At 54.0% G+C, this 68,134-nt stretch overlaps 9 protein-coding genes across 9 annotated transcripts; 5 read left to right on the forward strand and 4 right to left on the reverse strand.

Annotated features, from left to right (window-relative positions):
* Positions 1-1,756: 1,756 nt before the first annotated feature.
* On the forward strand, positions 1,757-3,883 carry NCLIV_064920 (conserved hypothetical protein; the record flags this gene model as incomplete). Its single annotated transcript, XM_003886043.1, has 1 exon — positions 1,757-3,883. One exon carries the CDS (start codon positions 1,757-1,759, stop codon positions 3,881-3,883), a length of 2,127 nt encoding a protein of 708 aa, XP_003886092.1.
* Positions 3,884-5,873: 1,990 nt separating this feature from the next.
* NCLIV_064930 (conserved hypothetical protein) lies at positions 5,874-7,917 on the reverse strand (the record flags this gene model as incomplete). The annotated part of the gene is made up of 3 exons (XM_003886044.1): positions 5,874-6,200; positions 6,830-7,013; positions 7,697-7,917. The coding sequence occupies 3 exons, from the start codon at positions 7,915-7,917 to the stop codon at positions 5,874-5,876; spliced, it is 732 nt and encodes a 243-aa protein (XP_003886093.1).
* Positions 7,918-9,974: 2,057 nt separating this feature from the next.
* Positions 9,975-13,431, forward strand: NCLIV_064940 (conserved hypothetical protein; the record flags this gene model as incomplete). Its single annotated transcript, XM_003886045.1, has 3 exons — positions 9,975-10,581; positions 10,974-11,096; positions 11,552-13,431. The coding sequence occupies 3 exons, from the start codon at positions 9,975-9,977 to the stop codon at positions 13,429-13,431; spliced, it is 2,610 nt and encodes an 869-aa protein (XP_003886094.1).
* A 4,727-nt stretch (positions 13,432-18,158) lies between these two features.
* Positions 18,159-21,638, forward strand: NCLIV_064950 (hypothetical protein; the record flags this gene model as incomplete). The annotated part of the gene is made up of 7 exons (XM_003886046.1): positions 18,159-18,256; positions 18,633-18,799; positions 19,113-19,704; positions 20,001-20,256; positions 20,705-20,787; positions 21,031-21,153; positions 21,440-21,638. 7 exons carry the CDS (start codon positions 18,159-18,161, stop codon positions 21,636-21,638), a joined length of 1,518 nt encoding a protein of 505 aa, XP_003886095.1.
* Positions 21,639-24,493: 2,855 nt separating this feature from the next.
* Positions 24,494-25,513, reverse strand: NCLIV_064960 (conserved hypothetical protein; the record flags this gene model as incomplete). The annotated part of the gene is made up of 1 exon (XM_003886047.1): positions 24,494-25,513. The coding sequence occupies one exon, from the start codon at positions 25,511-25,513 to the stop codon at positions 24,494-24,496; it is 1,020 nt and encodes a 339-aa protein (XP_003886096.1).
* A 4,560-nt stretch (positions 25,514-30,073) lies between these two features.
* Positions 30,074-44,425, reverse strand: NCLIV_064970 (Phospholipid phospholipase C beta isoform,related; the record flags this gene model as incomplete). The annotated part of the gene is made up of 22 exons (XM_003886048.1): positions 30,074-30,129; positions 30,294-30,409; positions 30,871-31,014; positions 31,401-31,455; positions 31,879-32,014; positions 32,623-32,758; positions 33,139-33,253; positions 33,552-33,662; positions 34,055-34,115; positions 34,385-35,104; positions 35,773-35,888; positions 36,406-36,517; positions 36,841-37,029; positions 37,437-37,601; positions 38,088-38,191; positions 38,465-38,552; positions 40,753-40,889; positions 41,497-41,620; positions 42,283-42,360; positions 42,902-42,957; positions 43,043-43,385; positions 44,015-44,425. 22 exons carry the CDS (start codon positions 44,423-44,425, stop codon positions 30,074-30,076), a joined length of 3,573 nt encoding a protein of 1,190 aa, XP_003886097.1.
* A 4,372-nt stretch (positions 44,426-48,797) lies between these two features.
* NCLIV_064980 (putative membrane transporter PFB0275w) lies at positions 48,798-52,557 on the reverse strand (the record flags this gene model as incomplete). Its single annotated transcript, XM_003886049.1, has 4 exons — positions 48,798-49,424; positions 49,949-50,344; positions 50,913-51,134; positions 51,601-52,557. The coding sequence occupies 4 exons, from the start codon at positions 52,555-52,557 to the stop codon at positions 48,798-48,800; spliced, it is 2,202 nt and encodes a 733-aa protein (XP_003886098.1).
* A 2,130-nt stretch (positions 52,558-54,687) lies between these two features.
* On the forward strand, positions 54,688-58,748 carry NCLIV_064990 (putative methionine aminopeptidase; the record flags this gene model as incomplete). Its single annotated transcript, XM_003886050.1, has 7 exons — positions 54,688-55,013; positions 55,596-55,773; positions 56,222-56,436; positions 57,016-57,178; positions 57,409-57,473; positions 58,076-58,166; positions 58,515-58,748. The coding sequence occupies 7 exons, from the start codon at positions 54,688-54,690 to the stop codon at positions 58,746-58,748; spliced, it is 1,272 nt and encodes a 423-aa protein (XP_003886099.1).
* A 5,177-nt stretch (positions 58,749-63,925) lies between these two features.
* NCLIV_065000 (conserved hypothetical protein) lies at positions 63,926-67,378 on the forward strand (the record flags this gene model as incomplete). The annotated part of the gene is made up of 5 exons (XM_003886051.1): positions 63,926-64,429; positions 64,884-64,980; positions 65,864-65,960; positions 66,524-66,612; positions 67,122-67,378. 5 exons carry the CDS (start codon positions 63,926-63,928, stop codon positions 67,376-67,378), a joined length of 1,044 nt encoding a protein of 347 aa, XP_003886100.1.
* Between the last annotated feature and the right edge of the window lie 756 nt (positions 67,379-68,134).

The raw sequence follows: 68,134 nt of genomic DNA on the forward strand, positions 1-68,134 counted from the left end.
GGAGACACAGGGGGACTGCCTCTTCGCGATACGCCGAAAGCTGTCATCACGTGAAGAACCACTAGCGTGAGCAGAACGGGTAGAGATGCAAAGACGCGTCCTCGGGTGTATGTACACCCCGCTGTGGAGTGGACATACGCCCCACCGTTCCCCACGGAAGGGAGAAGCGAGGACGCTCGAGTGAATTTTGGGGAGCGCCGAACGAGGAAGACAGAGAGCTCGCTACGGCTTGCGGTGTCGTTTCGAATCTCATTTTGCAAAACGTCACGAGAGGAAGCAGCTGCCTCTGCGGCTGTCATTTCGCTGTCTTTGTGTCTTCTCAACTGTTTCTTCGCGCACATCATGGTCACGTCGCGAAAGCGTTTCACCTCCTCCCTCCGCTTCGCCTCCGATCTCCATAGAGCTGGCGGCCCTCTCTGGAGGTCGCCTCTGCGCGTCCGCCTCTCTCTGTCCCTTTGATTCTTTTCTCTTTTCTCTCTCGACCTCTTGGAGTTGCTGTCGCCCCCGCGCTTGAGTCTCCTGGGTGTGCGTCTTCGCGGCTGCTACTCCCGCTCCTCCTCCGGCAGCAGTTGTGCGGCGGAGCCTTGACCGTCAAGCGCCACGTTCTTTTGGAGAGAAGGAGAAGGCGTGAGAGAAAGGAAGGAACGGAGGCGGAGGCGACGAAGACGGAGAACGCCTGGAAGGCGAAAAACCAGAGGCGCACAGGGTTTGAAGAACGACAAAGGAAGAGGCAAGAGCGCGAGAGAGACGTCGCGCGCACATAAGTGGAGAGGAGGAAAAGGGACAAAAACGAATGAGGAAAAGACGGGAAGCTAGAGAAAGGAGGCAGACCTGAAAACGAACGAGAGACAAAGTGCGGAGAACGCCAGGAGACATGAGACAGGCGCTGCACGCGTGAGGACGCGTGTCCAGCCAGAAAGGGGGGGCAGAGAGAGAAGAAGAGACGCTGTGTGACAGCGGAGCGAAACAGCAAAACAAAGAAAAAGCTCGGAAAAACAGCAAAGGAAAAAGTGTGTCCTGTGGCGGAGTGTGGTCCGCTTCGCCGGCGCTCCGCGATTTACGGTTGGCGATCGAACGTCGCTTGTCTCTGCATGCAGCCCGTTGTGCATGCATGACAAAAACCGGCACACTTTCTCGCCGAAAAAAACCATCTGCGCATTTCCTTCGCTTCTTCCCTCCTCAATTCTCTGAACACTCCCTGGAGTATGTTCCTTGTCACTTCTTCCGGAGCGTTCTCTTCCATATTGACCGTTTCGCTGTTGACAGCTCCGCACACCAGCCGTGGCCTTCAGCTCGGCTTCTTCCGCTCGTCTTCTTCTCTCTCTTCTTCTTCTCCCTCTTCTTCTTCTTCTCCCCCTTCTTCGTCTCTCTCTTCTTCTTCTCTCTCTTCTTTTGATGTCTGTTCTCTTTCTCTCTCTCCCTCCTCTCTCTCGTCTTCCGCTCTCTCTTCTTCTTCTGTCTCTTCTTCCTCTCGCTTCTTCTCTCTTCTTTTGTCTCTTCATCTTCTCCTCTCTCTTCTTCTGTCTCTTCTTCTCCTGTCTCCTGTTCCCTCTCTTCTTCTTATGTCTCTTCTTCTTCTATCTCTTCTTCTTCTCTCTCTTCTTCTTCTCTCTCTTCTTACGCTCTCTCTTCTTCTTCTCTCTCTTCTTCCTCCCTGTCTTCTTCCTCCCTCTCTGTCTGATGTTCTGTTCGCTGGTCTTTCCCGACGCAAAGGAGTCGTTCGACCCCCGGTCTCCCTTTCTTCCCTTCTTCCTCGATGGAGGATCCTGAGCGGTGGACCTACGTTCGAGGCAGACGAGGCCGTGCGTCAAGACACCCGGACGATGAAAGCGTTTCCCTCCCCGGGGGGACCATCGCGGCCCGAAGCGCATGTGAAGACGGCGCCGCAGGTCTGCCCGCCGCGTTTTCTCCCGCAAAAGGTGGACAATGTGGAGAAGCTGTCCCAGGAACAGCCGGCGGAGAAAGGCGCGCACGAGACAGGAGACGCCGGCCGGGACGAAGAAGCGAAATGCACCCTGAAGAAGTGGAGGCTGCAGTCCAAGAAAAAATCCTCGAGTGCGCACGCGAGGTCGAGGCCTCCGAGTTCTGGAGCCGGTGTAGAGACGCTCTGGGACGCGCGACCAGATACCTTCGAGGCGGCACTTCCGAAAACGAGACGTGTGCACCTCCTCGACCTTGTGGCGGCCGTTTCTCCCTCGCATCTTCTCTTTCTGTTTCGGCCTCTTCTCTGTCTTCTTCGGCTGCGTCCGAACTGTCTGTGACATCGGCCTCTCTTCCGGCCGTGTCGTGTCCTGGAGTGTTCCCCCCTCTTTCCTCCCCTTCTTCGCCTCCTTCCCAGGGCGTGTCTGAGACGCACGGCGCGTCTGGCTCTGCTTGCATTGGCACACGCGAGCACAAAACGAGTGTCGTCGGGGAGGAATCCTTCGAGGAAAAAGACAAAATCGACAGCGTCGCCTCTAGGCTGCGCGGTGCGTGCACGTTGATTTGCCTGGGACTCGGCAGCCCGACGGAGTGTAGCGACACCGCGAGCTGCCGGTACCAACTGGCCTTGGCGTTGCTGATTCAGAAGGCGCTGGGTGTTTCGCCGTCCCGGTCTTTTGTTGCAGATCCTGCGATGAATGCAACAGATTTCGCCCTCCTCAAAAACATCGGATTCTCTCCTCAACCCGTCACCCCTGGTTTGGTCCTCCCGCGAGGCCTGACTACCCTCGCGTTTCCTTGTCCTTGCCGGGCCGCCACCGCTGCCGCACGTTCCGCTTCTCCCGCGTTCGCCTCTGCGACTTCTCCTTCGTCCGTGGCGCCTCTCCGCTCGCCTCCGACTTGTCGTTCTGCCTGTGTCCCCTCCGATTCGTCTCCGGTTTCACCCGCTCCCTCCTTGTCATCGGCGGCTCGACCTTCTGTCGGGGATCCGAGTTCTCCTCTCGCCCTGTCTTCGCCTGGTGCACTCAACGACGACTTCTTCGTCTTTCTTCTGCCGCACTGCGACGCGGATCTGTACGGCAGCGTCCTGAGCGAATTTTTCTGCCTCTCACCCTTCTGCGCTTCCTGCCGAGGCCCCGGATGCCTCGCCTGTCGCCGGTGCATGCAGCGATGCCTGGGCGCCTCGCGAGAAGAAAGCGTCATTGCCCAGAACGACACGGCGGCGACAGGCGAGACACTCCCGAGGGACGCGCAGAGAGAGAACACGGAGGCGAGAGACAAGCAGCACGCGACTGGTCACAAGCCTGTACGCGATCTCCGGGAAGACGGTCAGTGGGGACAGCGCGATGGAGAGGAATCGGAACTTGCCGGAAATCCTCGAGAGGACGGCGCAGCAGCCGAGGATGAAGGGCGAAGGAAGGTCCAGCGTCTAGGACAAGCGAATCTTCGCTCCCGTGCACAATCTTTCCTCCTTCTCGGGAACGCGTTCTCCTCGTACGCGATGAGGCGTCTACGCTTCGAGCCGTTCGCCTTCTCGCCAGTCGCCCCCCTAGAAAAGGATGGTCCTTGCGAGGAGGCTGGGACTCAAGCAAAGGAAGGTGTCTCACCTGCGTCGTCTTCCTCGTCATCCACTTCATCTTCTGCTCTTTCCTGGCCTTCTGCTGGTTCGGCGCTGCTGTCTCCGCTTCGCCCCGCCCACGTTGTGTTTTATTTGCGGGATCGCCTCCGCGAATCGCCGCTGGACGGCGCGGCCTTCCCAACGTACCCTCGCGCGTTCAACGACTTGGCCGTGATGCATGCAGACCTGGAAAAATTCCCGTCTTCCTGCTCTGCATTCTGGGAAACGGTCGAACGCGACCGTTCCAGGGCGGCTCTCGAGAGCGAAAAACCTAAGCAGAGAAAAGCAAAGAGACGGCCAAAGTGCGAGACGCCCCAAGACGGCCTTCCCCACCTTCGCTGCTGAGGAGCCTTGTTGTTCGCCTCTCGGTCTTCACCTTTTTCGTTTCCTCCTTTGTCTCGTGTCTCCGCCCTTCAGCCAGCGAGGTGACACAGGCATCGGCCCGCGCCGCTCCCTCAGCTCGCGCAGTCGCTCGCAGAGAGCGGGGTTTCCAAGGGGGGAAAAAGCGCGTCTGTTCCGTTCCTTCCTTCTCTCGTCTGGTTTTGCCTAGTGCGCGTTCGACGGGTTGCGGTACAGCGGGTGTGCAGGCGTTCGCTCTGACTCGAACGCTTCGCTTTGAGTCGGTTGGCGGCCTCGTCATTGCTTTGGCTGCAGAAAACGCTGTTTCCCCGCTGTTGGGTCTAACTAAACGTAAATTTCACAAATCCGTCGAAGGCCGCTTCGCCCCTCGCCTCGCCGTCTCCAGCGTTGCGCCGCTCTTCGCCTTTCCTTCAGGTTCTGTCCACTCGCGCGTTCCCTCCCTCGGCTGCCTCGTCGTCTCTTCTTCCCTCTCTCTGAGCGAAACCCTTTAACCCCCACCCAGTCGACGCCACAGACTCGCCAGCTGCGAGGCCGATCGTGCGACAACTTCTTCGGAGACACCTTTGCAAAGGGGAAACGAAGCAAACTCGCTCCTGCACGAGAACGTGACGCTGCGGATAGTCTAACTTCTTGCGTCAACACAGTACGGTTCTGGCCTTCTGGAAAAACACTTTTCCCTTTCCTCTTTCCGGGGTTTGCACAAATCGCTGCTACCTACGCTTGCGCCTCGCTCACCATGCCAAGACGACCTCTACGACTGAGACACCTCAGCCCCCTAGAGATTCTTGGTTTTCTCGTGTTTTTTGCTTCGTAGAAGCGTGCTTCGTTCAGCCGGAAACGCCACCCGGACAATGCGCGTGTCCACAAACCGAAATACCCTTCTATCACAATTGTCGCTGGTGATCTGCCTGCACATCGCGACACTTCAATGCAGCGTCGTCTACCTCTGTTCATAGTGTTACGCCTCACGAGATTTCGCTGGCTTGCCCCCAGCCACGTCGAAATGATACTGCAAGTTTTTACCTACAAGATTTTTCGTCCGATTTTCTTTATTTTTTTCCTCCAGTTGCCACGCATCATCTCCACAGCACGTCTGTACAAAGCCAGCAGTGCAAGTCTGACGGTTCGCACGCGAGCGCTGTCTTTAGAGATGTGCAGAGAGAGGCTACACCTTGCGGCGGAGCGTGCGCGCCGTTGATAGTGGAAGTCCCGCTATCGAGCGTGGTGGGTTTGGCGGCAACGCGCGGCAGGAAAAAAACGCGGAAGTCGCGCACACAACAGAGTCCTCGCGTGTCTCCGTGGAGCCAGGGCGTTCTTGGCGACACCGCGTGGACGGCGGCAGCACTGTGACGCAGGCTTTGCTTCGCCGCTGTTGCGGATAAAGAGAGGCGAAGAACCCGCGATGGATTTTGAAAGATTTGTGCACCCAACAGGGCGAGAAAGAGACGACCCAGAGCCCGAACGACAAAACCGAAAAGAAACTGCAGCACGAGAGAAGAAGAAAGATCAACGGAAAACACGAAAGCGGGACGCGAACGAGGGCAGGCACCTCGGCACGCACACACGTACACCTGCAGTTGCCCTTGTTTCCACATTCCACAGGAGATACGAAGGAACCCAGGTTTCGGATGTTCCCTAACCGATGCCCCGCGTGAGAGGCGACGCTTCCGACTCTCTCCTCTGCGGAAAAACGGTCGGCACGACAAACTGGCCGCGCCGCTCACCGATTCTTCCTACGCTTCCACGTTCCCCCTGTGAAGCCTTCCGTCGCACACACACTTCTGTCGACTTGTCTCGCTCTCGCCTACGAATGAACGCTCATCTCGCGCCCCCACGCCAGGTGTACATACACCGCGCGGCTCAATGCGCCTTTGCTTGGCTTCTTCCCACATTTTCGAGAACGCCTCTCTCCTTATTCCTTCCCAGCCGCCCCCCTCCATTCTGGAGAAACGTTTCCCCTCTCTGCGCGCGCCTCTCAGCTTGGAAGGTCGACGCGCTTTGTGTCGAAGAGTTTCCCCAATTCCTCCTCCGAGAGGCTCTTTCCCCACCGGGCGTGTCTGCCGTCCTGGAGCGCGAGGAGCTCTCGCGTGGCGTGTATGTCCAGCACGAGTTTCACGAAGCGCGCGAGGCGCAGGTGAAGAATCCGCAACTCGCTCAAGGACCACGACTGACTGCTGGCGTTGCCCGGCCGGTAAAAGCGCCGCAGGAAGGCAGAGAGCGAGAGCAGTCGCCCTTGCGACGCTTCCAACTCCGCGAGAATATCTGCCGCCGAGACGTGGAGAGGATGTGAGGCCAGCGACTTCTGCAGGTGGTTACAGGCAGGCACGCGCGGCAGGGGTGAGAAAAGGGGGAAAGACGACACAAAACGAGTTGAGAACGCCCTTCTCAACGATAGAACAGGAGTCGCCGGAGCACTGTCTCTCTCGCCAACTCCCGGAACCTCAAGGAACAGAATGACGCAAGCGACGGCCTTTCGCTCTCTCGCGAGAACGGCTTCTTGCCATCCACCATCTACGTCTTCTCTCTACGCACACTCATATCGATGTATATAGTATATATATATATATATATATATATATATATGTGATTGTAGATGGCGAGGCATCTTTGCCCCTTTTGGAGGTTCCCTGCAACTTCCCCTTTTCCACGACTTGGGTGAGTTTGCGACTGCTTATGTACATATAGATAGATAGATAGATAGATAGATAGATAGATAGATGTAGAGCTACAGATGCAGATATAAAGAGAGACTAGCAGATACAAATAGGTGGTTGCACAGTTTCACATAGATAGAACCTTCTAGAGAGAGGGATCTACATACAGAAATCAGCATAGAGACGATTGGCCTTCTATGTGGATATTGATACGTACGTGGATTCCGAGAGACGCACGGAGATGCAGGCTGCCGCGTTCTCTCGTTTCCTGTCTTACCCTGGCTCCGGTGATGACGCTAACGACGTCCATTTCCACGATCTGTTTCTGCACACTCGCCAGTTCCCCTTCCATTTTTGCGAGCTCCTGGCGGCGCTCCTCCGTCGACGGCACCCGCAGCGGCTTCAGCCCATCCAGGCGCTGGTCGTCGTTCGGATCGAAACCCTGTCCCAAACGCAGATGGCTGATGACGACAAACCACACAAACGATGCCACAGAGCCGATGGCAAGAGAAATATTTACATATATATATATATATATACATATACTAGAGGAGGTTTGCCGCATGCGCGATGCGCATATACACATGCAGATACTGCTACGGCGAGATGTGCTTGTATGGAACCAGACCGTATGATGCTTTTCAGGTATGCATATATAGATGCAAATGTACTGAGTGTATGTCAGCGTGCGCTTCCGTTTACGCCGAAGCCCACTCGCAGATACGGTGAAACATTAAAGTGCGAAACAGGGTGCACCAAGGTGAGCAAGTCTGTACACGACTGCGTTGCTTGGCACTTCCCGGTGTTTTCCAGGCGCCTTTGCGTTGAACGTGAGACAACCAGGTCGCACCGACGCGTCTCCGGGCTTGGCGCAGCTCCAGCGCCTCGCTGCTCTCGACGGGGATGCATGCAAACCAAAGATGAAACACCCCACACAATCATACACCAGCCAAAACCCCTGAGGCATATAAATATCTACAAGCAGACAGTAGGCAAGTGGGGAGACCGGGACGAGCCGATAGAGAGAAACGGAGCGATGGAGATGGCGATCCAGACGGTGGCGCACGGATGCAAACAGATACAAATCCCTATGCATATAAATAAATATATATATATATATTGTGAAAAGATGTGTGTATCTTACTGTTTGAGAGAGTATCTGATGACTTCGGTTGCATAGCGCAGATAGAACCACCTCGGGTAGTAGGCTTTTTCTTCTGCAATTCGCGTTCTTTTCACACACGGCTTCTCGTAGGTCTGGACCAGGAGCGTGAGTTTGTGGACGTTGTTTCTTCTGCCCCAGCGCTGGACTTCGGCGAGCGCGACTGCCGGCGCGCTTCGGAAAACGTGGCGGTAACAAGACATTTTTCAGACGAAAGAGCGCGGACGCCGGGACACACGGAAAGAAACAAGGCAGAGACGAAAACGGAAAAACCCGGAAACCGGGAGATGATTCAAGAGCAGAAGGGGAAGAAGACTACGCAGAAGGGGAAGGAGATGGCGCAGAAGAGGAAGGAGATGGAGAATATGAAGGATAGGTGAAGAGATAGCACAGGAAGAGGAGCGGATGTGAAGTGGACGGAGGCACCGGCCTCTTGCAGGATCTACATCGTGTTGAAGAAAGGATGCGGAACTGTGGAGTCATCACACGCGCACGTTAACGTTTGCCTGGAGGCGCCGCGTCGGCTTTGCGAGCAAAACGGGGAGGAGACGAGCGAAGCGCCGACACAGGAAAAAAAGCGGAGCCGGTGGAAAGAGGCCACGAGGAGAGGGGAAGACAAATTAGGGATTGTCCACTGCAGAAGACTTACGAATGAAGTGTATAGAGAGAGAAAAGCTGTAGCGAAAGGCCTTCGGCGATATGCATCGGCATGCGTACAGCTACGTCTGTATATATAAATAGATATACATTCTTGCGGATCTGGAAGGCACATGAAAAAAGGAATGGCGGGAGAGAAGCCCCTATGCCACGACTGTGGAGAGAGACGAACGCCCGCAGAAGAGGGTTTCTTAAGCCGTATGTTCGTGCATGCAAAACTGCGGTGATGGGTGAGAACAGAAGCGAGGAAATCCCGCTAAGGACGACAAAAGCGAAACGAAGAAGCAAAAGTGAGAAGGCAGTGCGGTCTTGGACAAGATAGCGGGAACCGGAGAAAAGCAGGAGCGAAAATGACAAAAACGGGAAATAAACGACAAAGACACGAAAGAGGAGGAATGGAAGGAAAGAGGAATGCAAAAAGAGGGAGGAACTCGTATGGGGGGGTGTGTCACAGGCGAAACTTGTAACGGCCTTTTCTGTTGCCTTTCACGGCACAAAAAAAGTAGGCGCGAGTTCGAGGTAGAGGCAAGAAAGTGAAAAGAAGAGATTAGAGAACAGAGCCGATGCTTCTCATTCGCACGTTTCCTTGTCCAGTCTTGACGAAAGATCTCTCTCGACTCGTTGCTGCATGCTCATTTCCGCGGTGTGTCTGGTTGCATGCGCTGCGGTGAGCTGTTTCGAGGCGAAGCGGACCTTGCCTTGCGTAAATCGAAGAAAGAAACTCACGTGCTTCCTCTTTCTTCTCTAAAAACCGGTTTCGCACTCTCTGGTCGCAGTGAGAAGAAGCAGAACGAGGACTCCTCTTCGTTCTTCTCTGTTGCTGTCGCGGTCTCGCACACGCTCGCGCATCTCGAGGGTGTTTCGCTGGCCCGTTTTCGCGGGTGTATGTACACCCCAGCTGGCAGGCAAGAGGGACGAGTTTTTTCTCGTCGCGTTTGTGACGCAAAGTGGCCAAACTGGAGCCGATTGTGAGTTTCCTCCTTGGCACTTAGCGCATTCGCATTTCGGGTCCGTTTGGACCGAAAAGAAGAGACGTTTCCGCGTGAAAAACTGCGATTTCCGCGCTCTCAATCGCGCACACACTGCGCTCGGTGCGACTCGGCCGCTGCGAGCCGCCAGCTCCTCTTTCGTGTTCTGTCATCAGTTGGACACGTCGTCTCTTGGTATTCCGTGCCTCTTTCACGCGCCTCTTGACTTTTCTCTGCTCTTTTTTGCTGTCTTCTTCTCCCTCGTTCGTGTGGTCCTCCTTTCTTCCCTCCTGCTCGCACCGTCCGCCCCCCCTCGTCAGCGTGGCTGTCCACCCTGGCAGCGGCGCAGGCTCCTGTTTCCCGGCTCTCTGTGTTCCAGCTCCCTCACCCTCTCTTCTCTTTGCGCAGCTTCTTTTCCGGCCTTTTGTGGCGTCGTCGCGTTCTTCCGGAGGCTGCGCAAACGCTCGGCCCTGCCACACGCTCCCGACAGTGCTGAAAAACGGGATTTGCGAGCAGAGATGAGAATGGCTCCTGCGAGAGGGAGGCGACGCAGGCGCCTGCCCGCCACCACCGACGGCGTAACCGCGGCCAACACGCGCGCCGTCTCTCCACGAGTCTCGCCGGGTTCCCCGGCAATGCAGCCAGGTCGGGAGACGGAAAAAAGCGGGACAGGAGACGCCGGGGCGCACGAAAGGGAGCGAGGCATGCAAAGAGAAACCGGCGGAGAATCGCCCCGGGCTGCGAATGACGGAGAAGAGAAGACACCCCGCCAGAGCAACCCGCAAGCCGACGCACCTCCCAAAAGGGAAGAAGTCCGCGGAGAGGCAGAGGGAACGGACTCACGACCGCAAAGAGAAGAAGCACTGACGAGCACGCTGCCTGTCGGCCTTGCTGGCGCAAGCGAAAACTGGGAGGAGCGGAGCGGGGGTGAGTCTCATCGAGAAGAGCGGCAATCTTCCCCAGGAAGGGAAGAGATTCAGACGGGCGAGGCGGACGGAGCGCAGGAGCTAGAGAAACTGAATGAACTTTTTCTTCTGATGGTGTCTCGCGTTCGACCGCCTCACGGCTCAGCGTGCGGCGCGTTAAAGGAGATTCTGCGGACGTGCAAATTCCTGTTTGCCAAGAACCCACCTCACCCCGATGGACCCGATTTCATCAACCGCGTCTTTGGTTTCTTCATGGTGCCAAAGAACTGGGGTACGGCCGACGAGGAGAAACGCGCCATCTGCAACGCACTCGAAGGTACTTTTCTTCCGCGCTTATCGACTTCTTGCTCGCTGTCTTCTCCCCTCGATCGCCGCGCTGCCTTCGCAGAATCCTGCACGGAGACTCTCCTCACTTCTGCCTGAAGCAGTCCGGTTCTGCTCCTGGCACACTCAGTCCTTCGCGTCACCACTTTCTTCACCCATCCCGTCTCCTCTGCTGTCGCTTTTCCATGCAAATGCTAATCACACAGAGACAGAGACACACAGAGGCAGAGATATACATACTTACATCTATCTATGTATACAGGTATACGTACATATGCGTACATAGATAGGTACTTATACATACAAGCATATCATTATGTATATTTGTATTTGTATTCATGTGAAATGTGGCGTTTTGCGGTGTGTTATGTGGGTTGCATTCAGAGCATTTGTTTTTGTTTTCAAAGCGACAGCGAGAGAAGCTGCAGCGGACGATCGCGCTGTATCGCGCTTTCTCTTCTCGCCCGACCTTTGAGGGCAGTGCTCGCGGGGACACGCAGGCTGCACGTAAGGGAGAGTCGCCCACCAGGGGTGGACGGTTCACAGCAGCTGTGCTCTGAGTGCAGGAAGTGGACTAGAGTTACCTCTCGTATGAATAGGAGACACCCGCAGTCCCGAATCGCAAGGGAACGGCGAAAACACGCGAACAAAAGGAGAGGGCTCGTAGGCAATTGAGCGAAGGGTAGACGCTTGGAAGAGAAGAACGGGAAGGAGAGGAGAGGGGACGAAGAGAGGGAAAGACATGCAAGCGAGGGAGAGACGACGAAGAGACAACGAGACTCCTAACGGAACCGGAGAGGCAGAGAGCACCACCAAAGAGCAAGAATGGAGGTGATCCCTAGCGCGGCGAACAGGAAACAGCCAAGAAATGCGCGAAGCGAGCAAAGCGAGAAACGGCCTTCTGATGCGCGGTCGTTGATTTACTGTTTTTTGCGGTCCCCGTGTGCTCTGGTGTGTACCAGGGTGTGCAGACAGCTGCTCCGTCCCCGTCGCTTCTTCCTCCCCTGCTTCGGGTTCTCCGTCTTCGCCCTCCTGTCTTGTCTCGGCTTCGTGTTCTCCCTGTCCTCCGTCCACTTGTGTCCGCTCTCCTGCGCAAGCTGACTCTGGCCTTGCGCCCCCCGTTCAAGCGCCTCCGCAGGGCGTCTCCGCCGCGCCCACTGAGCCTTCCCGCCGTCTTAATGCGAACGCAGCTTCCGGTATCGGCTCTGCTTCTTGCTTTGCTTCTTTTTCTTCTGCGTCTTCGTGCTTTGTCAAGGGTGACGTGGTTCAGCCCCTCCAGCAGACAGTGAATGTCAACCTGTACTACTCCCTGGCCGAGGTCCCAGAGCAGAGTGTGTTGCATTTGGTGCTCCACGAGCGAGATCCGGAGAAAGCCACGCGGTTGCTTGAGAGGCTACCCAAGCCGGCGATTCAGTTCAACTACTTTTTCGTCAAGTCCGAGCCGGTACGGGCGCCGGAGACCAGACGAAACTGCGATGCGGCCTCGCTGGCGGGAAGCACTTGTGTCGGATACGACCAGGACTTCCGTGAGCCTCCGAAGCGTCCGGATGCCCCTTCGTCCACTTCGTCTCTCTATCCGTGTTTCGCTCCGTCCTCTCCCGCGTCTTCGCGTGTGACGGGGAGAGACGCTAGTGGGGCCTTAGCTGGGGACGAAACCCGTCACGGAGACACGGCTGTGACCGCCTCACGTGAGGTGTATGTCGCTTCTTTCCCGTGCCAGAAGGAAGCGTCTGAGTCGCTAGAGAGCACGAGAAACGGGGGGACGCAGGCGTACGGACAGTGCCGCCTGGCAGGATCTCGCCGTAAGCGACGTTTGTCTTCGTCGGTTTCTTGCTCTCGCCGTCTGCCCAATCCTCGGTCCGCTCAGCTGCGCAAAAGAGGAAAGAAGGCTTGTCGGCGAGGCGACAGATCTTCCTTCCCTTGTTTTCGGTCGCGTCCTCGAGCTCTTCAAGGTGAACTGCGTCGTCGGTCTTCTCTGTCCGGGCATGCATGCGGAGACACGGAAACGAGATCTCGCTCGCACGGATCTGCGCACGAGCAGGACGTGCGCACTCCTCTCCACCTCCGGACGGCGCTGCCCTCGCCCAGCTCGTCGTCTGTCCCTGCGTACGCGTCGTCTTTACATTCGCCCTTTGAGGCACCCGCGTCTCAGCATCTCTTGGGAGACGGTCGATTTGTGCACGGAGACGGCTCGGGCCCCGGAAGCGTTGGAGCGTTTGGGGCAGGGGCCGGAGGCGGACGCATGCAGTTGCCAGGCCAAGGTGGATCCTCAGTGTACTCGTCTGCTCCTCACTCTCTGGTCAGTTCGTCCTACTGCTGGTTTCCTTCCTACTCCTCCCCACATGCGCAGCCTGCAGATTCTGCACATCCAGGCATCGCAGCTGCCAGAGGGAGCCGGGAAGCTGAGGACGCACGGCACGGTGCGAGAAGCGATTCTGATCTGATCGATCCGTACAAGGGCGGTGATGATGTCCACAGAGGGGGTAACCTGAGAGCCGAGGACACGCTGAAAGGCAGACGACACCGGCCACAAGGATCTATCGATTCGAATTCTTCTTCACTCGCGTTCGCTAGCTCCGCTGCTGCCGAATACTCGCACTATCGCGCGGGCAGCGAGAGACGCGACTTTCCGGCGGGTGGTCATCACGCAAGGAGCGAAGAACTGACAGACGGGAGGGCAGACGGTAGTCCCAGATGGAGAAGAGCGGATCCCGAAAGCATTGGAGAAAGAACGGAATTTGATATCAGAGACAGGCGAGGAAGCCGTCGCGGCGAAGGCGACTCACGAGGGCCCCTGTCACAGACTCGAGACCCCTACGGCAAGATCTCTGCTGTGTTCTAGAGCGGGAGAGGAATGGCACGGCAAGGGAAACACGTACATGCATGCAACTAATGTGAACGCATCTGCATAGCGGTGCCCGTATATATATGTATATGTATATATATATATATTATGTGCTAGAGTGCGTTTTGTATGGATATTTGCACATATGGGTACGTTTACGTGGACGGTTCGTGGTGACCTTTTGACGTCAACTTTGCGTCCTCGTTTGGTTGTGGAAAGGAGAGGCTGTTGGGGGGGACATCGGCGGAGGTCGTCTCGATGGCGTAGATGCAAACTGCGGTGTTTTCGCTTTTTCTCATGGACCTTAAGCATATCTGACTTGGACAGTGCAGGTAATGTAAGAGTGGTGTGCGAGTTTCATTATAGACGAAAAAAAAAGAATGCCTCTGCTTGTATCCTCTTCGAGTTCGCCCACGTTGTCTTCCAGAACAGCAAGCGGACCGCCGAAGTCACAGTCTTTTTCGGTTCACTTCTCTGATGATTTCAAACGCCGTCGCCTGCCAATGTTGTTTTCATGGTGAAAAACTGCCTAAGCATTGGAAAGGGAACGAAGTAAAGTCTTAGGCGAAAAAGCGGCATGACTTGAAGCGGATTTTTTCATCGTTCTCCAGGGTTAAATTAACTCTTCCTTTTGCTTTAGATTCACAGCTGTGCCACTCGCATTGTTTGTAGCTAGGAGAAGTCAAACCTGGTGGACACCGTTGGATAGGTGGAGGCACCGTGACACACCCTTCGGCATCGCCTAGTGGGGCGAAACAATGTATAACCACCAGCATGTCAGAAATCATTGTCAGAGCGACGGAGAACGCGCAGCAGCGTTACCCGTCCACGCATACAACTCTCTCATCCACTAGTCGTACACATGCATACAAAGGAAACCGACCCTTTTTGTCGAGGAAATCCCTATCTCTCAACGTTTCTTCTCCGTTTAGGCACTGCTCCACCAGTTGGTGTGCAAGAATCACCTGCCCGTCAGGGAATATCAAGCCTTCCGTAACCTTCTCTGCGGGGTACATACACCTACCGGGTTACCTGAGTGTTCGCCGGCTCCGATTTGGGTCCTTTCTGGATCTATGCGTTTCCTTTTGCGGTGGTTTCTCAGCGCTCCTTCCTCTCACTGCCTCGCCTGGGGAACTGAAGGTCCCCTCGCGCCATTTGTCTGTGCTTTGCACTATCTCACACTGTCTTTCGTTTCTGCACCTGACCTGCCTGTTGAAACTTAGCGTGTCCTCAACGTGCCATGGCGCCTGGGCTGTGGTGCGGCTAACATCTCTTCAGAGTGCGGGCAGCGTTAGTGTAACTCCGTCGCGTTTATTTCCTTCCCGTCTTTCCCACAGTTAATCGCAGTGCGCCCGCTTTTTACGTCTGTCTTCCCCTTGTTCACAGTTGTTGCACCGTGTGAGTTTGTGTGTCACTGTGTCGTGGTGCGTGTGAAACGTCTCCTTCGACTGGGAACCCTTCAAATCTGCATTTGCTATGAGGTGTAGATACACCTCAGCACCAGTGGCTGGTAAACAACGAACTTGGGAAAAGGTCCTGGTTTGACCCCAGGTGCCTTCGTTCTTTCGTACGGCATGTGACCGCTCCCGCCTTCTCAGCCTGACACGAGCAACGCGCCTTCTTCCCCCCAAACACGCCGCCTTCTGTCGGCGCTGTTAGCACAGAGTTCCGTATTCTCAATTCGATTGCCCGACATTATATTCCCTTTGTGAAGGTCCAATTCCGCTCCGGAGTTCCTCCCTATCAGCTGTGCTGTCGAATTCTGTTTCTGCCGGTTGACTGGTCATGTCGTCACGGCAGCATCCTCTCGTGTTTCTGGCAGGGCAAGTACAGGACAACAATGAGTTGACAGTCGCGGAAGGAGGCTCCTTGATTCTGCTGACGAGGGGGCGTTTCCGGAGTTCGATTCATTTCTGCCGTGTGCGTACCTTTTATTGCTGTGTCCCCATCGTCGTCTCGCACTATATAAACGCGAGTTTGGTTGCACTTTTCGTCACCTGGACAAGAGAAAAACGGAGACGACGGCCAACAACTCTTTGGCGAGCATACCCCCAGTGTGCTCTGCCTGAGGAGTCTGTGAGCGGCAAAAACCTCGCAGAACATATGGGTGTTCTATCACTTGCGATCGTCGGTCAGAGTCATCTCTCTATCGGTCAAAGATCTTGCCCGTCGGGTTTCCTACAATCGCGCAAACGGGCAAACGCGGAACAGGGCGATTTTTGACGCGTGCGCGCGCGCGCCGCGAACCGTCGCGGCGCGGTGCCTAAGTCGCTCTCTTTTTCGGCTCTCTCCTCCGGAGCTTTTGGCCCAAATTTCAGGCAGGTTTCCACGGTCGAGGCGCATTTTCCTCGGAGCTCCAGTTCGGTTTGGTGTGTGTGAGTCCTTTGACAGTTTGCAAACGTGCGCAAATCCACGCGGCAAAAGAGCCACGCTCCAGTCTTGCCGCACACTTCCAGTCGTGTGCACGTGGACTGGTGTCCACACATACACAGCGTAGCTGCAGTGCGCCAGGAAATCAGGCAGTGACTGTTAGGCTGAGCCTTTCTGCCCTCCTCCCCCGGGATACTGCGCTGTCGAATTTCGCGCGTCCGCACGCAGTGCAACCAGAGAGTGGTCCAGGGTACCTCCTTCCGCTTCACTCTACCTTTTTTCGTCTTTCTCCCTTCTCTTTCTCCGCCCCTTTTCTCCACGAACTCGCGTCGCCTGTCTGTCTTTGCCAAAGTAAGTCGCGCCTGAATGCTCCTTTCCACCCTGTGTCCGCATTCTGTTTCGGCACACCGGTGTGCCGACTCATGGAGTGAAAACGTCCACTCTTCAGTGTCCCGTTTGTCGGTCCTTTCCACCAAAAGAGCATCGTGTCTCATTCGACAGCGAGAGAGCCGTCCACGGCGGTCTTTATAAAAAAAAAGATGTTCGCGTCCATCAGATCTGAGCACAAACGCACGGCTTTTGGCGCCACCTCACATCCACAGTGCACATCTGCTTGCCGAGATAAGGCTCCCTGTGCCTCTCATGTGGCTTCACCTCGCGCTGCACAACCGTTTTTCTCTGTGCCGTTTCGTCCTTCACCGCTGTGAAAAAGCCGTCTCCAGAACCAAAAGTGTCACCTTTCATTCCGCAGTTGAATCGCACACACGCAGGTGTGCCTGCCTGCCGCGCGGGAGAGCGAGACAGGAAAGAAGGGACGCGACGGCATATCTCAGATTTTCGTCAGTCTGTTCTTTCGTTCTTACAAGCGATTCCTTTTCTGTCGAGAGCAACTCGGTGAAGTGTCCCAAAGCCACGGCCTTGTTTCTTCGTTTTTTGCCGTGCTCCTCTCGTGTCTAGATTTGCAGACTGGTGCAAAAAAGCAAACCATCGTGACGGGAGAGGGAATAGAGGAAAATGCACAGAGAGACAGCCGAAATCGCTGATGAACTGAGCAGTGCCGTCTGCTGGCGTTTTACTCATTCCCCCTTCCTGCTTCCCCCGAATACCGACTGCATATACCGAGGGCGACGTGTGCCGCCCCGTCCTGGCTCTCTCTGCGAGTCTCCGTCGTTGTCCGCAGAAGTGTTCCTCCCACTTCTTCCCTTCTTCTGTTGGCGGTGTGTTTCCCTGTCGCAGCCTTTCGTCTCTCTGTTTCCTCTTTCCTCCCTTCTCCCGATTTCTCTCGTGGTGGCATTTCTGAGCAGCCCTCACTGGCCGCGCACTCCCGGCGGACGACATCCACACACCTGACTCCGTGCTGTCCACTTTTCTGCTTTGTTTGCCAATGGTGTCTCTTCGTGTCTCCCCCCCCCCCCCTCACCTCCACATGAAACCTTCCTTCCTCGCTTCTCTGTGTGCCTCGCTCTCCCCTTGCCTTCATTCCTTTCGTGCTTCCGTCGATGCTCCTCTTCACCTTTTTCCCGTGTGCCTTCAGCGTTTTCGCTTTTGGCTGCTGCGGCTTTTCCGTTAAATACCGCATCGTGCCTCTCCACCTTTCTCTGCAATCCGTGGACGACTGTCTCTTCTTGCTTTTTCCGTCCTTGGCGTTGCTCGACCGTCTGTGTCTCTCTTCTCTCCTCGGTTCGCATTCGTCTTTCCGCTCTCTGGTTTCCGACGGCGCACCTCCCCTTGTGCAGCTTTGCGACCTCGCGAGAGCTTTGGGAGTCCGTTCCAGTTTCCTTCTCGCTCGTTCATTCCTCTCTTCAACGTGTTTTTGTCTCCTGAGTCCCTCGCCCCTCCTCGCGTGTTTCTTCCACGTGTGTGTGTCGTCGCTCTCCCCAACAGCCACCCCCCCGAGTGATTTCTTGTCTGTCGTCAAGATCCCTTTTCCTCCTGGCACCTACTACTCTCCATGTTTTATTTCCCCGTACGCTGGTCTCGCCGACTCTTTGCGTGGCATCCCCCTCTAACTCGAGACTCCGCAAGATCTGTAGGTTCCCCCTGTCTTGTCTCATCTTTTCAGGCGAAGGCGATTTGCTTGTAGAGACAGCCAACAACGTCGTGCCCCGTCGCTCTCACTCGTAGCTTTCCAAAGTGTCTCACAGCCAGCTAGTCAAGGTAGGTTGTTTCTTGCTCGGAGGCGAATCGCGCCGCCCTTCCTTCAAAGCAAACCTACACATCCCGGTGCGTGTTGTTGCTTTGAGGCGAAATGGGTGGGAACGGAGAACACGGCCTTTCCTTCCTACACACGAAGGCACAGCTGACAAAGCATCCACGTCTGTGAACGCTGCGATTGATGTTCTCGTTTTTGTCAGATGGCAATCGCCACGTTGTTCCCCAAAGAAGAGGGCGCTGGATTCTCCCTCACGACGCAGAGCCATGGCGAATGTAAAGTTCGCGTCGACCTTCCCAGGTAAGAGCGAGAAGGTCCATGTTCTCTCTTCTCTTTCCGTAGACAGCAGTTTCCCCTTGTTCACTCCTCTGAACCCGACCTCGCTTTCCGTCTCTTCCTTTCTCCTACGACGCACGAGAAAAGAACGGCAGTCCCCTCCATGTCTGTGAAAAAATTCTGTTCGGTAGTCTTCTGGTGCATGTCTCGCCGCCTTTAGCCCATCTCTGTACCTCCTCTACAGATGTGTATATGTATATATACACCTTTATGTCCGTATTCATATTATGTATATGTACATACAAAAATGCATTTATAGGTGTATGTATACGCATGCATGCGACGCGTAAGCCGTTGTTACGTGTGAATGTGTGTGGGCATTTCCGGGATGTGTTTCCAGTTCGATTTCTCACCCCGACTGGGAGAAGATTTTCAACAGCCGAATGTTTCAGGATTGGTTGTCCGTCTACGCCACTGCGGATCGTCTCCGTCTGGTGCGCGTCTCTCTGGAAAGCACCCAACATGGCAAATCGGCTCGAGAAGACACGCTCACTTCTCTGACCATGCGTAAGAGTCCAGGTGCATTTCTGTTCAAATGTGTGCATCGAAGCAGATCGACGCAGTTATCTGCATCGATAGAGATACAGAGAAATAGATAGATAGCGACTGGCAACTGTGCCTGCGTGGTTCACAGCTCAAGGGCCTGTATGGATGTGGGATCTGTCGCAGACATGTGAGGCCGTGACTCTCGTTTTTTTTCCTTGTGTCTTCTGCGTTTCTTCGTTTTTCTCGCACACTGTCTTTAGTGTGTGCATCCGGCAGCGCGTGCTACCTTTTTTCCACGCCTCCTTCCCCTGTCTCCGCTGCGGATCCCCTGCAGATGTCGACGCGGCAGACAAGGACGGTGACGTGTATTCGGGTCCGGTGTATCTACGGCCGCAGCGCCGGGCAGTGCTGGTGCTGCTGCGGAACACGGAGACGCGAACAGATATGTGTTTGTTTGTGAGGAAGCCGAATTTGTCGGTTGGCCTCGCCGATACACTCGAACTTCCCGAGGGAGACTTCGAGGCGGAGACAGGGAAGTTTGTGGGGCCTGCCGCGGAGGAGTTGGAGAGGCAGCTCGATGCGCCGATCTACGAGAAGCACTTGGTGAATCTGACTCAAGTCACCTTTGGCGGCGGCGGACTCGCTCTCGGCGGAGACCTCTCCGCGTCTCTCGCATCCGAAGGCAAGGCGCCGAAGAATGCGAATGCGAACGAGAAAGACGAGAAAGGCGTGCGCATCCCGGTCGCCATGACAGGCGGCGACCGCGTGGAACTCTACCTCTACCGCGCGAACGTCTCTCCCGAAACGATGGCAGGAATTGAAAGCCGAATCGGCCGCGTCCGCAGGAGAGGAAAGAATGCGGCCAATGCAGGATCCGAAGTCGTCCCTGCCACAAAAACTGCACACAGCGAAGGAGTGAAACTCAGGTGAGACAAAGGGAAACCCCCCACAAATCGTGTACGCATATGCAAACAGAAACGTTTTGTGGATCCCCGTGTGAGCGTTGCACTTGCCGTGTGCACAAATCTCTCGGGAACGGAACGCGCCTGTCTCCGTCGATATACGCAGTTAGGTTCCTGACAAGCAAGGTGGGTCGTCCGTCACGCATAGATTTATTCGCGCATAGAAAGATATAGAGCTGTGTCTGTGCGTGTGTGTGTGTGTGCCGATCTGTGTGTATGTGTGTAATGGCAACGGTTGCGAGTGTGCCTTTCCATTTCAGTCTGGTGCAGCTGGGAGACGCCTGGGGCTTGGCTGCAGACGCGCCGGCCGTCAGTGCGTTGTTTTTGGTCCACGAGCTGCGCTACCACCGCCTGATGCCCAAGTACCGGAATCCGCTGGAGGGAGCCGAAGCGGAAGCGAAGAGTCCCCGGCCGGTTCAGAAGGCCGTCGCGACCTTCAAAAGCATCCAGGATCTCGAGCCGACCTCGAAGGGCTTGAACCTCCGCGTCAAGGTCGTCTCACCCAAAGTCGTCGACGTGCGTCTGCACTCAATAAGCCGCTGGGGGATCTGACCTGGAAGCTGTGTCCTTTTTGTCCTGTGTGTACGAAAAGGCACTCGACGCAACAGCGTGGTCGGGCGTTGTTGGGTGTAGATACAGAGACCAGTGTGTCGAGAGACCAGGGGCTAACCGTCAGAGTTCCAAGCTTCGCGTGCCTCTCGTCTTTACCCCCAGGAGGTCTGCATGTGATGCTTTTCACTGGAGCACACAGACCAAACCCATCCGTGTGATAGCAAACTACTGGGTAGCCAAGCCATGCGTACATGTATCAGTCTGTGTACATACATCTAAATATATATATAAATATGTGCACGTTTGTGTGACTGTGTAGTACATGTGGGAGCCTGCGCGCGCGTTTGCCTTTCCTGTCGGTTCGCGTTTAAATCGCGAGTTCGTTTTCTGTGCGCTTGTTGCCGTCCACCAGCGCGACCGCACGTTCCCTAGCGGCCGGACGAGCCGGGAAGGCCACATGGTTGTAGGTGACGACGGCGCGGTCATCACTCTCAAGTAAGTTTTTGTGAAGGGGGTGTCTGTTTTTCGCCACAGGGATCCAGCGAGGACCCCAGTTCAACAGGCAGATCCAACTCGTGTACGTGGGCGGTTCTCTCTGTGTGGGGCTCTCTCTTGAGGCGTTTCTCTTGTGCGGTCCTTCAGGCGTTTTCCTCTGCGTGTGCTCTTGGCCGTTCTTTTTATCTAAGCTAGGTGAAAGTTGCTTGTCCACTTGCGTATGCGCCTTGATTGTTTCCACAGGCTGGTTGACCAGCAGATGGAGCTGCCCGACGCAGAGGGAACGCCGCTGCTCATCCGCAATGGGTTGATCAGCATGGAGGAGGGACACATGAAGCTCGTCGTCGATCGCTGGGGGAAAATCATGTAAGACACGGAGGCGTCTCTGTTTGACGCCGGCTCGCGACAGACTCCTACGGCCTCTGGGGAACCGCCGCCTTTTACGGCTCAGCGTCTGGATTTCTGTGCGTCGACATGTCCACGCGTATCTACAAAGCGGCATTTTCATCGAAGCGCGCGAAGATCTATCTCACTGATGCAGATAGAGGCATTTAGATGCAAAAGGGAGCGCGTGTCTTCGGTGGGTGCTTGAGTGAGTGCCTGCCTTTGAAAGACGCGGCGCGGGAGTCTGCATGCGTGTTTTGCATTTCAGCTCGGAAATCCCCGAGGCGGAGAAGGACAGCTTCAAATTCACAGTGAACGGCGCCCGGGACATGTCTGCTACGGAGTACGAGCTCGTCGTTCTTAAAGATGGCGATGAAGGCGACAATGGAGCTGTCTCTGGTGGCCGGGGTCGCGGCGGCCGGGGGCGAGGCCGAGGCCGGAGAGGCATGGGACGCGGTCGACGATAAAGAGCTTGGAACCCGAATTCGACGCCGAGAGAGGACAGGGAAGGAGAACGCAGGGGTGAGAAGCGAGGAACCGAGCGATCGAGAGAAGACGGAGGCCGGTTCGCGTGGAAGGTCTGGGGTGTATACAAGGGAAGATGTGGAAACAGAAACCAAGCAATGCCGGTCCTCTTTCGTTTTGTCCCCTCCTTTTTCTTGAAAGCTATGTGGCATGGAGGTGACACAGCCGCGGACTTGAGACGACAGGACGGGGTGGAGTGGAAGAACTGAAACGAGAAGCAGCGCATGCTGCATATTCACGAGTTCGATGGAGCGTTTGATGTGCGTGAGGAAGGCGAAGGCGGAAACGGTGGACGGTGTGCAGTGGAGTCAGACGAGCGGAGTGGCGGAGGCAATGTGCCTCCGCGATTTGCGCGAGGTGATACGAAGAGGTACCATGTGGCGAAACGCGGAAGAGGGAAGAGGCCGACACCCAAAGAGAACTGAAAGAGAGACGAAGGCCAAGGCGGCCTTTCCTCCCCGTGGCGTGTGTATATGGAGAGGTCGCTGTCTCTTTGGGCTTGTGACCGCACAAATTTTTTGATTGAGCTCGCATTTATCAAATGTAGTTTTACCCTGAGTGACACCAGTGAAAGCGAGGGGCGAGGGAGAGTGAGAGCGCGGGGAAAGGAGGGACACGCCGCTATGTGTGCGCACCCTGCTGCTTCTCTCCACGGCAACGGTCCCCTTGCCCGAAACATACGTCTACGTGTATACATGTGGCCAAAATGTGGTGTATGTACAGCAGCACACGTGTATGATGTATGCGAAGATTTGTGTGGCGTGATATGCGCGTTCTCTCGCCGGGGCCACACATCGCAAGCTCTTTCGGCCAGCGCACAGCCTACACTGCTTCGCTCTCGACGTGCCGCAGAGGAGAGCGTCTCTGTGCCGATGTGCATAGACTTACAGATGCATGTACCCCTGTTTATATACTGTGTGTGTAGGCCGTGCAGCTTCGCTTTTACCCGTGTAAAACATGTATTTAAGATATGGATTCGCGTATGCATTTGTTTCGCCCGCGGTATTCCTGAAGTCTGTCGTTCACGTGAACGGTGGGTATCGCCCCATCCTTCGATGCGGTGTAGCTGCGTATCCTCCATTGGCGTCTGCCTGAACAGCGAGCGGGGGGACAGGAAGGCGAGCAGCGACAGGCGGCAGAAGAAAAACCAAATCAAAGGCCGAAACAAACTTGCGGGAGGACCCCTGAGGAAGCGAAGAAAACTCCGGCCGGAAGAGACATGAGGGGGAAACCAATGCCGTTCGGACAGTGCAGTTCAGTCGGGGCGGGCTCTGCCGTTCTGGTTGATTCGTGGAAAGACACGGATAGATACGGAGCGTCTCTCTCGCATGCCTTGCCTTAGCCTTGGCCGACAAGAGCCAAGAAGGAGGTAATGGCAACGAAAAAGGAGGAGAGGGGGAAAGGAGACCGTGTTGTTTTTGAACAGAATTCATGAACGGACGGCCGGAGGAGGGGGTTCTCCACACGCGTTACCATTTCTTAGATGGGTCCAAAAAAGACGGAATGCCTTGCGTGAAAACAATGCCGAAGGACATCATATGTGGAGGGCTCCGCTGTAGAAAAGGGTGCGTCGTACAGGGGCTGCCGAGACGGATGAGAAGCGGGGTCACTAGTGTGAGTCGTGGTTAAAGCCTCAATGTGCTGATTGTGTCTCTCTTGGTGGACTGTAATACGGCAGACTCCTGTGTTTTTTCACCCTGTACCTGTGATCGTCTAGACGTTTGTATTTCTTTCTCCCGTCGGGGAGGGAGCGAGTGTGATTCGTGGTGTGAACTATGTCCCGGCTCAAAGTCATGACAGTGATCCCGTCGCGGACCGCCCCGACTTTTCTACCTCACCGAAACGGGCATTCCCACGATTCTCTTTTCCTCCTCCACCGCAGCGAAATCTCCAGTGTCTTTCAACGCGTAGTCTCCCTCCACAATCCGGGGTTGCAGCCAGATTTACGGTGGTGTCTGTTTCTTGCATCACACGTTAGGCCTCGTCGGTCGCCAGCACTCTTCCAAGAGGGGGGCTCTATCCAGGGAAGACGGAAGAAGACGAAGGGAGAGGCACGTCGTAGTCGAGTGAACAGGGATGAAACTTGCTTACGTATCCGGTGCTCTTGGCTCACAGAGAAAACACAATGGTGACCCGGTTCACTGCTCCCATCTGTGTCCGGGCGACACCGCAAGACGATACCCTTTTTCCTCTTTGCACGACTTTGCAAATAACGGAACGGGTCGTCTTCGCAACTGAATGCGCCTAACAGTCGTGCATCAACGGCGGGACAGCAGTGAAAGACGCTCTCGATGGTTAAAGACTGTTCTGAACTACCGACACCGGGGCCGTGACTAGTTCGAAGCAGCGGATCAGCGGGGGTAGCGGTAGGGAAACCGGCTTTTGAGCCGCCGGGAGCTAGCAGAAGAAACAGCATTTACGGAATCGAGTCGTGGTCCTGAGAATGCACTTCTCGACCAGGAAAGGTCGACTAAGAAGCAACCTTCATAGAGAACACGAAGAGAAAAGATAACACACAAGAGTGCAAAAGAATGAACTGGGCACAAGATGTGAAACACTCCTGGAAATCGAAACAACCGAGAAACAAAAGCCATTGCACGCTTTCGTGGAAATCCGTCTGGCCAGTGCTGGCGCCCGCGTTACGTGCAAGGGGTAGCAAGATCCCAGGTAACACGACGACGCTTCTTCTGTGGCACCGCAAAAGCGTTTCTCCGCGCATTTTACAATCGGCCGACTTGACAAACAGCCCGTACATATCCCTCGCTCAAACAGCAACAGCGTGTCCGTGACGTGACGTTCAAGTGTTACCGCTAGAGGCAGCCATTCCGTCGTCTGTGTGGCTACTCCCCCGGCCTCCACGACCTCTAAATATCTGTTTTCTTCGAGCCGGCCCGTCCTTCGGCGGTGCAACTCCCGTCTTGTTTCTTCTTTCTACAGCTTCATGCAAACTCGTCGGCGCAGCTGCTTCGCCGTTTACAACGGCGACATGCTCATCAGCGTACTGGGCCGGAACTATCGTCATGGGGTCGCCTCGTAGCGTAGGAGTCACCTCTGCATGAGCAACGGTAGTATTCGCAGATGCCCCATGACCGGAACTGTTGCCGGTTTTGGCCGATTCGTGGCTAGACGACAAGAGCGAAGACGAGGAGCCCGACCTTGATATATGCGGAACGTAGGTGCCTGGTCCATCCGTCGGTTTGCGACGTAATGGCATTTTTGGTTTCTTGCTCGATAAGGTCTGGTCCTCGTGAGTGCTCTGCACTTGGATGAGTGGGATGGGAAAAAGCGCAGGAGACCCCCCCTCCTCAGGTTCCTCTCCTCTACGGAAAAAACTTGGCTGTACGCCTCTCTTCTGCCAATGCATCCACTGCCGCATGGCTGAGGGGGGTAGACTGGCTAAAAAATCGGCTTTCGCTCGAGAAATCAATAGGGCGAAGTCATCTGTTCCTGGCGGGTCCATTGTGGAGTCGGGCGATTTTGAGAGAGGGGCGCCTCCTATGGCTACGGGAGGCGTAGACTCAAGGAAAGGGTCTCGTGTCCATGTTTTTGAAGGGTGATGGAGGGGAGATGTAGTAGCGATGGGCAAAGTGAACTCTGCAGCCTGTGCAGAGGAGCTTCCCGCAGCTTCTGTCTGGGGATTAAACAATTCTAGGGATTTTAGTCCGGGCACAATGATCTCGTCTGCTGAGGCGATGGTTGCATCGGACTCCTGCCCTCGGGGGATCCCGTTCACGAACAATGCCGCCTCGTGGAACAAGGGACCCATCGTGAATATGTTTATATAGAGCAGGGAGGGAATTACGTTTCTGAAGTCCATGGTAGGAAAAGGTGAACCAACACAGTTCTAGACTAGGTGGCAACCGGGTGCGTTGTGGTAGTCTTCTGAGAAGTAAGCACGATCCGGGTCGGCTGCCACGCTTTGAATTTTTACCCTCGATACAGTCCGTCGCCCCTTTTGTGACGAGAAATATGGTTAGAAGACCACTCTCTCGCATGTGCAATCAACAGATTCATTCATGTAGTGTTCTACGGAAATGCGAACAAGGTGGCCAAAGGGCAAGTGAATCGTGGAGGCCCTGCCTCGACACAGACCTCCAAAATCGGGATCTATAGCTTTCGTTGTCGCGACGTAGCTGCAACACATACAGCCTCCTTAGTAGCTTGTTTCTATTCGTCAAGGACGGATGCCAGGCAACTTCAACACCATTGTTCTGTCTGACCGCCCGCTGCGGCGAACGACTGGCAGCTAGCTGTGCTTGCATTTTGGGCGTGCTCGCTGTGCCTCCGCCCACCTCCCCCCATTAGTCTTCGCTTTTCAGTATACGCTTATTAGACGACGCACAACGCGAGTCCGGGTGGACTGCCACTTTGACCCAACATCGTCTTTACTCTCTGTAGAAGCCCGCAGTTCTCCGGTGGTCGACCGCTCAAACGAGGAAATACCACCTGACCAAATGCGGGGCGGGTCATCCTGGAAAGTCTGCTCCCCGATTGGGCAATCTGATCTGACGCACCGGAACGATCCTTGCCTTCAGTAGGGAGTGTCTTAGACCAACACGAATCCGATATTCTGTTTACGAGTAGCGATTCGCGCTCAAACGCAACGCGCAGCCGGTACTTTTCTCTTTTGCTGAAAGCTGGACCGGCACCCAGCTTCGTGAAGGCCGTTCCACTGCGCGACATCGTCGAAGAACCGTGTTAATTACTTAAGCTTAGTTTCGGATCACTGTATCGGTCTTTTCTGGCAAGCATGTTGAGACACGAAAAGCTCCACCCTGACATTCTCGCGCGGCTAGTGCTGCGAAAAGCATGAATTTGTTTGCAGAACAGGGCGTATAACGGCGGGTACTTGGGGCGCTCCCCGTCCTACAGGCACCAGCTGGTCCCGCGGATGTCTGTGGCGATAACCAGTGGTTTTCCATGAGTTGGCCACGGCCCCGGGGGAACTGTCTGAGCCAGAATACGTGCGTGCTCGCTCAATGGCTATACTCGCTACATGAAAAATCTTCGTGCTCGTAAGCTAGCATTCCTCCTGGAACGTCACGACTAGTTGACGAGCATGACAGGTCTAACTGATTCAAGACCGAGGCTCAAGATGAGCAGTCAGTGCTATCACTTAATTCACTCTTCGCCAGCACCTGTGTTGTGCGAGAAAGAAAACCGTTTGGTCTTTTTCTGAATCTGCTGCCTCTTTTCCGATTTGCTTACAACCATGAACCCGTTCTGGTTGTTCGACTTGCTGGGATGCTGCAAGGTAAGCTCCCGAGACACGATGTAGAGTCGGTGCCATTGATCCAGCATGAGCGACAACATGGCTGCGGTCAGAAGGATTGAAAAATTAGATCCGAAAGAGGCCACGTGGCTTGCGACCTTTGTTTTGCTCTCCTGTTTTTCAGGATCCTCCAATTTCGGAAGCACAGCCGAATTGGTGGGAGGACTTGCATCCACCGGCGAAGGTGAGCTGAGGAACAGCCCGCGTAATCTCAATGCCACGTGTGTACATTTCGAATACGCTCCGACACCACGATCGAGACTTCGTGATTCTCTCCTTTTGTCGGATTTCCGGCCACCCGTCACCTCTTTCAGATGTGGCGGTGCCGCGTCCGATAGCGAGTAGTGCGACGATAAGACGGGCGAAATTGCATCAGTGTCTTTGTGTCTGGTTGACTGCTCGCGACTCGACAACGGAACGAATTGCCTATAAAACCTGTTGTGCTGTTCATTTCTCACAGGCGGATGGTGGCCGTGCTCCTCCACAGGCACGGCAGCCTAAGCGCTGCGCTGGCTGCTGCTGAGAGCCCCCCGCAAAAGAAAGGACACAAAAGAATCTGTGTTCGTTTCTGGGGGATCTGCAGCGAGTCCGGCTTATCCATTTCCAGGAGAAACAAGAGGGTCTTCTTGCCTTCGAGCGTGTCCCAAGTCGTGTGGACAAGCCGAGCGAATTCAGAGCCTGTGTCAGTTCTTTCATTTTTTTCCCCTTAGTGTCTGTTGTTGGAGTGGTGTTGTGTCGAATGCATTCGTGGATGTCGTGTGAAACGATGGTAATCTCTGGACTGTTTGCTGGAGAAAAGGACAAGCGTTCTTCAACAGAACGAACAACTGGAGTTCACCAATTTGTCTCAATCTAATAAAATTTCTTCTTGTCTCCCCTGGAACACCAAGCAAGACGAACTCAGAAAGACTCTCCCGTAAATGCGGACGATTCTTCCGTTTGTTGCTACAATTGGCCGAAGTCGGAAAAGAAACGCCAAGTGCATAGCGAGAAGCTGGAGCCGAAGATACGACTAGCTATGACATCGTACACTCAATGCTAAAGGAAAGAATCCCCATTTCTCTAGTGCATGTTAAGAAATTTTGCGGGCGCACAATAGCCGCTGGTTTTCCCGATAGAAGCACCTACGTCTACATGCTACGAAGCGAAATGAAGTGCGGGCAGCAGCGGCAGAGTTCCCACCGCCATCTCTGGAGGCATCTGTAAATTCCAGTGGCTACAAGAAAGATGCTTCCGACGACAGTGATGATCTTAAGAACGGGCAACAGTGATGGGAGTGCCGCTCAAGTACGCATGCACACATATTTATATGTTACACTGTATGTGTGAATGAACCCCTGTATGTAGATAACATGCCGTACATATTTATGTGAGTTGAGGGGGAAAGAGGAGAATCCGACAGAGGGTTTGGGGTTTGCTTGCGTGCGTCAAACCTTTATGTCAAACGTTATGTCCCTTTCCGAGACAAACCACACCTGTAAACTAACAAGGGGATCTGTCCAAAAACAGATGCTGACGCGAAACCTGTTCCACAACTGAGGCCCTCTCCCTGCCCTTGCACCCCTTGTAGCTGTTGAACAGAGACACAACTTTGAACGGGGACGACAGCGACAGGAAGGCAAAACAGCAAGACATGGATACACCAGGGAAAAACCATTACGGACACGAGAGCGAAGAATCGGAAGGTGGAATAGCCATTCACGGGAACAGCGGGGTGAGCGTGACGCGAATTTCGCTTCATGTACCGACAACCACGTTGAGATGTGTACCCACTTGGGAACTTCCCTTTAGGTGTTCTTGCACCTTGGAGTTCATTTTGCGCGACACACGCGTCGGCTTTTCAGTCTCGCCGTCCGGGTATCCGTCTCGCCTCGCTCTTGTGTACAGCATTTCTCTATCACGATAGAACGATGTGAGTCGTGTGCGCCGTTTCGCTCAATAGGCACGAGCAGAGAACCGACAGAAGAAATTCGGGTTCCACGAAAGGCGAGTAGAACGAACTCTTTCCTCCAGCCAATGCACGCGACAGACGGCGTCTCGCCTGTTAACATCTAGAAAACACTCGCGTCACAGAAAAGGGGTAACTAGTCGCAGGACTGCGTTCCGTACTGCGGATGATTCACTTCACCCTGCCTCCTTCATGTCCCCCCAGCCACTCGCTACCTTTCCCTCATTTCTCTCTGTTGTCTCCATGGTTTGGCGTTCCCATCTGGCTCTCGTTTTGCCGACTGCTTGCCGTCTTCCCACGTCCTGTTCCCTGCTTCTGTCTTTCGTTTCTTTGCTTGTTTCACATTCGCCGGCTTCATTCTCGTCACGCGAGCGCTTTAATGTCCCTCCTTCCACGCCTGCTGATTCTACCCGGTCAGCCGCCCCCTTCCTTCTCGTTCTTTCTCCAGCGCGCAACCTCAGCTTCCACCGTCTTGTGCCTGTGAGATCTCTCGACCGATTGACGCCCAACCCTCGCACAATTCGTCACCAACCGCCGATGACCCTCTACGACATTGGAGACGTCGAACATGTGATCTGCTACGAAGTACCTATACAGATGTTTATATCCATATGAAAGCTGTCGCATGTCCTTGGCGTTCCCGGAACAGCTGACGGATATCTGCATGCATGCATCTACCTACAAACGCATGCAATACCAGATTCTCTTGTTTTTGCACGAGACGCGTCCAATCACTGGAAACGACGCGTCTCTCGTCTAAGCGAGTTGGCGCGGCCTTCTGTAGCGCGTGCCTCAACGCCTCTCGACGGAGCGTTGCGAAGAATCTGTGCATCTATCCGCACGCGCTTGCGTGACGTCGCACGCCTACTCATGACCACAGAACTTCGCCTGTCTCTCGACATATCTCTTAACGCGCATCCTTTGTACACAGACAATATCTACCTACAATGCGATAATAACAATGCATGGCGTAGCCCTGACCAAGCAAAGAGTGGTTCCACGAGATCTCCGCGCGTCCGCCCATGCAAATAGATACATAAATAGATATTTATATATGGACAGATATATATACATATTTGTATCCATATATATGCATAGATGTGGGAGTTAACGTGCGTACAGTGTCTTTAATACGCACACCAGGAGGAATGGTGACCTCACACCATGGGGCCTGGCGGAGGCGGTGTGCCCTCATCCTGGAAGGGTATAACAGCTGAAAACAACAAACAGAAACAAACGTAAATATCTGCATATTTGTATTTGTATTCGGCGGCTATTACATGTATGTGTGTATGCACCTCTCTGTCTATCTCTCGATGTACGCGTGACCTTTTTGATTGGTATTTCTGTATACATGTACGGAGAGATTTTTCCTACGGTTCCAGGTATTGGTTGCATCATCCCGTTCGAGCGGAACGACCCGGCAATAGACCAGAAGACCAGTCCAGCGAAGTCGACAAAATTTGCGGTCAAATAAAGGCACCCAGCGGACTCTGCAAAAACAGCACAGGGACATGAAAGCCACAACGGTTACACTCGTCTTAAAACTCTGCCCCGTCCACTGGAAAAACGCTATTCTTTCTCTGTAGTCGGCATCCCTTTCTGCAGAGCGCTCCCTTCACAGCACAACCCGCGGCCGCGACAGTTTCAGACATGAATACCCCTACACACGATAATACATACATACATACGTACATACATACATACATACATACATACATTAATTATATATACATATATATATATATATATAGAGAGAGAGAGAGAGAGACGTAAGGTACAAAGTCATTATATAGTGCATCTTGTGCACGTATTTATAGAGATACGTCTGGAATATATATACACACGTGTACGATTAGATATGTTTAAACGTAGATGAGTGCGAGATGGACTGGGCTGGTTGTTTGCTCGCTTTACCATGCTCCGAGGGAGTTGTTTCTGTGTCTCAACCTACCCTTGGCGAATGGCGTCGAGGGGAAAGCATGCAGCAGCGAGGAATTCGCTCCTGACAGAGTCCGCAGTTTGCACTTTGAACATGAGGAGAGCGACGGACGGGGCGCGAACGAGAAACTCGAAAGTCGCTTCCGGAGATGACCACCTGCAAACAGCCGACGCACTAAGAGACGCCATCGACACCGCAAGCGCCAGTGTCCCTTCTGACGCCGCGCTACGGGCAGAACCCATTACAGCACAGAACACAATCCCCATCTACGAAGATGTCCGAAAGGCCGAAACTGCATGCGCGGCGCGGCGAAGTCTCCGCGGCCTCTTGGCTCAATCTCTCACGGTCCGGGAGAGCAAAAGAGATGTTCCAGAGGGAAACAGTGGAGATCTGTCCAGAGGAAAGAGGTCCTCAATGATGCAGAGAGAGACGAGATACTTGGCGGGAAAGGAGAAAGAAAAGGTGTGAAACACAGACGAGAGTGACAAAGAGAAAGACACAAAAGACAGGAGAGAGGGGGAAACCATGCGGCAGGGACGTACCGAGGATTGAATCCGTTATTCATCACCGTAGGCGTGCGGAAAGCCTTTGTGTCCTCTGAAAGGAACAAAGGGAACAAGGGCCATCCCAGTGAAGTCCAACGAGAGCGGAGAGGACTATGTCGCGAGGGAAAGCTGCCTTTCCCGGTTCTCGGCCGCGCGCTACACAGGACGAAAACTCTGTCTCACCGACCGACAAAATGCAGCGTGCAGACTGCACCGCTTTCTCGTGACGTGCATGCGAATGCTCATGTGAACGGAACGGACACCGTGCGCCCAAGTCATCTCCACATCTAAATGGATTTTTTACAGACATTTCTACATTTCCTCCTACATGCATCTACATACACAGATAATTAATCATATATATATATACATCTACGAGATGCACAGAGATATCTATCTCTATGCATTGGTTTTGCCACGTTCCGATACGCGTGGCTGCACGAGTGATCCTGTGTAATGTTTAAGAGCGCGTTACCTTTCACACCGTGGACGGAGACGGAGACGAAGGGGCAAGAGAGATCTGTGTTCTTGCGCGTTTTGATTTTGTTGATCGTCGACGGGCCTTTCCAGGCTTCCGCCACAGGTCGCGGGAGTTGATGAGCTGACAGAATCTGCACGCACAAAAAAACAGCAACGCTAACTGCTTGCATGCAGGACCAACACTGCCACGAAGACGCACACACACCGATATAGAGACAAAGATCGCCTGCGGCCCCACGACTGTTTCGCCAGAGAGCAGACTTGAGGAGGAATTCGACACCGCGGGGGAGCATTCGTCCTCACGCCGAGGGCAGCGTAGAAAACGAACTCTGTTTCACCCCTACACACATATATATATATATATATATGCCTGTATTCCTCAGACGGATGCCGAGAGGAACAGACCGATTCGGATGAAAAGACGAATCCACATCCCGTATCTGATTTCTGCCTCGCGATCGTTTTGATGGAGAATGCGACGGAGACGCGTGTCCCTCTTCTCACTCGACCACTACACATGTAGCAGCTACACACGCACATGCCTTTATATGTACACACGCGCATTTCCACATGTATATCTACATTTATATATATATATATATATGTTTATTTATGGTTGTTGACGTGTATATTTGGATTTGCGCACGCATAGATGGGGAGAACTGTTGCGTGGCAGCGCAGAGTGACGGTAGCAGCGAGGGTGAAAGAGCCGGCAGGCTCGTGTCGGCCGTTTCGTTACCTTGAGGGTGAAGTGCACGGGCGTCTCTGGACCTGAAGAATGTTCCGCGAAGGCAGGGACGAAGGGGTGTCGCGGGTTCCGCATCATCGCCGGCTTCAGCACATAACCCCCCGCAGACCCGCCGTTGTCGAGGAATCTGAGAAGAGCGAACGCGGGAAGAACCAAAAGAGAGGGGATCATTCTCACGCCCCAGCGAGACGACGCGACAGAGAGGAAGAGAGATGGAGAGAGGAAGAGAGATGGAGAGAGGAAGAGAGATGGAGAGGAGAGCAGAGATGAAGAGAGGAAGAGAGATAGAGAGAGGAAGAGAGATAGTGAGAGGAAGATAGATAGAGGAGGTGATAAAAGATGAAGACGATGTTTTTTGGCGGGTTCCGAAGGTGTCGAGAGTCGGGAGACGTGCGGTGGAAACCTCGGAAAAAACGAATGTGTTTCTGCTCTGCGACTTCTGCTTTCTGAGGCTTCTCTTCCTGCGCGTGCGTCTCTGCCTTGTGTCCCCTGTTCCTTTTTTCTGACCTCCCCTCGTTGAGGATCGTCGCACTGCCGAGAGACTGAAGATTCAGAGCCACGACTTGCGCTCCAAACAGCCACGGAATCACCGGGTTGAAATTGCTGCTTGATAGCCGCGTGCCTGAGAAGGAAACTCAGCGTCGAAATCCAGTTTTCCCGAGTGGACGAGGAGAAAAGAAAAGTGCGCGCGGCCAGAGATGCGGCAAAGCAACATGGATGCGTCCCACGAGAGGCGGCAGAAGACAAAAGGCGAGAAGCAAAGAGATAGGAAAAAAGAAAGGAAATGAAAACAGCAGAGACGAGGAGAAAAGCACAGAGGGAAGAGAAGAACACAGAGAAGAGAACTGAGCAGAACAGAGAGAAGAAAAGAAAGAAGAGAAGAAAGGAAAGAAGAAAAGAAAAAAGAACGGAGAGCTCACCAGCGGGGTAGACGCGCGTGAGGTATTTTTGGTTGAACCTGGCAAACTCGAGTGGCGACTGCTTCACGAGCTTCAAGAGGCGAGACTCAGGCATGCTGCAAATGTCCATCGCTGAGGAAAGGAAACCAGATCCCCTCGGCAAACGAAATGAAAGAAACGACAACACCCAGACGAAAGCCCGAAGCGAAAGGGAAAACTTGAGTAGTGATTCGAGTTGCGTCACGAAAAACGAAGCGCTACACACAAACAAGCAAGGTAAACCGGGAGAGGAGCGACAATCGACAAAGAAAGAGACATTGTGCGGGAAGTTTGAACGGGAGAGACGACGAGAGGGCCTTCAATGCCGACTGCGGACGCAGGTGAACACACGAGTCTTTTGAAATCCTCTCGCAGTTCCTCCACACCATGTAAAACACGTGCCGCAGGAAACGCATGCACGACCGCTGCATGCACACCGGAGAAAGACATGGGGGTGTCCGGTCGGCCCAGAAGCGTTTCCTTACGGTTTCTCGGCTGCTCGAAGCTCCTCAACTTCTTTCCCGGCATCGCAATGTTTCGGTAGTACTGCATGCAAAGCAAGAGACAAGGACATCCCACCCAACCTTGAAACATCTACATACAAACCTACAAAGACGCCGGTACTGCCGTCGATACATACACACACACACGCAAGTATGATTCTGTGTATATATATATATATATACGTAAATATATGTGGCGATTTCTTTCCATGTGTCTCGTGTGTTTCCGAAGCGTTGTTTGGCGTCTCTGTTGAGTTTCTCCCTCAAGCTACCCCTCCTTTATTCCCCGGTGTGGTTTCCTTTCCGACGTACGACTTTGAGCCGTTCGCTTTTGCTGTCTGCCGATGCGGCGCCTGGGGTGGCGGTGTTGCCTTTGCTTCGCTTGGCCGTTTTCACGAAGGCGCTGTCGGCCTCTGCGTCTCCGAACGACGCCGTCGCGCGTTTTTCCTCTCGAGACTCGGCCTCGTTCAGTCGATCCACGGTTCGCGCGCGTCTCCACTCGACGGGAGCGGGCGGTCCGTCGCGGTCTTCTCGCGCGGCGGCATCTGCGTCGTCCTCAGCCTCCTCAGAAATGCGTCGCGGCGCGTCCACGCCGCGCTGGTCGAAACTCTCAGTGCGCGCCGCGGAGGCGCATGTGAAGCTGCTACTCTTCCGGAGAAACGGATTCCGGTTTCGACGCATGCAACTCCCGCTCGCGCCTTTGGACGAGGGAGACGCGAGGCGATTCGCCTTCGGATCCGACACAGCTCGCATGTCTTCCCGCCCCGCGGGAAGGGACGGGGCGGAAGCGTCGCCCTCGCCGCTCGGCGCGCTCTGCGGGGCGCCGTCCAAGGCCTCATTCCCCAGAGACAGTGAGGAAAGCTGAGACAAAGCCTGAACCGGCGAAGGCGGCGTTTCCGGAAGCGACAAGGAAGTCCCCTGGCCCTCCAACGCATGCAAAAACGACGAGGAAAGAGCCTCCAAAGAATGCACATCCCGGCCGTCCCCAAGCAAATCCAAGGACTTGGCCATCTCCAATTCCAACTCGTCCAGCTGAAAAACGAAAGCAAAACCCGCAAGAAGGCACACACATTTACGTCTTTGTATCCATATCAATATATAGATATACAGTTGGGTATGCTGGTACAGGTGTCTACGTGCATGACTACGTGTGCGTATAGAGGTAGTAAGTCTAGCTTCGTGTAACCGCATCTATGCATGTATATATATATATATATATGGATGTGAATAGAAGGCAATTTCCAGGTGTAGAGACACAGCTTCCGTGAGTTTGGAAGGACTGAAAGAACAGAGCGGCACACTTTCTGCGAGGCAGAGACACACACAGCACATGTATGTGCGAGCCCGTCTCCCAAGAAGGAACCATCTGAAAATGCATATATATATGTATATATATGGTTATACAAGACATATATAGACGTACCCATATACATATATGTATATATATATATATATATATATGGGTTATACAAGACATATATAGACGTACCCATATACATATATGTATATATATATATATGGGTTATACAAGACATACATAGACGTACCCATATATATATATATATATATATGCGTATACATAATGATGTGTAGGTGTGTCGTGGGTTGCTGTTGAGCTCTTCGGTGGAAGGAGCGAGCGGATCCGGGCAATATGTGGGTTTTCCTTTAGCTTGTTTCCCTTTAGTGCTCTAAACGCTCACTTGGAGGTCTTCTTCGTCTCCCTCCTCCACCATTTCCCCACGCTCATTGGGCACCTTTCCCTTAAGGATGAATTTGCACATCAGCTGCTCCGGCGAAGGCTGTGGACTCGTAGAAGCTGCAAAACGTTTCCGCAAAAAACGCGCAATCTTCTCTGAGCGGCGTCCACCCACGAACGCAACATACACATATCTCGACAAAGCGTGTGTGTCGCCTTTTTGAACCTCTCCATTTCTATCTCTATCTACCCATGTGTCTATATCGGCCTCTCATGTGCATCTGCCAACGGCCGTGCCGATCGATATATGTATATATGCGCATCTGATGTCAATATGCCCACCTACCGAGTTCTCTAACCACCTGAGTCTACATACCTATCTACGGATCTATACTTGCATATGCACGCAGACAGATAGACAGCTCGAGAGACTTCCAGATACGGATGAACTTCTATATGCTCGGCAAAGACTACAGAGAGGGAAAGGTGCGGAACGGCATCTGCACAGAGGCGAGAAGCATCTCCACATACGTATACATATACATTAGAGTGCATGCAGTCGGTGTGCACACGGAGAGGAGTGGTTCGCTCTGGCGTTGGTTTGAATGGCTAGAGACCAGAGACGACTGTTTCGTACAGCAGCGGTAGATTTGATCCTGCAGAATTTCGTCGAGAATCTCGGCGATGCGAATGCGCTGCTTCGCACTGCAGTGCATTTCCAGAGATAAAATAATCGGGAATTTTGAGCGCTGAAAAAACAGAAACATCGGAACCGTCGCATTCCTTGGTGCGCCTCTTTTACGCACATCGCCCTTCCACAGAGATGCATGCCTCGAAACACATCTACCTAGATACAAATTGTTTGTACAAGAAAGGCATACAAAACAACACACACACAGGTGCGCGCATCGTGGCACTGAAAGACACATACACGTTGAGACACATATACATCTATATACATACATATATGTGCTCGAGTGTTCGTACACACACAGATATATATATATATATATATATATATATATAGATTTGACTAGGTCGATCGAGGGAGAGAGCGGAGAGCCGACCTCACCTGGAATCCGTAGTCTCTGCACGCTTGGATGACATCTTTGAATTTGATTCGACTGGTCAGCTGGTAGCCTCCGACGCCATGGAAAAGAGAAGGCTCGCCGTCGCTTCCGTCCCAGCAGTCGAGTTCCACGCAGCGACAGCCCCGCAAGAGCACGTCGATATACTGCCCGACGGCAGACTTTCCCACGACCTACAAAGTGCGAAGGGGCCGGACAGAGGCGCGAGAACGTGGAGGAAAGCAAGGCTGTCAGAGAACAAAGAAGTGCAGAAAAAGGCGCAGCGGGTGTGTGGTTGCGCCTCAAGGCACGTGGCGAGCGGAGCGCCGGGAGAGAGAGAGTGGACTCGGCTTTAGCAAGCGAGACATACACCTGGTTGGCGGCGCATTTGGGCCTTGTTGAGAGAGAAGAGAGACAGGCGCAAACGCAGAAGAAAAGAGGGGAAGAACCGGAGAGAGGCGAGGATGAAGGGGCTCGAGCGAAGAACCCACAGAGGCAGAAGAGAGAGGAAGGAACGGAGAGAGAAGAAGGAGAGGTAGAGAGCGAGAGGAAAGCGGCGCGAGAGACTCGAGAGAAGGAGAGGCGCACTCGACGCTCTCACCTGGTCACCGCAGAGGTACGTGTTGTGCGACGATTTCACCCAGTAGTTGCAAAGCGGCAGACTCATGTCCTGATGAACTTTCAGTCTGTGAGGCGCCATGAGGGAATTCGCTTCCGAGCACAGGAGACTCCCAAACCCAAGAGCAGAGAGCATGCCGGTGGGGCCCTGGAGAGGCAACGAAAAAAGGCGCGTTTCCAGTGGAGGCACGAGAGCGACAGAGAAGGACGCGAAAACGGATCTGCGACACCCGAAGGGAAGCGCCTCCGGGCGGGTCTTTCGCCCTGCGCAGATCTCTCCACAGACCGAGGAGACCGACGGGGAGGAGAAAGGGAAGGCGGGAAAGAGAAGAAGGACAAGGAATCGAAAGAGGAAAGGCGGGAAACGCAGGCGAAAGGAGGCAGACGAACTGCGGAGAAGAACGAGAAAACTACGGAGAAAAAAGAGCAAAGAGAGTACCAAGACGAAGAAAAGAGACGGGGAGAACCCCAGAGAGAAGACCGGCAGCGAGTTGCGCATCCACGAACAAACAGTTGAACTGCTCGCGGGGCGGCAGCTCCTGTCGAAAGATCATGAGCGTCACGTTTTTCCTAGCAGTTTGTGCGGTCCCGTTTGCATGCGTTTCCGCGGCCTGCTTGCCTGTTCGCCACTCACAGGTTTTCGAAACGCCTCGTCGACACTCCGAAAATTCGCAAGCTCCTCCTCGATCTCTGCCTCGGAAGTGGCTTTCTGCACTTCTTGCAGGAACCGTCTGTACCCTGGAGTCAGCGGGAAAAACAAACACAGCAACCCTTTCCGCGCATGCATCTTCAACAGCTACGCAGGTGTGCGCGCGCACGCGAGCTGTGACTGTGCAGAGATCCGTGCAGCCTTCCGGAGAAGAGAGAAGAGAACGAGAAGAGACACGGGGCAGAAGCGTAGAGAGTCGCACGAGGAGGCGAAGGGTGTGAGAGCCCTAACGAAATTTTTGAGAAAGCGGGGCACAGCGCGGTCGCGAGGAAACCAAGGAAAAAAGGGAAACGCGGCATCACCTTGCTCGTCTATAAAATCTTCTTGAGGGACCTTATACACGGCGAAGTAGTAATCGACGTCAGGGCGGATAAGCAGTTCGTTGAGCATCTGCGCAAGGCCACACAGGAACAAAGAAGGGGTGACGGAAACTCTGGACCTAAAAACGTGCGATGTGTTTAGCGAGAGAAACACAGAAGCCACGAGCAGACGGTCAGGACAAAGACGCGCTCAGTATGTCACTGAAAACGACGGCGCAGAGAGAGAAAAACCCCGGCGTTCCGTCTTTTTTCGGCTTCACGAATGCAGGCGGGGGTTAGAGAGCGGGGCGCCTCGCGTGCTTCCCCGGTATTCTCGGCACCGCCAGAGAACCGAGGAAGGCGGGGAGACGCCCGGACGCAAGGCTAGAGAGGAGAAACGAAGAGCGGGAAAAGGAGAGAGGGCTAGAGAGGAGAAACGAAGAGAAAGAACAGGAGAGAAGGATAGAGAGGAGAAACGAAGAGAGGGAAAAGGAGAGAAGGCTAGAGAGGAGAAACGAAGAGAGGGGAAAGGAGAGAAGGCTAGAGAGGAGAAACGAAGAGGGGGGAAAGAAGAGAAGGCTAGAGAGGAGAAACGAAGAGAGGGAAAAGGAGAGAAGGCTAGAGAGGAGAAACGAAGAGGGGGGAAAGAAGAGAAGGCTAGAGAGGAGAAACGAAGAGAGGGAATAGGAGGGAAGGCTAGAGAGGAGAAACGAAGAGAGGGGAAAGAAGAGAAGGCTAGAGAGGAGAAACGAAGAGAGGGAAAAGGAGAGAAGGCTAGAGAGGAGAAACGAAGAGAGGGGAAAGGAGAAAAGGCTAGAGAGGAGAAACGAAGAGAGGGGAAAGGAGAGAAGGCTAGAGAGGAGAAACGAAGAGAGGGGAAAGGAGAGAAGGCTAGAGAGGAGAAACGAAGAGAGGGGAAAGAAGAGAAGGCTAGAGAGGAGAAACGAAGAGAGGGAATAGGAGGGAAGGCTAGAGAGGAGAAACGAAGAGAGGGGAAAGAAGAGAAGGCTAGAGAGGAGAAACGAAGAGAGGGAAAAGGAGGGAAGGCTAGAGAGGAGAAACGAAGAGAGGGGAAAGGAGAGAAGGCTAGAGAGGAGAAACGAAGAGAGGGGAAAGAAGAGAAGGCTAGAGAGGAGAAACGAAGAGAGGGAATAGGAGGGAAGGCTAGAGAGGAGAAACGAAGAGAGGGGAAAGAAGAGAAGGCTAGAGAGGAGAAACGAAGAGAGGGAAAAGGAGAGAAGGCTAGAGAGGAGAAACGAAGAGAGGGAAAACGAGAGAAGGCTAGAAAGGAGAAACAAAGAGAGGGAAAAGGAGAGAAGGCTAGAGAAAAGAAACAAAGAGAGGGAAAAGGAGAGAAGGCTAGAGAGGAGAAACGAAGAGAGGGAAAAGGAGAGAAGGCTAGAGAGGAGAAACGAAGAGAGGGAAAAGGAGAGAAGGCTGGAGAGGAGAAACAAAGAGAGGGGAAAGGAGAGAAGGCTAGAGAGGAGAAACGAAGAGAGGGGAAAGGAGAGAAGGCTAGAGAGGAGAAACGAAGAGAGGGAAAAGGAGAGAAGGCTAGAGAGGAGAAACGAAGAGAGGGGAAAGGAGAGAAGGCTAGAGAGGAGAAACGAAGAGGGGGGAAAGAAGAGAAGGCTAGAGAGGAGAAACGAAGAGGGGGAAAAGGAGAGAAGGCTAGAGAGGAGAAACGAAGAGGGGGGAAAGAAGAGAAGGCTAGAGAGGAGAAACGAAGAGAGGGAATAGGAGGGAAGGCTAGAGAGGAGAAACGAAGAGAGGGGAAAGAAGAGAAGGCTAGAGAGGAGAAACGAAGAGAGGGAAAAGGAGAGAAGGCTAGAGAGGAGAAACGAAGAGAGGGAAAACGAGAGAAGGCTAGAAAGGAGAAACAAAGAGAGGGAAAAGGAGAGAAGGCTAGAGAGGAGAAACGAAGAGAGGGAAAAGGAGAGAAGGCTAGAGAGGAGAAACAGGGAGAGAAAGAGAAGAAAGAGACAAAGCGTGTGACACGGACGCATCCCCCACTGAGACGGCATTGCATCCAGCACACTGACAGGGAGGGCGCGAGGCAGTTGCAGAAAGAGCAAAGTGACAGCGGCTGCAGGAAAGAGAGAGACACCTTGCAAGAGACCCAGAGAGAAGCAGCTGCGTAAAGCGCGAGAGAAAGAACTTCCAACTGGCTTCGTGGAATCGGCGGTGGCTTTCTGTTGCGCCTGTAGAAAGACGAGCTGGGGAGAGAAAAAACTCGGCAGAGTCACGGGGACCGTGGAGAAAAGACGCGGTTTCCGTCGTTTCTGCCTTACTTCTCGAAACTCTGAGAACCCGAGTCGCCCGGAATTTTCTGTGTCGTGTTTCTGGAAGAGCTCCTCGACGTAACGGCTGTCTGCTTGAATGTTCAACTTGCGGAGGAGGCAGTGCAGATGTCGCTGCTCGATTTTCCCTGAGAGAAAAACGAAAACGCGCACCGCCATGCACACAAGGCAGCCTGCGTAGCCGGCGACAAACTTCGGCCCCACCGGAGAGACGTGGGGAAGAGGCTGACGGGCGCGCGATTGAAGTCATCGCAGGGAGGGAAACACCCCACCTGTCCTTTCTCGGCGCTGTCGTTTTCTCAGCGTCTCTCGCTCGCGAAGCGCGCGTGGCGGGGCGAGATGAGAGAATCGAGGCGGGAAGCCCAAAAGCCGAGAGAAGACGATCTTCCGAAAACCTATGCCTGCCAGCAGCTGCCGAGACTCTGCCTTGTTTTCCCTCTCTCGAATTAAAATCTAACCCTTTCTTCTCGAGAGGACCGAAACAAGAACGGAAAGGTTCTCTTTCGCTTCCACAGTGCTCCGTTCTCTGCCCCGTCTCGCTCTTCTCCCTCCCCTTCTCTTCCGCTCTTTGTCTCCGTTTGCAAGAGGCGGCGAACGGCCGAAAGAGCCCCGCTGGAGGCGGGGCTGTCGCGCGCGGTCGAGGGCTCGGATCTCACGAAGCCAGCCTCGGTGAGAAGACAGAAGAATCGCAAAAACGCACCAGGCTGCACTTTGCATGCAAAAACGGAGACTTACCACCGGAATCCTTCTCAGCTGTGTGCCACTGAACCGAGATAAAGTCGGAGGCGCCTTCGCTTGCGAGTTGGCCAAGCGCCATGTCGTGGTAGAGCAGCAGACCTTTCATCCACAACTTCCACTCCTGCGGAAACGATGGAGGAAAACACATGCTTTTCTCGCCATGCAGCGGTCTGCAGCTGCAGTCTCTTCGGAAAAGGCGAGCGTCTCTGCGGGGTGCCGGAGCGCTCCTCAGCCTTGGAGGGACACACACGGAGGCGAAAGGTTGTCTCCTTGTTGCGAAAAGACAGTTGCACAGAAGAGAGACGCACCGTCTGCTGCCGCGCTGATCCGGAAGGCTTTCGACTTGCCACCGCAAACAAACACGTCTTCTCGGATCTCGGAACACTCAAAAAATGCGTATAAATGCATATATATATGGTTGTATATACCTATATATATGTATATATATGAATACGACAAACTTCAGAGTGCAGCAAATGACGAAAGGATTTCGTGTTCATAGCGGTGTTTGAGTGCACTATGGAGTTGCGATCTCCATTTGGATAAATACATGTGAACACACATAGACGTCAACTGCAAGACGCTCAGTATACAGAGAGCTCGATCGGTACTGGTGTCCGCGGCTGAATTTCAAAACGCCTCTTGGATTTCAACCTTCTCCCTCTCCCTCCATCTCTTTCTCTCTATCTCTCTCTTGCTCTTCATCTCTCGTTCTCTCTCTCGCTTCCTCTCCCTCTCGGCCGCTCTTCTCTCTCGCATTCTCGCTTTCTCTCTCCCTCTCACCGTCTCGTCGCGACAGGCGACGTGGAGAACGCGCCCGCTGGCAACAATTTCGATGCTGAGCGTCTTGTCCGCTTTATTCTGAGGTCAGCGCACGCAAGACAAACGGAAACGGGGTCTGCCAGGGTGGAGAGAACAAGCAGACGCGCGGGGGAAATCTTTCTCCGGAAAACAGAGGGAAGGCGGCAGGCCTAAAGCCGCGGGATCCCCACAGAGAAAAGAAAGGCCCCGCCCGAAGAGTTCAAGCGGCCGCCAGCGCTCGAGAAAAAAGTGAGAGAAAGGCGAGACGGGCAGAAAAGATCCACAGCAAGGAACCAGAAGAGACTCGCACATGAGTCGATGAAAACAAGGTCACATAACTACACAGAAACTGCCAAAAGAAAACGACGAACAGATGCAGACTTGGATCCGTGGCTTCACAGACGGACGCCCACAATTCAATGCAGCTACGCGCACATATCAAACGCATTTCAATACATACATCTCTACGTATGGACGCATCGAAGGTCTTTAGAGGCATGGAAAGACAGTTGAAAGGCGCGATGTACACGGATGAGCATAAAGTTCCTCTTTAATTTGTTCTGCGTGGTCTTTCTCTGGTCTGCATGCGGCATTTCCTCACTCGTCCAAAGTCCGTGTCTTCGCCTGGAATGATTCTCTGGACGTCTCCGACAGGAACTGCGAAGGACGACAACACCATGAGAGCTTCACAAGCAGACGTCAGCGTTCCAGCCTCTGCGGCCTTCGTTCTTTCCCTCCTTACGCTGCTGCTGCTGCTGCTTGCGGCTGTTCGCGACGCCTCCGCGTCTGTGGTGTTTCTCGTTTCCTTCCTGTTTCTGCCCGCCTCCCCCCGCAGTGTCTGCGAGATAGGTACCAAGGAAGTTAAGAGAACTAAGGATACTCCTGATACCAAAGACAGCAAGACCTCGAATTATCCGATCAGTAGCCTTCGCTGCCCCGTGAATCTCACTGGTCGTGAAGGATTCTTGCTTCTTCGGCGACTTCCACTTGAGCGCCATCGCGTTCGCGTCGACGTAGAAGAAGCGCTCGTGAGGCTTCTTGAAGTTCGTCTTGCACCACTTGAGCAAAAAAGACCCTTCTGCGAGCTGTCAGCCGTTCACAGACGCACATGCACTCGCGAAAAAACGTGCAAAAACCGACCTACACGGGCGCGCCAGAAAAGCCAAGACCCACCTGCGGATCCTCACGTCTACGGGCCGGTGTGCAGAGAGAGGCACACGTCGACGTTCACGAAACTGCGACCGTGCAGATGCATGATGCGCAGAGCGGCGTCGGAAGCGATCCATCTGCGAATGCCCCCAGGTAAAAGCGCCTCTACGTAGACGCATCTGTGTACATCTAGATGTCGATGTCTCTAGGAAAATGTTGCAAATGTACATACTGTGCAGATTTATCGATTTACCTGTAGGGTCGTCCATCAAAAAGACACACAGCGTATCCGCAGCATACACGAATGCATCTCTCTCCTGCCTTGATATATATATATATATGCGTGTCCACGTATGGATCTGTATAGATATACAGATGTGGATAGGCAGGGATATCTCTGCCTGTAACGCGAGAGAAACAAAGAGGTGACCGTGTATTCAGCCGTCGATGAATGTGCTGCCGTTCCTTCTACAGACACACGTGCATCGCCATGCCGCGTCCATGCGACGGCATCCATAAATCAACAGAAGAGTCGCAGCATGTGTGTGAATTGAGTGCATCTTACTTTTTCCAGCGCCTCTCGGGTGTCGACGTCTGCGAGGAGTTCCTTGATTCTTTGGCTGACTACTGCGCCGCCTTCTCTGGCAGCAGAGGGGGGAGCAAAGAGAGCGGCCGACCGGTCCCCGTCGTCAGCGGGACTCGCCTTTTTCGGAAAGCCGAAAGAGGACAGCCGCCTCGGCTTCTCCTTTGCATGCGTCGGGCTCACAGCCTCGGAGGATCCGCCAGTTGAGGCTGTGGGCGGTCTGGAGAGCAGTGTCTCCCGTCCCTCCGCCGCGTCTGTCTCCATCTTCGCCGGCGCTTCGGGATGCTCTACGTGCGGAGACGCCTCGTGCTTTTTGGAGAAGCGAAGCGGCGCAGAGAGAAAGGAAGCGCGCGACGAGGACGAAGACGCCTGCCTCTCCACGCCGCCGTCCATGTCGCAGTGAAGGAAAACAAAAGGGAGAAAACGGAAGGAGAAGAAAAAGAGAAAGGAAGGGGAGAGGGCCGGACGATAGACAAAAAGAGTGTAAAAGAGGGATGAGAGAAGAGAGGGACAAAAGGAACAAGCGGGAGGAAGAAGATAGACAGACGAGAAGAGTGGGGAGGAGGCGGAGAAAACGAAGAGCGAGACCGAGAAGGAGAGGAATCCCAGACGGGAAAACGGCGCTCTTCGCCCGCGCGGTTTGACGAGAGAGAACGCCCGGACTGTGGACTTAAACGAGACAGGGGACGACGAAGAACCACCTCGTGGCGAGAAGACGCTTCCTCCTCTCTCCCATGATGGACGGAGCAAGACACAGAGGACCGGGAAGAGACCGCGAGCATTCCATCTCCAGATGAAACCGAACGAAGCGCAGAAAGGCCTTACAAGCGGGGAAGAGGCGAGCCTGTGCTTCCAGGCCGTTTCCCCACTGTCCGTCGGCCGCTGCAACCTTCCTCTCTCTTTTGTGTCCTCCCCTCTGTGTCGTCTCTGCGTTCTCACGCTCTGTTGTTCCGGTCTCCCGAACGTTCCTCTCTCTGTTGTCTCTGCAGGTTCGCCTCAGGTCTGCATGCCTCCCCCTCTTCGCGTCTTTTCGGAAAACCTAAAAAGGGTGCGCGCCTCGTCGACGTACACCCCTATCGCCGTAAAGATTCTCCGCAAAAGAAAGAAAGACGGCGCAGCGATCCACAACACCTGCAGACTCCCCTGCACATATACACAGATATATATGTGTGTAGATCGAGTTCCAGAGACATCTATCTTCTCATGCAGAGCAGTATAGGTCTCTCGGTAATTGTGCGCTTGGTTTGCACAGGCGCGGACTACGAGGGCGGGAAAAAGGCGGTGTTGTTTTTGGACAGGTGATATGCGGGAAAGTGAAAGCGGAAAAGTGAGTTGCGCGCATCACAGACTCGCTCTCTCTCTCTCCCTGCCACGTAAGAGACCCGCGCGCAGCATTCGCGTGCGCTCTCGCCCCCCAGAAGAGAGCCGGAGGCGTCTTTTTTGTCGCGGGATTCGCTCCTTTTCGCCCTTTTCTTCTTTTCCACTTCTTCCTCGACTTTTTGGGTGTTCTAGTTGTTATGGGGCGCGGCGAGAACGCATCTCTCGCGCAAGACAACCTGTCGCCGCAAGTCCCCTCTGGAGCGCAGCAAACGATCTCTTGTTCTCTCTCCCTCGCTTTTTCGCTTTCTCTGGGAGCTCGCAGGGCGTCACGAGAAGACCAGGAGGGAGAAGAAAGACAAAAAACCAGAAAAACAAACTCTTTCCACAAGCGAAAAAGCGAGCACGGGTCCACACACACAAGGCACCGCACAAAACCGTCACGCCGCCATCTCTTTTTCTCTCTTTCTCTCTCTTTCTCTCTCGCTCGCTGTTTCTGCTGCCTCCCTGTTTAAGAGAGGGAGAAAACACACACAACGTGACGACACACGAACCAATTTACCTTTGTGATTTTCCACCGTCTCTGCACCCGTCAACGAGAAAGACGAAGTCGGCTGACGATTCTGAGGAACGCAGCCTCGCTTTCCGGTGTCTAGAGAAAAGATGGCCGATCTCTTCCCCAGCGGGAACCAAAAGCTCTGCGTGTTCTCTGCTTTTTTACGTTCTCGCCGCATGCTGCCGCGTTTCTCTCATTGCTTTTCGTGCTTTTACGCGGAAGGCAGAAGGCGAGAAACGCCGTTCGCCCCGCGGAGTCCCAAGCGTTGTGAGAGAAGAACCCAGAGAAGGGAAGCCTCCCCTACGCAAAACGAATAAAGGAAACTTTCATACAGGGAAGAGGTGTACTACTCTGGACTCTCGGGGACACGCGAGAACGCGAGACAAAAGGATAACCAGAGACACATTGGCGTTCACCAAAAAGTGAATCCACGTATGCATTTAGGACACGAGTTCAACGCGAAAGAAAATCACTCTTTTTCGACAATATGTGTTTACATCTCCGTAGATGTACACACGGTATAGAGGCATGCAGAAAATGACACATGCACAGAGTTGTACACATATACGTGTATACACTTAAGTATCTATTCATAGGACTACCAGTGGCGTGCGAAATTTAAAAGATCTTACCATAGTGGAATACCTGCGTATATATAAAAGCATACAGCTGCTGTTCTATACGTACAGCTATTCGTATCAAGATGGTAAGATACAAAGGCCTGTAAATAACCATATATATATATATATATATATATATATATATACATACATATATACATGTATCATGCCTAATATTAGATGTGTATGTGTATATCTATGCCTGCCTGTAGATATGTATCTATAACAAAAGTGCAAGAAAATAGATGTGCACAACAGTGTCGAGCCCGTTTTTTCGTGTCGTGGATTCTTTGTTTTTTTTCCTGTCATGTTCGCTACCCTTTTAAGCCTCTGCGAGTTTCTCCGGATAGCCCGTTTTCGCCTGGAATGAGAAAACCGCGAATTTTCAGACGTTGTCACAAGCCTTCCATGCGCAATCGGTTCCGACAGCCCGGTGAAGGCAACCAAATGGAGTAAAAGCATTCCTCCTTTCCACCCTCGCCTGGGAAGGGAAATTCTCGGGACGCGAGCTCGGCAGAGAGCTGAACGTCAACCTCACACCACAAAAAATTAGAGTATGTTTTCTCTGAAATGCGTGTATTTGGGGTGAATCCGAACTTGCCTCGCCATGATGAAGTCCCTCCTAGTTGTAACTTTTGGAATCATTTCCCCCGCGCACTTTCAGATTCCTCAGAGTCGACCAGGTTCCAAGAAGACTGTCTGCAGCTGAGCGTTTTCTCTCAGAGCTACACAGGCGACACGTTTCCTTCCGAGCGATGTCTCAGGAGACTGCTCGTGGCCTCGCGCTCTTGTCGCCTTCAGAGAAAGGCATGCATGTGCTTGGAGGACAAGGGAGATCTTCGTCGCGTGGGGCACCGCAGCTCCAGAAGAGCATTCAAAGGTTCGCCGGGACATGCTTGCTGGCGTCGCGGAAAATGGAAACATGCATCGAGATCTTCCTTCGCGCATGCGCAAGTGTCCAGCTAGCGTGTGCATCTGAATTTAGAAGGATTGTAGGCGGTCAACGATATCAACTTGGAGATTATCGATCTGTTGAACCACCTAGTCTCACATCTTGCACACATGCAATCGTGTGTTCTCTCTCTGCTTTCGATGCTGTGTACATACGCTGTGTATGATTTATATTTCTACAGTCTTGTTCTTTTTGGTGGTTATTAATGCACGGCATATATATATATATATATATATATGCTGCATACGTTGGATGATTGCAGTCATGCACAAACGCACATATATATGTATATATATGTATATATAAATGGATATAAAAGTGTGTACATAAATGTACATGGATTATATATAGCATTACAACGATATATGGGAAAGTGCATGCGCGTGCGTAAATGGATTGCAGCGTATGCGAACGTATTTCAGCCGCGTCAAATTGTCTCGCGTGTTTGAAGGCGAAATCCGCATAAAGTTCAAACGCGATCGGGGACGAAGCCAAGCTGGTATACACAGCTGGCCTCGAGAACCTTCCACTTGACGCAAGTTCGTGCGTCCACATGCTGAACCTCTTTTTCTGAAACGCGCCAGTGCCCCGAGTTCCGCCGTTCATCCTTCTTCGACCTTTGCTGTGGTAGCCGTAAATCGTCTGCATCTTTTGCAGCTTCTTTCGTCTCCTGTAGATCTCTCTCGCATTTCGTGCATTTTAGGATCTTTAACAAGACGCCTGCGAGGCTGCCCACAGAGTCCCAGCACACCGAGGCAAGGCAGTGCTTCCGTCCTACCGCGCCACGACAAACAAAGCACCAGGCGCACAAACGTGCACGCCTCACTGCATGCGCAGCATTCAATACAGCCGGAACGGTCATCCGTGTGGCTCTATCACCTCACGCGCGAGACATCTCAGACGAAGAGAGACATGCCTCACATCAAAGGCACGACCAGCCCAGGTCTGTGCCGTTACACCCACCGGAACAAGTGCATGCACCCATGCATGCGTTCAGATACTCGATTCCACTGTTTTCAGACGCACATGGCTTTCTACCTCTCTGTAACCTTGCACAGACGTAGACAGACACGGGCATAACCTGAGACGGCGAAAACCGGTGGTTGTTGTTGTTGTCGACAACCAAAGAGATTCCTTTGAGAGTCGGTTCCTCAAAAACAGTGCCTACGCACCGTTTTGAATGCCAACATGAAGAGACGCCCAAATTTCCTACACAACTCGCTGGGGCGAGAGAGCGCGTGGAATCTGCATGCCTTCCTCTATTCTCCTTGCGGCCTTTTCCCTTTCTGCTCTCTGGTCTTGACCGCCTCGCTCTCTACTCTACTCTCTCCGTTCACGTCGCACTATTTCCTCCTCCTCCGTCCCTTCGTCCGCGTCCCAGTTTCTTCCCTCATCTCCCTCTCCCGTTTCCTCCCGTGTCGCCACGACTGTGTACCCCTCGCGAAGCATTCCGGTCTTCTTTGCCTGCACAGACCACTTCGTGAAGTCCGCGTCCTCTGCGTCGCTCTCTCGGGTGTCCATACACCCGAGCTCGACGGCGGTGTCACGCTCTCGCTGCGCCGCGTCTCTCTCGGCCTCTCTCTCCTCCGCTTCTCTTCGTCTGCTTGCTGCCGCTCGATCTGCGGTGTACGTCCAGTGGAGAAGAAAATACACGACAACCGAGGCAAGCCATGGACCCACGGTTGTGCACACGAGAGCCTGTCCCAGTGCTTCTGCATTCAATTCTTCTTCGCTTCGCGACGCACTCTCACCACCCACGCCGCTGTCGGAAACCGCGCCTTCGGAGACAAACGATGATGGAGACGGCGACGACGAAGAAACCGAGGACGAGGAGGAAGACGAACCGCGCTTTGTCAGGGGTTTCGTGTAGCCAAAGGCCTGCTGCGCTAGCATTCCGACCACGGGCGCCCCCAGAAGAGCTGACCCGACGCTTTCCATCGTCGAAAACTGAACCAAAAAATGTGGAAGAACAGGAGACACACATTTACATGAAGCCTCCCCTAAACGTTCCCGGTCCACATCGGGTGTTTAACCTACACTTCGTCTCCGTTCCCCCTTTCTACCTGCCTCTCCCAGCATTTAACTTTATCCTTCGCTTTCTCCGTATCTTTCTCTCTTTCGTTGTCTCGCCTTCCTAGCCGTCTCTGCTCGTCTCCTCTCTCTCCTCTCTTCTCGACTCCTCTCTCTCCTCTCTTCTCGACTCCTCTCTCTCCTCTCTTCTCTCTGCTCTCGCCTCTTTCTTTCTCTCTCATTCCCTTGCTGGGTGGATGACCTCCTTCGCTCTCTCCTCCATCGCGTTCGCTGTCTCCTTTGCCCCGTTCTCTGCTGGCGCGCGTCCTCACTCCCGAACAAGGCGACGCGTCTTCCACGAGACACGACACGCATGCCCCCCCCCCTCACGGCCCAGCAGCAGGCGAAAAGAAGACGCGTCCCCGCTCCGTTGCGCGCCTTGCACAGCCCGAACACCTCACCAGACTGAAGACGGTAGCGCGGTGTCTGGGCAACACAATCTCCGTCAGGATCGGTCTGTTTACGCCGACGCCAGGCCAGCCCGCCATGAAGCCGATGAGCGTCGACAGGGCGAGAAAAAGCGGGAAGCTGCTGCCGCGTTTCGGCACGCAGGCGAGGACGAGAAACATCAGCAACGCGCGCGTAAGAATCGCCAGCTGCGCAAGCACCGGTCGCCCTTTATTCGGATAGAGCCGGTGCACGGAGTCGCCGAGGCGGCCAACGAACGGCGCGACAAACATCGCGGCGAGCCAGCTAGCGGAGACGGTGAAGGACGCCTGCCAGTCGGCGAGGCCGCAGTACTGGAAAAACATCACGATGAAGTTCAGGGCGCTCCGCGGCATTCCGTTCAGCACGCCCTGCAAAGGAAACGGGTGAACACGCAGAGCGACAACACCCGATGGGAAACCGACCTGCGCGACTCTGCCGACCTCCCCTGCCACGAGAGAAGCGTGCAGATTCAGAGAGAGAATAAAGGCGGAGATACGAGAAAGAAGGCGACAGAAGGACGAAAGAGGTAAAGGCGCAAACAGATAAAAGACGAGCGTCGACGCTGCTCCACACACCTGAGGGATGTCCACACATACAGCTCTTGTACACATACAGTTACGTACATCTACACATGTATATGCACATCTATATATATATATATATGCACATATATGCATGTGGAGATATGTGTGATCGTATAAACAGACCGTTCGGTCGCATCGACTCGCCACAGGGAGACCTCAGGACAGGATGTAGAGCCAGTCTGTCGCCTATATACATGTCTATGTATATACCTGTATATATTTGTATATGTCTGTATATATAGGTATATATATGCATTGGAAAACGCACTTTCAAACATTGCATGTGTTGATGTGGATGGGTGTCTCGCGATAAATTAGGCGGAGAAACGCGCCCTCCGAATATTCACCGTACCAGGAGCAGCATGACTCCAAAGCTTCTGGTGCGAAAAACGTAGCCGAGACTGAGGAGAGTCGCGGCGTGCTTGCGCGCCTTTCCCGTCCAGCTTTCGTCTCCCGTTCGCTCGCCGCAGAGCGCCTTTGGAGAACACAAGTTGGAAGAAGGAAGCATCCAGGAAAGGGCGGCGCCGAAGACGATCGAGAGACAGCCGACGAGCGCGAAGGCGAGACGCCAGCCCTGCGAGGCGCGCGCAAACGAGAGCAGAGAAAATCGAAAAATCGAACGCTCGTGAAAGAAGAGGTCAGAGGTTTGGCGACTGCGCGGCGGCGCTTTACCACACGACGCCACAGAGGACGGCGCAAAAAATAAAATAAAAGAACAGGGGGTCAGAACGGAGGGAGGGGATGAAAAGGAGCGGGAGTGGCCATCGCGTGTGCAGACCAAAAGACAGAAGAGATTTGACAAGACACGAACATACCCGACAGAAAGGAAAGCGCGTCGCGGAGGCCAAAAGACGCAGAAACAGCCCTCTCACGTGTTGCCTCATGCCTCCATTCGTTGTCCCGCTCGTGTCCTCTCTGTTCCGTCTTTTCCCTCTTCTCTCAGCCCTCCCCCCCTCTTTCTACACTTTTCCTGGAGCCCGTATCTCCTCCGCGTTATCCGCTTTTCCCCCTTTTTCCTATCTCGTCGTTTTTGCGCGTACGGCAACACCTGCAAAGGCAGCAGCGGAGAGGCCGGTCGTGAGCATCAAGGCGAGCATTCGGCCAGTGCTTTGGAAGAAACTCATGTTTCCGAACGCAGTTCCACGTTTGTCGCTCGCAACCATCTCGCCGAGAATCTTCTGTGAAATCGGGCCGAGCACGGCCATCAAGACGCCGGAGACGAGCATGAACGGCATTAGCTGCCATTCGTGGGTCAGGAGCGCCAGCAGGAGAGTACATACACCCCATCCGATGCAGGAGACGCGGAGGATGAGAACCTCGCCGTTGCGGCTGCTCTCCCGGTCCGCGGACGAGGCGGGAAGGCGCCGAGACCCGCTGAGAGCGTCGACTGCCAAACCCCAGAGGGGACAGGAGAAGGCGTGGGCGAGTCGTGCGAGCGACGAGGCCCCGCCGAGGACTGTCGGCGAGAAGTTCAGTTGCGCCTCGAGAGCCTTGTAGGCCGCTGGGAGCAACTGGTCGGTCGCGCCGTGGAGAAACGAGTAGAGAAAAGTGCAGAGAACGAACCTGCCCGAGGCGGAGGACGTGGTGACTGGAGGAAGGACCACCTCGGTGAGGGTCCGTGCGGTGTACGTATACCCAGCGAGGCAAGGCGAACAGGCGCCTGGGCAGCGCCGCAGCCGCGAGTTGGCCACTGGCGACGCATCGACCGCCAGAGACTCGTCAGAGTCGGAGAAGTCATCGTCGAAGAGCGTCACTGCGGGGTGGGGGGCGGCGGAGACTCCAGAGGGGAAGAGACTGCGCCCCACCAGGCGGGGCGGAGAGAGGTAGGAAGAGAGAGACACGAGCGACGAGGAGACAGCTGAGGGGTCGACGGGCGGAAGCTCGATCAGCGTGGCGTCCACGCGGCGCTTGTCTGTCGAGAGGCGAGCGGCGCCGAAGGTGGAGGCCGGGGGAGACGACGAGCGCGTCGAAGACGGTGGAGACGAGGAAGGCGCCATGGCGAGGAAGGAGAGAAGCAGAAGGGACAGGAGAAGGGCGAACTCGAGAAAAAGAAGAGAGAGAAAAGAGAGAAGAGAGAGAAAAGAGAGAAGAGAGAGAAGAGTGAGAAGATGGAGACGAGGAACAGGGATGGGAAGGCAACTGGGCGGACGACAGACGAAGAGCCGAGCGGGGTAGAGGCGCGAGCGGGCCTCGGGACCGCAGGCGACGCGAGGAAAGGCGGAGAGACAGAGCAGTCTCAGGAATGAAAAAAAAAGGAAGGGGCGAGAAGAAGGCGCGCGCCGCGAGTGCAGGCGGCGGAGACAGGAGAGACAGAGAGAAAGGGACACGGCGTGCGCGGCACTCAAAGCGAGAGAAGAGGAAGAGGAAAGAGTCGGCGTGAAGTTCTTACTGTGCGATGGTGGACGCGAGAAGGGAGCGACAAACGAGGCACATCGCCATTCTGCTGCAGGGGCTTCGAAAACGGTCAGCCGCCCGCGCGCGACCTCCGTGTAGCTGCATCACCGCGAAACGACGAGAGAAGGACGGAGAGACAGAGAAGGAGAGAGACGGAAAGAAGACAGGAAAAAGAAAGGAGTGAGGCGGGACGGAAACGTGGAGAGAAGGAGCGGCAGGAGCCGCGGAAGGAGACGATAGACAAGGCACGCCCGAGTGCAAGAGATGAAAGGGCAAGCGACGAGCAAACAAAGAGAGGAGAGGAACGGAGAAAGAGCTCTGGTCTTAGACATGGCAGACCGCGGCTTTGGAAGGAAGAGACGAAAAGGCCTGGGTTTGGGTGATGTGCCTCGCGGTGGCTTGGAGAACGGCGGCGACAGCAACGGGTCCGAGACGCCGCCCCCTTTTTTCACTTTCCACCAAAACGGAACAGGTCGGGCCTTCTCTTCCCCCGCCGCTGCTCCCCGCTTCTCCGTCCCATCGACAAAGATTTCCTACTTTTTCCTGTTCCTCCGCCGATAACTCCACACCCAGGCAAACGCTCCGCACGCGAGAACGGTCACTCCTGCGTCACTCTCTGTCTGAGTCCCTCTCCCCCTTGTTCTTGGTCCGTTTTCCCTAAGATATCTTTTCTCTCAGTGATCCCAGTCCTTCGCCTTCTCTCACTTTTCATCGAGTTGAGGACCGCGGCATCGTGGTCCTTGGTCGCTTTCGTCTCTCGATTCCGCAGAAGACATCCGCGCGAAAAGTCGGTTGATCACTGGCTTCACAGCTCGCAGAGCGCGGAGGTGAATTGCATGCATGCGGAAAATCCTAAAAAAGAAGCGAAGGCAACCGGAAGAAGAATCGCAGGCTTTTTCCTCCGCGCGAAATTTGAGGAAAGAACGAGATTTCCGATTTCCTCCCGTCTTCAGCTTTCCTCGCCGTTCGCGCCGAGCCTGCATGTGGCCGCGTCCCCGTCGTCTTTTGCCTTCTCGCTTTTCGTCCTGCGCCCGCTGCGGCGTGCCGAGAAGAAACCTTTTCCTTGACGTTCTCCTGGCGAAAGGGAGAGAACGAACGCGTTTTGCGCAGCCGCTGCGAACCCTTATTATCCTCTGTTCCTCTCCCTCCTGGAGCAGATACTCTCCCGCCGCCCCGCGGTGTACGTACACCTCAAGTCGGCCGCGACCCTCCAACTGTCGCAGCACCAGGGAAGAACGAAGTCATAAGGATATCAGCAGTATCAGCATTTCCTCCACTCTTCTTGCATCTGCGTGCCCTTGAATGCTGCACATGCATGGCCACTGAGTTCGGTGCTGGTCCCCCCCTTCGAGAGGCAAAGTCGCGACTGAGAAAAGGCACCCGTCGTCCGCGCTGCAGTCTCCTGTCCCTGCCTTGACCCTTCCATTTTTCCACTCCCTTTCACCTTCCCGGCCTTTTGCTTCCCTTTCTCGTATCTCCCTTCGCTGCGTCCTATCGTCTAGTCCCTTTTCTGTTCTTCCGCCCGCTGGGGGTTTTCAGCTGTCGCCGTCGCCCTCCGCGCTCCTGTCTCTGCCGCCTTGGGGTACCTCTTCTCTGTCTTTTCGTCTCTCTTTTCCTTTCTCTCTTCGGTTTTCCCTTCTCCCCCTTCCCTCTTTCTCTCTTCTTCTCCTTTTCTTTCTCTCCTAGTCGCTTTTCGGTTCCTTTCCCGAACGCGGTTGCTCTGTCTCCTCGGGATGATGGCGGAGTCTGCATCGTCTCCGGCCTCGACGGCGGCGCCTTCTGCGCCTGCAGGTGCTCAGCAGGACCAAGTTCGCTGCGAGGGCTGCGGAAATCTGGTGAAGCCCGAGCTTCTCTGCCCGACATGCGTCCAGCTGGGCATCCAGGGGAGTTATTTCTGCTCTCAGGGCTGCTTTAAGGAGAACTGGAAGAAACACAAAGACGTCCACGCCGTCTTCAAACTCCTCCAAAAAAACCATGAGCAACAAAGCCCTACAGGCACCGACCTCGCGAAATATGATCCGAACGACAGAAACGCGTGGCGCAACGATGCGCATCTCAGGTAGACCCACAAAGATTGTCTAAACATCAGCTATTCTTAAGAAACAGATCTCACTGCCTGTCTGCATGCAGTTCGACTATCGCTGCGCTAACCGACGCTCAGAACATGACTGCTGGGGCTGTTGGCGTGTGGCGCATGCCCTCCTCACCGCGTGCGACTCTTTGTTTCTCCCGCCAGGTCTACGTTGTCATTCAATAAATAAATTCGAAATCATATACATCTGCGTGCACACACGTTTGAATTTGAGGGGTCAGGGCGGGTCGCGGTGTGAGGCGGTGCGTGCGAGCGAGATGGCGATGCGTGCGGCTCCAGCCTTCTCCTGTCTCTTCGCCGTTCTGTCAACGCGACGCTCCCAGGTCTTCTCGTGCCGCGCCTGGAGAAGCCTCGTCCCTGCGGCGTCCATGCACGAGGCCTCGAGAGGGTTTTGTTTTGTTCCCAGTCTTCCACCGTGTTTCTCCGGCTGCGAGCAAAATGTGGTGTGGCGAAAGGGGCGTTGACATCCCAGAGCGCAGCACGCGATCCTCGCCTTTTCGGGCTGCTTCGGCGCCACGTCTGCATCTTCTCTTTGTTCGCTCGCCTCAGGAACTTCCTCTCCTTCTCCTTCACGGGGACTTTGCGGCCTTGGCCGATCGTCCAGTGCATGCGAACTGTCCCCGCCCACATCCAGCAGCCCGACTACGCGCGCTCCGGCGTCCCGCAGTCAGAAGTCGACTCCCGGAGGAAGAGCAACGTCCACGTGCACTCCGAGGAGGAAATTCAGGTGAGGTGTACAGACAGCGGAAACCGGCAGCGGTGTGGGGCGGACCTGCAAGATGCGTCCATCGTCTCTCTGCAATCCGTCTGGAGCTGTAGAGGACGTCAGACTCTCGGGTAGCTTTTCGTTGGTTCGATTGCTTTCTCTCCGTCCTTTTCCTTTCTTCGTCTGCCTCTCCGTCGCCTTCTCTGCGTTTTAGCCTGGTTCTCTGTCTGTTTTTTCCCTTGCGGTTTAGTCAGCTTTTGCGTTCGGGCCTCGATGACCACGTCCTTCGATTTGTCGGCGTTGTGCCCGCGATTTCAAGTCTGGCTTCTCTTTTTCTGTGTCTCTGAACGTTCCTCATCGGCTCTGTCTTCTCCTTCTCCCTCTCGCCTTTTTGCCGACTCCCCTTTTCCGTGTACGTGGTTTCCTCGATCTCCTCGAATCCTCTCTCCGCTTCCTCTCTGCGTCTCAGCGTTTGCGCGAGACGTGCCTCTTAGGCCGACGCGCACTCGACTACGCGCACAGCCTGGTGAAACCCGGTGTCACTACGGAGGAAATCGACGAGAAGGTCCACGCATTCATCGTCGAGAACGGCGCGTATCCTTCACCGCTGAATTACCAACAATTTCCAAAGTCGTGCTGCACGTCGGTCAACGAGGTTATCTGCCACGGCATCCCAGACTTCCGGTAAGGCAGTTTTCTGCTTTCTCTCTCCTCACGCGTGTCTGCATCTACGTCGATATGTCTTTATAATGGGCGAGATAGGTTCACGTGCGTACCCATACACAACGCTTCACGGCTATAAACAAATATACCCTTGTATGGATCGAGACACTTGGCTTTTTGTTTCTCGCCTTGCTCGGTGTAGACCTTTTCGTTTACGTAAAATGCATGACACCTTTATGTATATGCAGGTGACCACAAAGCGTTCTTGCGGGCTTTGCGATTTAGGCTGAGATGCCAGCTTGTGTGCTTCTCTGCCACGGAAAATTCCGCAAGACATGTATATGTATATATGCACGCATATAACTATATATATATATATATATATATATCTGGATCTCCAGATGTATATGCATATGTGCAGAGAGCGTGTATCTTTATATACCTCTATGGAGAGACCCTATCTCAATATACAAAACCCGACGTATGCGTATATATCTGTGCATCTTTCTTTATATTTTGCCGATGCTCTGAGGCCGGAGAGACGGAGGTTTCGGAGAGTATGGGCATCGGATCGCGTTCGCATCCCCGTTGTCTTTTCAGACCTCTCCAGGACGGGGACATTGTGAACGTCGACATCACCGTTTACTTTAAGGGCATGCATGGCGACTTAAATGAAACCTACTTCGTCGGAGAAAAAGTCGATGAAGACAGCAAACGCCTCGTCAAAGGCGCCTACGAGTGTCTCATGGAGGCGGTGAAGCAGGTGCGGGACACCACGCGACGCGAATAGGCTCTTCTCGCCGGTGTATGTACACCTCACCAGAGCCATTCTGCGTCCTATCGTGTCCACGTTTGCCTGTTGGTCGAGCGTCGCCCGCTTCTTTCCTCTCGTCGTGTTTCTTTCTCTCCTGTCTCGAGTCTCACGTTTTCCATGCGTTATCGATTCCCGCCTTTTCCGTTCGCGACTTTTCCCCGCTTGTGTTTTCCCCGCAGTGCCGGCCGGGTATGATGTACCGCGAAGTGGGGCGGATTGTTTCCGACGTCGCTGACAAATACAAGTAAGATTCAAGGGAAAAAGGCGACCCCACTGTGTGGCTCGATTCAGCCTTAGTTAGGAGTTAACCAAGTAATAAATTCCATTCAAGTGTGTACACGTTTTAATCGCTTTGACGGTCACGTCCGTGCCTCCTTTTTTCAACTAATATAGTATGTATTGCTAAACTTGTGGCTGAGGCGCCGAGTGGAGTTAGCGCCTATCGCATCTACACACCGAATGCTGCTTTGTCGAGATTTCACTTCACGCCGAAATGCTCTCTCGCCATCTCTGTTTAGCTCCGTTTGTTTCGTTTTCCCCCCTTTTCCCTTCTATCGATATACCGCTCTCTCCGCTTCTTTCTCTGGCGACGCCTCCTCGATCGCCGGCTATGCGGTGGATGTCTTAGATTCTGTATCGCCTGCCTCTCGAGCCCCGGAAGGAACTGCTGAGTTGGTTCTATGTTCATTCTCAAACCCAACAGTCACACTGGCGGATTTGTCTTCTAAAGATACGTTCGGAGTCTTAAGTCGTTCAAATATGGATCGAGAATCATTCGAACGCCTGCTCGATTTTTCTCCCGTCCTCGTCTGCTTTCAATCTTTTTCCCCTGTTCAATTACCTCAGCTTGTCGGTGGTTCGCTCCTACTGCGGTCACGGTATCGGGGAGTTGTTTCACACGACGCCAAATGTTCCGCACTACAGAAAAAACAAAGCAGTAAGTCACCCGTCTCTCCTCTCCATTCGCGACAATGGCCTTGCTCCTTGGTGGCGCGCTCGCCGTCTTCCACTCTATCTATCTCGCCCTCTATCTATCTTCCCTTCTATCTATCTCCCCCTCTATCTATCGTCGCCTCTATCTATCTCCCCCTCTATCTATCTTCCCTTCTATCTATCTCCCCCTCTATCTATCTTCCCCGCTCTGGCTCGTTCTCGCTCTCCGCCTTGTTCTCGCTCTCCGGCGCATCGGGTCTGAATAGCCAGAACGGCTCCTGAGGTGTTCCTGTCTCTTCTCCTTCCGTCTTTCTTTGCATGTTTTGTTCCCTTGTCTTTGCGGTATGGCCAGATCGGGGTGATGAAGCCTGGACACGTCTTTACGATAGAGCCGATGATCAACTTGGGCAAGTCTGGAGACGTTTTATGGCCGGATAACTGGACTGCATGCACCGTCGACGGCCAGCGGTCGGCGCAGTTCGAGCACACGCTTCTCGTCACAGAAGAGGGAGTGGAAATCCTCACAAAGAGACTTCCCTCGTCGCCATCCCTTGACTTCGACACCGCAGGCTACGATCATCCTTAGAAGAGGGTTGGCGGAACAACAACGAGACGACTGCCGAGAAGACACTTCGCGGGCGGGGGAGAATGAAACCACAACGCCAGACCAGAATCGAAAGAGAAGTATCGCACAGTCACGCGGTGGAAGACGTGGGAACGCAAGACGTGCAGACACATCAGGAAAAGGAAAAGAAGACGTTAGAGACTGTGAATCTATTTATATAAACTGCGATTAGTATACCCGTATCCACATACATCCATATGTATGTATATATATAAATGAGTTTTTCACTATGTATGTATATATATATATATATATATATGTATATATATGTATATATATGTATATATATGTATATATATGCGTCCTTATGTGTGAAGCGGTAGATATTGGAGGGAGTTTAGGGCCCACGCATGTGTTGGCTTTTTGCTCAATCCGGGGAGGACTCTTTTTGTGGAAAAAGGAAGAAACGGAGAGTGCCGGAACCAGGACGAGACCCGTCATTCACGTGGGAAAACCGCAGCGAATATCTCTCTTGCCAGTCAGACATATTCATCCATTTCCATATATATTTCTCTATATTCCTGTATGTATGCATATATATATATATATATATTTATATGCGCAAGGCAGTTCCCTTTTCGAAGCGCGGCGGGATGTGGCGAAACGCCATAATGCTACGAGGAGATTTTGTGTGCGTTTTTCCATGACCCGACTAGACGGGAGATGCAGAGAGTGCTTGCGTGTGTGCCTCTGTCAACGGCTGTGGAGCCTCTCCGTCTCCTCTCTCGTGTCTTCCGTGCACGCTCTCTTCGCCAGTCGACAAGATTTCGGCAGATCTTCCAACTTTCCGCCGGTGGATCGGGCGGAGCTCAACGTGCTCTGGATACGCGTCCAGTCGCTCTCGCGCCGCGCGGTGTATGCACGGCCAGCGCGCAGTCTCTGTCGAAAAAGGAGAGAGCGCGGAAAGCGACAGCAAGCGGGTGCGGTCTTTTCGCCTGTCCCTTTGTCGTCCTCCCTCTCGCAGATCCAGGTTCGCAACGCCAGTCAGACAACTACTGAATCTCCTCAGAAGTCGCTCAGAACCAATCCTGTCTCACGTTTCGATCTTAATGGCCGTGTTCACCGGATTCGAATCGGACATATAGACAGGCCAGCGGGACACACAACCCTAAACGGAGGCGAGGATCCAGGCTGGGAAGGCCCCAGGGAAAGGCGGCGGGGGGGGATGGGGGCTGAGTGGGAGAGCCCGTTTTAAATACATTTGTGGCAGCTACCCCTCAGTGCATTTCGAGAACCAGCGAGATTGAGAATTTCGACGAACAGTTCACAACGAACCACATTCTTTCGACAATCTGGCAACGTTAGCGAGTCCGAACGGGGACGAGAGAGCAAGGAAAGAGGAGCGCAGAACACCAAGACCGGAAGCGCGGCAAAAGGCTGACGAGAAGGACGGAAACAGAACCTGCGAAACACGCACCTTGACATTCATCCGGATCCCACATCGACAGCACCTCCTGGAAAACCTGTTTTTAGTCGGGTTCAAAACGTTCACGGAACGGAGAACGGAGCCCGTAAGAAGGCGGGAAAACTGCATTCTGAACAAGAAGTGCATTGGCTGCGTGGCCCGTGGACGACGCTGCGGTGTGGACATGCTCAAAAGATGGAAAAGGAAACGAAACGAACAGAGTCACAGCCATGCGGAGCAACCAAGAGAACGCAGGAGTTGAAAAAGAGCCGGTCGCCTTCGCTCCGTTCTCCCGTCGCTCTCTCTCTGGCTCAGCTTCGCCGCTCTGGAAGTCCACCTCTCTCTCTTCCTTTCTCTCTGTCGTTCGTTCTCCCTTTCCTTCTCTCTGCTGGATCCTTGTCGCATTTGTGTGGTTCTCGGAGTCGGGAGAAGCGCATGGCTAAGAGGTGCGTGAGTTGCCTGAGATTTCTTATCTGTCGAGTCGCATTCTTTCCTCCGGTCGCCTGTCTCTTCCTTCTCGCTCCGCGCGGCGTTTCCGCTCCTCGAGAGCGACATTGCTGTCCAGAGCTTCGATCAGTCGCTTCAGCTGGCTGTGCCGGAGTTGGCCGATTGCCGTCCAGTCGACTTTCTTCTCCGTTTCGCGCGCCTTCCGCTTTGCCCAGTACAGTTCTTTTCTTCTTCGCAAGACTAAGTAGCTGCCGCCTTCGCCTCGCGTGACGCGCTTTACTCGTCGCTGGTTCTCGCGAATCCGCCGAATGTGGCCCTCGGTGATGCACATGCGATTGTACGTGTTCACAATCATGTCTTTGCTGCAGAGATCACCGAGCGCACGCAGACACAGCGTGCCGTGCTCGCTCCCTAGAGAGCCGGCGCACTCTTGGAAAGAAGAAACACAACAAAAGGGAAACGATCGTCCGGCCTCTCTACCCGAGAAATATGTGCACACATCGACACCGGTGGGGGTGACCGCGTAGCGGTGTGTAGGTACACCTGTGTGTCTATACGGAATGGATGCACGTGAAAAACCTACGTATGCGCGTAAATGCACGAATGCACACATCGACGTATAGATATGTGCACAAATATATGTGTGGAAAATTCATGCATGTACATACACTAGTAAGTACATGTGCACTTAGGGTATCTCCGAGAAGACAGACGCGTATCGCCAGGTTTCTCTTTTTCCGCGGTCTCGTGTCTGAGCAGCGCGCCGACTCTTCCTCTTACTTTTCTGGGGCTGTGTCAGGGTTGACGAAGATGGTGAAGGCACGAAGGTTCGTACCTCGTCCTCGGGAATTTTCGTTTTCGAAGCTGCATGCGGCCCCACCTCCAGAGCGAAAGAGACGGGGCGAGGCAGCCGCCGACGGCGCATACTGCTCAGCGAAAGGCCGACGCGCACATGAAGAAAGAGCGGAAAACGCAGAGGCAGAAGCGAAAGAGGCCAGAGAAGAGGAGAAAAAAGACAACGGCAACAAGGACGCGCAAGGCGAGACGAGAAAAAGCACAGGAGACGAAAGTGATGACGGCTGTGAAAATGAAGAGAGATAGGACGAAGGGAGAGAGAATGACGGAGGAGGGGAAACTCGAGAATGTGGAGCAAAGCCGCCGAACTGCGGCCGGCACTGTTCGCGAACAGGGACATGCCAGGGTGTATATACACCCGCCCCGGCGGATGCTTCAAGAGAGCCGAGCACGAAGGAAGACGAAAGAGGAAGCGAAGAGAACGAAGGCCGAGAGAGATTAGCAGAGCGCGATCTGTGCGTGTCGGCTCGTGCCGGGACACCGTGGAGAGAGAGGCAACACAGAAAGAGGAGGAAACAGGCCAACGAGGTCCGCCCTCGACAGAACAGAGAACAAGAGAGAGAAGACACGCATCCGCGAAGACTAGGAAGAACTCGAAGAGCGAATCGGGACGAGAACGCATGCGTAGAAGAACGAGAGGCAGAAGGAGAAGAACGAGAGATAGGAGGAGAAGGAGAGGCAGAAGGCGCCCGAGGAATGGAAGAAGAACGAAAGGTAAAAGAAGAACCACAGGATGATGGAGAAAAAGCGGAGGAAATGAGAGGGGAGATTTCTGGAGGAGAGCAATGACACAGCCGGACTGCGTTTGCGTTCGGAGGCTCGTTCAAGAAGTATTTTCTCATACTTCTGTTGGAGAAGAACGAGGTTTCCATTCTCACGGGATGCATAGCGACGGATGGAGAGCTTTCTCCCAAAAGACGCGCAGCGGGCATCGCGGGTCTTCAAGACTTCGGACCGATGCGTGGCTCTGCGCTTGTCTCACTCCATCGTTGCGCCCTAGTCTACAGCCCAACAGTTGCAGGCGCGCGCGAGAGGAGGAAGCCGAGAACCAGACGCCAGCGCGGAAAGAAGAGAGGAACGGAAGCCTTCATTTCGCGAACCGTCCTGACACATGGAGGGGACCGAGTCACGGAGCAAGGCAACAAAGATAGAGAGAAAGAGATAGAGAAAAAAAGAGTGGGGGAGAGAGAGGAAGAGAGAGGAAGAGAGCGAGAGCGACAGAGGAAGAGAGCGAGAGCGACAGAGGAAGAGAGCGAGAGCGAGAATAAATGGGAAAAGGAGAGACTGAAGGAGTGTGAAGACTGTGTAAGGGCGGTGACAAAAAAGTAGAAAGACAGTGAGAACGTCCCTGAGGTGTAGCGTCGCCCAGGCAGCTCTCCAGGAACCGACCGAGAAGACATGCGGCGTCCTGCGCGTTTGTTCGAGAAGAGAGAAAGGAAACAGCGGTGCACAGCTGTTTCTCTGGCTGTCTCGCCCCCCTTTCCTTCTCCGTCCTTCAATCCAACTCGCGTCGGGTTTCTCGTCCTCTCTCTTTCGCTTTCTTTTAGCTTCTCTCTCACTGTCTCGATCTCTCAGTGTCGCAGCCTCTGTCCGCAGTACGCTTTTTCTGCTACCCTCTCTCTGCCGAGCCTCGTCGCCCCGTGCATGCGCCCCGCTTCCAGCTGGGAACGCGGCCCGAGCGCAGTCGCTTGGTTTTCGCGCAATTCTTGGTGCCTGAGCGCTCGCCAATCTCCTCTCCACCTCCCGCATTGCAGAAGAAATACTTTCAAAAGACCAAAGAAACCACCTTCTGCGCATCTTCGGGGTGTACATACACCGAAGCCCCAGTCCCGCGTTTTCACTCTCGCCTGTCTCGCTCCCTCGAGGGCGCGTCGCGCGTTTTTTCGCCCCGAGAGAAGAGAGGATGTCACTTGTTTCGCCGTTTCTCGCCGTGTCTCTCCTTATCTCTTTGCTTGTTTCCCCGCTTTCTTTCTCTAGCCCGGCGACAGCCTGTTCCTTCCAAGACACGGATGAAAACGCGTTTCCCTAGGTGACCTTGTGGCGACAAAGCGGCGTTTTTTCTCGTCTGCCGGGAAAACGAGACGGAGGCGCCGTGTCTTGCTTGTTCAGCTGCCGAGGCGGGTTGCAGGCCCGGAACGCCGGCAGAAGCTGAAGCGGAGAAGCTGCCGAAACAAGACGCGAAGCACGTGCAGGGGCGAAGGCGAAGGCGGAAGAGAACTGGAGAGAAGGCAGAAAAACGGGAGAAAGGAAGCAGACATCTGAGGACGGGGAGCCGCCAAGCAACGAGAGAAGCGGTCGGCTGGACCACCGCGCAACAAACTGGTTTGGAGCCGGCGCGACGAGGAAACTCCTGTCTTTTAAAAGAAGCCAAGAAAACTGTGTTCCTTCGAAGGAAAAATTCCTGTTCCTTCTTTTTCTCTCTCTCATCGCCATGGCGGGTCCGCACGCGTTTCTCGCACTGGACGGAGACTCAGAGCCCTCCACGTCTTGCGCAAGTGGAGAAGGCCTGTGCTCTGCTCGGGCGTCTCCTCGCTCCAAAAGAAAAGGCGACTCTCCTTTCCCTTCTCCTGTCTCCCCTTCCCCCTCTTCTCCCGCGCTGTCTTCCTCTGTCTCTTCTTCCCACGCTTCTTCCTCTGTCTCTTCTTCCCACGCTTCTTCCTCTGTCTCTTCTTCCCACGCTTCTTCCTCTCTGTGCACGCTCAAGAAGGGGGAGGCAGTTGTGCTCGTGAGGCTGCTGGTCCTCGTTCTCGTCGTCGGCGGGGGGTTTTGCCTTGCCCGACACTTCTCCTTTCTCCAGCTTTTCAAAGACTCTCTGAAGGATTACAGCCCGCGGGGACAGGCCGGGACGCGCGAGGGCGAGGGAGACACCGCCCCAGCAAACCCCGAATCGACAGTGTACACCCGAGCCGTTCTCTTCGTCCTTCTCTACGCTGTGGTGCGAGAAACTAACGGGGCGCGCAACGTCCAGCAATCACACAGACAAGCCGAAGAAACACACGACCTACGTCTATGCTCAGCCAAGCACATACCTCGTCTCCAAACCGACGATCTACGCGCATATACAGACACCTCTACAGCCATATATATATATATATATGATATGCGTATAACGATTCATACGCGTTGCTCGAGGCCTCTCCGTACTTCATACATATTTACGAATGCAGACAAGGAAGACTTTCCATTGAAACAGGCACTCGTGTATATCTACGTATATACAAAATTATGAACATAAATACATATATATATATATATATATATGAGCTTCGGTGTGTGTTTTGTTGTTTGAGCAGAGTGTCTCTCTTTCTCTTTAAAAGGTCGCACGATGCGCTTTTTTGCCTTATTTTGCTTTTCTTTCGGGTGTGGTGTGTGTCTGCGCGGCTCTTCAGGGCGCCATCTTGTTCGTCCCTGCGCCTGTCATGTCCGTGGCTGCGGGCACACTCTTCTCTGACGACCTGATCCTCCCGGTCTGCCTCATTCTCGCCGGTGAGTCCAGATTTCGGATTCGGCGACTTCTCTCTCTCAGCCTGGTGGATCCGCACGGGCGCGCTGGGCCCAGAATACTTCTTTCTCTGGGCGAGAACTCTTCGCGCCGCCTGCGGAGCGCCTCTCGCCTCCCGGACCTTTGGACTGCAGCCTATGGGCAGATACACGTAGATATCTCCTTCACTCTGAATACATATAATGTGCCTAAGACTCGGATACAAGCACGTGCGTAGACAGTGCGCGAAAGACGCTTCTGCAGATAGAGACCTCGATATACGGATAGAGATCTCGATAAATAAAGGAGGTGGATAGCGATACATGGAGACAGAGACAATTATATCTACACAGAGAGAGAGATGGAGGCGTTTGCCTCGAGACCCCTTCGGGAAGGGGACAAAAAATGTGGAACGCCTGTGTCCCTCCCCCCCCCCCCTCCATGTGGGGCGCACTGGGCCTTCAGGGAGCTTGCTGGGCGCGTGCCTCTCCTTCCTATTCTCGCGGTTTCTTCTTCGGAGCGTCGTTGTCCGTTTCGTTGTCGCGCGCCGTCCCTTCCTGCGTGCTGTTGACTGCGCCAGTAAGACAAGGACGCCTCCTTCCCTCCCCGTCTCGCTCTGCTGCCTGTGCGCCTCGGACTCTCTCCTTGTTGACTCTTTCTCCTCCACCCTCCTGCTTTCTGCCGCCATCTCTGTGTTCTTATAGACACACATACACACACCAAGATATATATATATATATATATATATATATATGTAGACATGCGTGTGTAGGAACCTATGTACATCTGTGGATGTGTGCATATGTGGATGTGTGCAGATGTGTGGGCAAGAGGCTGTGAGTTGCTGAATGTGTGCCTGTGCCCGTGCGGCTGTGTGCGTTTTCTTAGTTAGGAAAGAAGGACTCAAAATTCTTTTGTGTGCAAGGATGGTGCTGCCGTACACTTTGAACAATTACTTCCTCGGCGTCACAGGTGTCTCCTTCTGGTGAGATGCAGGAGAAAAACTGCATGCGAAGGACCAAGAATAGATTGATTCTGATTCGGCCGTGGAGCGAAGCAATTCGGAAGAGAAGGGTGCTGTCCGTCCCGCCGCGGTGTAACGTGTGGAGTAGCCTCTGCGTGGATGTCTGAGGAGTGCGTGTGCGCTCGACGTCTCTCTCTGTGTCGCTCTCTCTCCTTGGCCTTGCGGGTGTTTTTCGTCTCAGTCATTGCGTGGGGTTGTTTATGCCTCTGGAGTGTTCTGTCCCTCCGCCTTTTTTCTCTCTTCTCTCCCATCGGCCTCCCCTGAGTGCGTGTTCACTTGTTCTTCCGCCTTCTCTTCCCGAACAGCAGTGGTAGTTACTCGTTGAAACCATATATCTACGTAAATCCATGTCGAAAACATATATATATATATATATATATATACATATATACATATATATGTATATATATGTTTATAGACGAGAATATATATATATGTGTGTGTATGTATGGATGTGTTTCTTGTCTTTCGCTTTTCGCATGCTGAAGGTTTCTCGCGCCTTGTTCTCCGCCTCTGCTGTTCAGGGAATTTGCGCTCGCGACATTCGTCACGGGATTTCCTTTCGCGTTTGCCTACGCCGCGATTGGAGCGGAGCTTCGAGATCTAGACTCGAGTAGGCTGCGCGAAATCTGCAAAAGAGAAAAAAGAAAAGAGGGCTCTCGGCGGTACCACTGTTCTTCGAGTGTATTCGTGCCTGGAAAGCAGGCCCTTCCGACGCTCTTTCTCCTGTTTCCCACTTCTTCCGATCGAAGCGGCGCGTGCGCGTCTTTCCTTTTTCTTGCGTTGTCCTCTCGTCCAGAAAAAATCGAATGTTCGCCGATGCCTCGAGAGCCTTCCTCTCGGGCGCGTCGGTGCCTTTGAACCGTCTCACGCTGTCTTCCACAAAAACGTGGCGTGAGAGTGTCTCGCTCTTGGCTTCCCGCGTGCGTCCTCTCGCCGCTATAGAGAGCACGATTGACGTGTTTCTATGGGCGTTTTCCCCTGGTGGTTGCTTCGCTTCAGCTTCTTTAGCCCGATAGGGACTCTCTTTTGCCTCGTGCCGCGTCTGTAGCCCCTGTTGCTCGTAGACAGCCGCCCTTGTTTTCGACGCCATGTCTGTGTGTGCTGACTGCGTTCTCTCAGTCTTTTCAGGTTCTTCGTCCTCTTCCTCTTCTGCTCCCTCTCTCTCTGTCTCTTCCTTCTTCCTCTCGTCGAAATTCGCGGGCGTCGGAGTTAAGCCCGTTCTCGTCGTCGCTGCATGCGCACTGCTCTTCGCGGGTGTACATACAGTCAAGAACGTCGCTCGCCAGGCGCTGGCACAGGCGGCCAAGGATGTCGACGCCCAAGAGGCAGAAGCGTTGTTGAAAGGAGACGAGCTGAAAGTGAAGAGGACCGAGTAGGAGGAACCAAACGAAGAGGGTGAAGAAGAGGACGAAAAAGAAGACGAGAGGATGGAGAAGCATGGCACGCACCGCGGGGAAAAGAGCAGCGCTTTGAGAAACCGAGCGGAAGAGGGCGACGCGCCCAGATGCTGTTCGGCATTCGACGGAGAGAAGAAATTTCCCGAAAAGCTCGGCGAGAGCCTCAGGCTCCTCGACGGCAACAGAGCGCGACCAGCAGCCGAAGCCCGCGAGACAGACGGCGAAGAAGACCCAAGAGACGGGGCAAAAATCGGAAAGAAACGACGAGCTGGCGCCGGTGTACTTCGAGGCCGGAAAGAGGGGTGGAGGCTGCGGAGAGCGGCAAGCCCCCTTCGATAGGCACGTTCGCAGAAGCTGTGTGTGTGTGTGTGTGTGTGACGGACGGAAAGAGGTTAGAGACGAAATAAGAAGGGAGAGGCAGGAAGAACGAGGCAAATGGTACGAGGAACCGTGTCGTAGCGTACCCGTGAGAGAGAGGCGGCGTCCGCATCTTCCTGACAAGTGTTTCTCAGCTTTTCAAGTGGTCAGGCGATGCATATGACAGGTTTTTCGCGCTCCGGCCACGCGTGTGTCCGGGCGCCCAGCGAGCGCGCTTCTCGGCTGTACCTACACCCCACGGACCCTCTGCGGTGTCTTTAGATAATCGGTTGTGGAGAGGCCTTGTTTCGCTTTGTCTTTGCAGCCATCGCATGGCCGCATGCATTGTTTGTGGGTGAAACCCCCGACGTACCGACT

Source organism: Neospora caninum, chromosome XII (genome assembly GCF_000208865.1).
Source record: "Neospora caninum Liverpool complete genome, chromosome XII".
NCBI classification, from domain to species: Eukaryota; Apicomplexa; class Conoidasida; order Eucoccidiorida; family Sarcocystidae; genus Neospora; species Neospora caninum.